The sequence below is a fragment of the Hyperolius riggenbachi genome, chromosome 3 (assembly GCF_040937935.1).
Source record: "Hyperolius riggenbachi isolate aHypRig1 chromosome 3, aHypRig1.pri, whole genome shotgun sequence".
In the NCBI taxonomy this organism is placed as follows: Eukaryota; Metazoa; Chordata; class Amphibia; order Anura; family Hyperoliidae; genus Hyperolius; species Hyperolius riggenbachi.
In genome coordinates, this window is record NC_090648.1 from 65,981,903 (window position 1) to 66,053,991 (window position 72,089).

Sequence of the window (72,089 nt, forward strand, 5' to 3'; positions counted from 1 at the left end):
GGATCAGGGGGCTCTGTATGGCTGATAGTGGTGAAACTCCTCCCAGTGTGTGATGTCAGGATCATGGTTCTGACATCACACTGTGGGAGCCTTGTTGCACTGCCAGAAAAAGAAAGCAGCATCTCTTTCCACTGACATCACCTGCCAACAGTAAAAATGTCACCATGTGATAAATGTCAGAATGTAAATCAGGGAGAGGAAAGCTTTTACAATGAGCAAACACTGACTAAATCAGTTATGCATAATTATTGTAAAATTGAAGCACTTATTTTCACGGGAGTCCCTCTTTAAGATATAAGAATATGGGGAAGGGAAGCAGGAAAAAAAAAAAAAAAAAAAAAAAAAAAAAAAAAAAAAACACCACCAACCCCTATAAACATCCAGGGCAGGCGGAAGCACTTTTCTACCAACGATACTTTAGGCGCCGATTCCTGATAAATTTCATGCTGAAAGTTAATCTGGAATCAGCCTTGGATGCTGCTCCAACGCTGCTACCCCTCCCCCCCCCCCCCCAGTGCACACCCCCACTCTACATTACCTGTCTGTGACCGCCGCTGGCCCCACATGGTTGCATGCGACATGGATGGAGGATAGCACCCGGAGCCAGTGGGTACTATGGACAGGTAATGTATAGTGCACTGGGCACATTGACCAGGGGGGGCAGCATTGGGGGTTTCAGTGCTTATCCCGCTATCGCTGCACACAACAGCCTGACATTTTGAGCATGTCCAACCGATTAATCGTTCAGGCATGCACTCATGTATGGCCACCTTTAGAGTCAGATTTTGCAGCATCCCCTGCCCATAGTATGTTTTTTGTGTGTCCAGCAGTGGTGTTGCCCATTCAATGTTATCACAACCAGGTGATGTATGATGTTAAAGACATGAGATTTCTTCTGACAAAAATTTTATTTGTACAAGTATAAACTAATTACTGTAAACTATGTCAAGCAAAAAACAAATAAAACACAGGCAGCAATTCTGAGAGGGTAACTGAGCAAAAAACAACCCATTAGAAGATTTATTGCGTTTCAGGGCTGGTTCACACCGCAAGAGCTTTTCTAGCGCTAGTGATTTGAAAACCTCTTGCTAATGCAATGCTATGGGGGATTTTTATAAAATCTCATTGCTCCAGTGAGAACACACCCACAGCATTTCATTAGCAAGAGCTTTTCAAATCACTGGCACTTGTAAAGTTCTTGCAGCGTGAACCAGGCCTAAGATTGTCCTCTGCTGGGAGAGGCAGTGTCCACTTATCGCAGCAGGTAGCTGCAAGCTAGAATTTTGTTCATATTCCATTTACAAACAAACGAGATTTTCAGAGACACTTTTTTTCCCATAGGCAAAGCCTAGAAGTCTCCCAGTCTAGAACAATCACTGCTCCCACAGCACAACGGATTGACGCTCGGCTTGCGATTTGCCGCTTTATAAATTATACAGATAAACAATGAAAGCAGTGATTTGTCAGGATAAAAACATACAGACTCAGCTTCAAACAAAAACAAAACAGGATTTTCCATTTATAAAAATAGACTCCAAATCAATCCTGAGGTCGCATTCACAGTGGGATGTGATTGTCCTGCGTTATAAAGTCATAGTGCAGGAGAGTAACTGTCAGGCTGCAAAAGCTAATTTAAACCTCTATTCTCCTGTATTAAACAGTTTAGAAGGAAGCCAAAAAGGCAATACTGAAGTTAAAAATCTCTTAGGCCTAGTGCACACCAAAAACCGCTAGCAGATCAGCAAAATGCTAGCAGATTTTGAAACGCTTTCTCTTCTTTTTCTGTAGTGTTTCAGCTAGCATTTTGCGGTTTTGTGAAGCGTTTTTGGTGTAGTAGATATCATGTATTGTTACAGTAAAGCTGTTACTGAACAGCTACTGTAACAAAAACACCTGGCAAACCGCTCAGAAGTGCCGTTTTTCAGAGCGGTTTGCGTTTTTCCTATACTTAACATTGAGGCAGAAACGCCTCAGCAATCCAAAATCTGCAGCAGCCCAGGAGTATGAGTTTCTGCAAAATGCCTCCCGCTCTGGTGTGAACCAGCCCATTGAAATACATTAGCCTAGCGGATCCGCACCCGCAAGCGGATCGCAAACCGCAGCAGAACCGCTCCGGTGTGCACTAGGCCTCAGTTTTGATGTGTGCTGAACTGCAGGGATGTTAGACCCAAGCTCTTAAGAAGCCGAGAGCCGCATACCATACTGCAAAGCATTCTGGGGCTGCTTTTCCCCACCTTGGGCCCTCCCCTCGGCTGCTAGTGATAAGTTACAGGGCTCGTGTTCCAACAGCAGCAGCTCACAGCACTGAAGAAACTCCCGGCAGAGTACACTGCAGGAGTCCGCTATTGTTCCTAGCCACATGGCTAATTAATATTCACTGCACAGTAGTGTTTTACATTACCGATCTTTTGTGTAAGTCTAATCATCAGGAAGCAGGCAGGACATGACGACACATTTGGCTTCATAGGAGACAGACAAACATGGAACCTGCCATGAGCTGTCAGGAGCATCATTCTCTGCAAATACTATATAAAGATTCTGTGAAATCCAAACGTGGACAGTAAAATGCATATGTAATGTAAGTATAGCCAATGCTTAGCTGATATATGTGTTTATTTTCTCTGAGACCCTATACCTAACAGCTCCTCTTTAACGCACTAATGTTAAGCCTATGCGACATTCACAGTGCCACGTACACGTCGCGTTGTCAGTGTTGCGTTATGGCGACTCACTGCTTGCAGTGCGCTACCTCTAAATGCAGACATTAAACAGATACAGAAAGGCACACATTGCCTGTATGTTCCACAGTATCTACTGTATGCCATGGTAATGCAGCATTAATGTACGTTACCACCTTGCGTTACGCTGTAATGCTGCATTGCAACTTTAACGTCACATTACAATGCAACGTACCACTGCGAATATGCCCTAAAACTCAGAAGCAACTTTCAAAAGCTAACAAACAGTTTGGGGGGGGGGGGGGGGAATGGAAGGGGAACACAAAAGTTTTAATCATGAGAGTTTGGGTTTTAAAGCTACCCAGAACATAAAAGATTATAGAGGTGGGCATTATGTGGGTCTCAATATGTAGCGCCCGTTTTTTACTATATCCAGATCAAATCTGCAGCGTTTCCCTGCATGAGAGTGGCGCAGGGACACTCTACCCATCTCTGTAATGGCTTGATCGTACAAATCTGGACCACATGCTGAAGTTTCGGTGAAACGCACCCGCGGCTCAATCAGAAACGGCGGCTTCTAGTGGAAATAGATCCTCAAAGGAAACAAAGGTAAGAATAGGAGGGCAGCCATTGCAGACTTGAAAGGTGTTGGTCTTGTCGCCCATCAACAATTGAGTCTATGAATGTGGTTATCTGATCCCATTGCCTGGAGACATGGGGCACCTGTGGGGAGTGTAAAAAGATGTGAAACCTACCTAGAAACAGGGCGGATTGTTGATGGTCCACCATGAACCAATGAGAATTTTCCCCATTACAGCAGGATTCCCATTGGTCTTATTCAAGCCAATGGGGTGCCCCATGCCTCTGCTGGTCTCCAATCCCCTGCAGTGGGCATAAACGGCAGTAGTAGCACCAAATCTCCATGGGACAAGTGAGAGCTCTGCATGCAGCAAGAAGCCTAGTGGGACCAGACACATACCTTTCCCATAGGCTTCCTTTGAGATTTGCGGAAAACAGGTTAGGACTTTGCATTCCAATTGACTGCGTGTTAATATGGGATCCATTCACTGTCCGATTTTGCATTTTCCTGCAATCCGGGAAACGCTGCGTTTTCTGCAGTGTGAAAGGGCCAAGAGTGTTCGACAGGAATTGTTATACGCATGGCTAAGCTAACCCACATGTGAAAAGTCACACAAGTCAAGGTATTCACTAAAGACATTCAACAAGATGCCAGTTTTTCCAGGTCGATTTTGATTTAAAGTGGATCCGAGAAACTTTTACTCATTGCATAGTGGTGTTCCTTTCAGATTAGTTTATAGGGCATTCCTAAAGCCAAATACTTCATTTTAATACTCCAATTCCCTATAAACTAAACAAGCCAGCTACTCCAGCGCCTTGGCACTTTGAAAGCCATATAGCAAGGGCTTATGGGAGCTCAGTCTGGGCAGGAGGAGGTGTTACTAGCCAGAGATTTCCGAGGCGGGGGGGGGGGGGGGGGGGGTTCACAGGCTGAGGGCCTGAGATATAGATGAGCTTACAGGTGTTTAATGTGACAAACAGGAATGGCCGCTCTCAATGTATCACAGGAAGAAATAATCACACTGTTGAAGCTGTTTGCAGCTAGATTTGCTGTGAAAAAACTTTAGATGAGATAGATGGACAAGTTACTTGTTACAGTTTTTCATCTCAGATCTGCTTTAAGTGCAAATTGCACGGAGATCCAAACCAATCAAATGCAGTTGCAGTTTATAATAAATACCAATTACTTTGTGTTGATGCAAATTTGGTTGCATCTCGTTGATCACCCTTTGTCTCCACCTGCTGGGATATCCACCCATTAAAAAGTTGACATAAAATGCCTTAAAGAGAACCCGAGGTGGCATTGTATTACGTAAGTGGGGCACAGAGGCTGGTTGGTCACACTAACACCAGCCTCTGTTGCCCCATCGTGTGTCTCAAAGACCCCCCTGCTCGCCGCTATACCCCCGCAGTGCTGGCGACACGCAGCGTGTCGCCAGCACAATATTTACTCTAGCGCTGTCTGTCAGCGCCGCTCCGCCGCCTCCCCCGCATTGCCGCTACCCGCCCTCGTCCCTTCCCTCCCGCTGATTGGAGGGAAGGGACGAGGGCGGGTAGCGGCGATGCGGAGGAGGCGTGGGAGCGGCGCTGACAGACAGCGCTAGAGTAAACATTGTGCTGGCGACGCGCTGCGTGTCGCCAGCACTGCGGGGAGTATAGCGGCGAGCAGGGGGGTCTTTGAGACACACGATGGGGCAACAGAGGCTGTTAGTGTGCCCAACCAGCCTCTGTGCCCCACTTACGTAATACAATGCCACCTCGGGGTCTCTTTAAAACTAAAAACAGAAAAACACAAACTCACAAAATTTAAAAAAGTAAGTGATCCGTTCATTTTTGGCACAACCTTTAAAAAGAGGATTTAGGGAAGCATTGCTGGTCTTCTCATGCCAATCCTCTGGATTCAATACTTCCAGAGACGTGGAGAAGGTCTCAGAACTCCGGGTCAGCATTTCCTCCTCCAGGCTACAGTCAGCCCAACCAGGAATCTTGCATTTTTTTCTTTTAAACAGGACAAGAGGGATATGAAGGCTGCCATAATTATTTCCTATGAAAGTGTACCAGAGCCACAGCTCGGGAACACAAAATGAGAGATTTATCTTAAAAGAGAACCTTAACTTGGAGGTATATTGAGTGGGGGGGGGGAATCAATAAGGTAGCCTCCATATTCCTCTCAATTCAGTTGTCCTTCAAATGCAAGATTAGCTATGAGCCTCCATGTTTCTCTTAGCATGGATGTGCTTGAATCCCACCATCAGATAATTGTTCCATACTCTCATAGGACTGAGGCCAGCATTAAAAGTACTAAGTTCCCAGAGCTTCCTCTGCAAATCTGGAGAGATACAGAGAAAAGTTTGATCCGTGTGTAATACCCGGAGAGATACAGGTTTTATCCGTGTGTAATACCCGTAGAACAAATCAGTTTCCAGGCTGCTGACGCGGTCAGTTTTTTCGTGGATAAAGTCTGGTTTGGAAGAGGCTTTTTCCGGTGCCCTTTATGTAGGTGATGTCCATTGCCTTAGCGGTGACCTTCACATAGGCAAAAGCACCTTTCCTGTCCACATCACCATAGAAAAACTTCAGGTAGCCTTTGGGAACGGAGTGCTTATGTTTCTGGGACTCGTCCGCAAAGTTTCCGGCTCCGCTCAGCACGTAACCAATGCCAAGATCATCTTGTAGATACTGAGGAATAATAGAGGGGGAATAGATTATGAAAAGGTTTTTAAACTAGCACACAGCAGAGATACAGAATGAATAATGCAGACTATGACGACAGCTATCCCTATGTACACATTCACAAATAAAATGCTTAAGGCCTCTTTTCCACGGACTGTTGAGCTGTGTGCTCAGCAAGCGGTTACCAGGCAGCAGCAAGCAGTTGTGAGTTTGAGAGGCATTTCACTGCCTAACAGTCTGGAAAAGAGGCCTTAATATACAAGTAGGGATGGTTGATGAAAAAGCAAATCATTTCGAATTGATGTGGGATTACGCTTACCTGGGGCTTCTACCAGCCCCATGCAGCCATCCTGTGCCCTCGTAGTCACTCACTGCTGCTCCAGTCCCCCGCTGGAAGCTTGCCGACCTCGGAGGTCGGCGGGCCGCATTGCGTACATTTTATGCATTCTCGCTAGTGCAGGAACATTAACACATACATTTTTATGAGTTAGTGGTTCACGCATTGATCCAGTAACGCGTAAAAATGTGTTAATGTTCCTGCACTAGCGAGAATGCATAAAATGTACGCAATGTGGCCCGCCGACCTCCGAGGTCGGCAAGCTTCCAGCGGGGGACTGGAGCAGCAGTGAGTGACAATGAGGGCACAGGATGGCTGCATGGGGCTGGTAGAAGCCCCAGGTACCGTATATACTCAGATACAAGTCGACCCCAATATTTGACCCTCAAGCTGGAATTTTTCATTTTCCCTACCCATGCTGCCTGCAATTCCCCCATCCCTCCCACCATCACCCAAACACTTGATGCATTTAATTACCACCTCCCTCCCACCCACCATCACCCACATGCTTGCTGCCTCTGAGGGCTCGTTTCCACTGTTGCGGTGCGGAATCGCCTGGATTCCACCGTGGACGAAATCGCATGCGGATGCGTTTCCGCATACGGATTTCCCATTGGCAAGGAATCAGGCAAATTTAACCATGTCACTGCCTGTGTAAAGCTCCATAGCTTTACATGCGAAATCGCGGGGAAATCCGCATGACAAAGCCGCATGCGATTTCCCTATTAAAAGCATTGCGGGCGATTCGCCCGCATTCCTGCCGCATGCGAAATCTGACGGCTCTGCTGTGCAGATTTCCCCCGCACGCCAAAATGCTACCCGCAGTAAACAATCCCATCCACTTGTATTGCCTATGCGAATCCGCATGCGGTGCCTGCATGCGGATTCGCTATAGTGGAAACGAGCCCTAAATCACCCCTCCCACCCACCATCACCCATAGGGGCCCCTGACCTTGTCTCCATTGCACCCCTCCTTCCCACCGTCACCCAAGCATTTGAGGCTTATAATTACCCTCTCCCACCCACCATCACCCAATGGGAGCCTCTGTATAAAATTTACTACTTGCGCTTTGTAATCCTGTGGCAAAGTGATTCCCATGGCAGAAGCAGTCACCCCCATCAGTGTGCGCTGGTTTCTCTCTCCCTTCACTCGTGCTGACCTCCGTGCTTTAGCGTAGCTCCGTCTGACATCAGGAGGCGGGGCTACGCTAAAGCACGGAGGTCAGCGCGGGTGAAGGGAGAAGAGAGAAACCAGCGCACGCTGATGGGGTGATGCCTTCTGCCGTGGGAATCACTTTGCCACAGGATTACAAAGCGCAAGTAGGGCATTGATGCAGACAGCTCCCATTGGGTGATGGTGGGTGGGAGGGAGGACACTGGCATATTGGCTATAAGTTGGGAAATTTAGGACTACTCACGTATAAGTCCACCCCCCCCCCCCCCCCCCACTTTTAAACTTTGAGTCAGTCCTAAATTTCGACTTATAGCCGAGTATATATGGTAAGTGAAACTTTTGCTTGAACCTTCCCTTTAAATGAAAAAAATGCATAAAAAAAAACACCCCAATGCATATGCGTTACCATAGACTTAATTATGAGAGTTTTGGCAGCCAGCCTGCATGCTATGCAACACTACCAGCGTTTCAACGCATACTGTACAAACGCAGTGAAATGGAGATTCTTCTGCATTCAATAAATTAACATTGCTGCATAAAATGCAGCATTTCCCGCTACGCTAGGGTTTCTGCTGTGTGTACCCAGCCTAAAAGTGTGATTGGCAATTTGGCAGGAGTAAGGCCTCTTTTCCACGGACTGTTGATCTCAATCTCTCACAACTGCTCACTGCTGCCTGGTCACTGCTTGCTGAGCACACAGTTCAACAGTCTGTGGAAAAGAGGCCTTAGGCCTGTGTGCTTAGCAAGCAGTTGCCAGGTAGCAGTGAGCAGTTACCAAGCAGCAACAAGCAGTTGTGAGAATGAGGCATTTCACTGCCTATTAACTGTCTGTGGAAAAGAAAAGATTTCTGCCAACAATCATTCCCCAATCCATCTGGCCTAATAAACGTAGTGTGAGCGCAAACAAACGATAGCTTACATGATCGTGAAAACCACTGTGGGAGTCTATGGTGATCTTAACAATTGCTTGCCCAGTGATCTGATGCGCTGATCACAATATTTTGTGGAGAGAGAAAAAAAAAAAAAAAAAAACCTGGAGGAAAGATTGCATCGTTGGTATGGAACTTTATACTGCACTGCCCAAGGCCCTTGCTTTTGACAGCTTCTAATTTACCAGATTGTCAGTGAGGATCCCAGCAATGGACTGCTGGTATACAGGGCCTTTTGGCTTACACTCATCTGACCAGCATACCCTGTGCTGCCTTTCAGCACCAGCAGAGGTCAGGCCAAAGCAGATTCTATCTTGTAGGGGAGGCAAGTTTCCTTTCTGAGGGCTGGTGCACACAGAGCAGCTTTTTCTGTGCGGATACGCTTGGTCAATGTATCTCAATGGGCTGGTGCACACCAGAGCGGGAGGAGTTTTGCAGAAACACTCCTGGGGTGAGGCATTTTTTGGATTGTGGATGCGTTTCTGCCTCAATGTAAAGTATAGGAAAAACACAAACCGCTCTGAAAAACGGCAGTTCAGAGCGGTTTTGCAGGAGTTTTTGGTTCAGAAGCTGTTCAGTAACAGCTTTACTGTAACAATATCTGAAATCTACTACACCAAAAACGCTTCACAAAAACCGCAAGATGCTAGCTGAAACGCTACAGAAAAACAAAAAGTTTCAAAATCTGCTAGCATTTTGCGGATCTGCTAGCGTTTTTTTGGTGTGCACCAGGCCTGAGACCAGAATATGTATAGGAAATATATATAGCTCCAAGGGTCAGCAGCACTGGACAGTGGTGTAGGTAGGTGCAAGCAGACAGCGAACGTACCCCCCTCCTCCACAGGTAATAGCAAAAACACACAACACAATGGTCTGCAGCACACCAGCTCGTTAGAGCAAAAATCAGTATAGATGCATGCAAGCTTGATAAAGAGCTGGTGTATTACAGACCATAGTTTGTTGTATAGGAAATAGTTTTTATCAGAGACCAAATAGAATCAATGTGTACCTGGGGTTTCCTCCAACCCCATAAGCAAGTCTGAGTCCCTCTCCTCCCTCCTGCGGCCTGATGTTCAACCACAATCAGCCCCAGTAAGTCGGGGGTCTTTTGCACATGTGTGGGAGGTCCTCCGCTTAAGTAGATCATGAAGAGGGGGGGTTTTCATGGCTAATATTGTGGTGAAACCCCTCCTACAGTGTGATGTCGCACCACACAGAACCACCTTTTAGGCCACATACACACATCAGACTATAGTCTTTGGAAAATGAAAGATCACAGACCAATCTTACCACCCTTCATGTAGTATGAGAGCCATACTCTACACAGTCTATTCTATGGAGCTGAACCCCCCATCAGCCAGAAATCTTTGCAAGATGCTGCACACACAGATGCTGTACAGACACAAAAGATCAGTATCTGCAAAAGATCTGTTCCTGCCAAAAATCCATTCCTGCAAATTGCAATGATAGTCTATGAGATCTGCAGATCATCATACACACATGATTTAACTGACATTCATCTGCAGATCAGATCCACCAGGATGGATTTTTAGATCTGCGGATGATTGCTTGATCTGAAGATGAATGTCAGTTAAATCATGTGTGTATGATGATCTGCAGATCTCATAGACTATCATTGCAATTTGCAGGAACAGATCTTTTGCAGATACTGATCTTTTGTGTCTGTACAGCATCGGTGTGTGCAGCATCTTGCAAAGATTTTTTTCTGATGGGGAGTTCAGCTCCATAGAATAGACTGTGTAGAGTATGGCTCTTATACTACAGGAAGGGTGGTAAGATTGGTCTGTGATCTTTCATTTTCAAAAGACTATGGTCTGATGTGTGTATGTGGCCTTAGCCTATCACATTGTTAGAGGGTGTGTTTATTAATGGCAGCTGGTACTGTTTTTTTTCTTCCTCCATGTTTGCCAACAGTAAAGATTATGATGATATGCAGGCTCATTGAGGATCAAACAATATGAACAAATTACATGGCAAATATCACTCATTTCTTGATCTCTCTTCTAATTTTCCAACTCCTGACTTTGCAATGTATGGATTTATTTTTTTGTCCTCTTTAGAGTCAGTTCTAACAAGCACAAGTCATTTATCCCTTTCCCCCATACCTGAATGTTGTGGTCATGCCCACTGAGATAAGCTGTCACTCTGTACTTCTGCAGCAGGGGATTCAATAGGCGCACCAGACAATGGGTGGGCCCATGCGAAGAAACAGACCACACTGGATAGTGTCCGACTAACAGCAGGTAGTCGTCCTTTGCAGTTGCCAGTTTGTCTGTCAGCCACTGGAGCTGGGTTTCAGCCTGTATGGGATCTGCAGCTTCTAATGGCTGCCCTTCAGCAAAGTCGTCAGAATTGCCACAGAAGGTAACGGTGTCCAGGAACAGCATGCGCACCGACACGTTGGTAGATGGAATCTTGAAGGATGTGTCAAAGTACAGCGCTGGGTACTTCCTGAGTGGACAAAACCGGTAGTCTATTAATAGACCTTCATTTTGGATTAAAATGAGAGATACTCATTTCATACACCAACTATTATCCAAAAATGAATCAGAAAAAAGTATCTCAAATAAGAGTCTTGTTTACTTAACAGAAGCTCATCTCAAAAAAAAAAAAAAAAAAAAAAAAAAAAAAGGAATCAGGACCTTGCCTATCAGGCTCACAATCTAGTGTTTTCTTAGGATGAAAGTGGAAAGCCACTAGGGTTATGCCACAACGTGTGGCTATGTTGTGACACACACACACACACACACACACCTTTCCACTGACCCAGGAAGGGAAAGAAGGAACTTAGCTAATCAAAGCAGAGGAGGCTTTCATTGGTTAAAATTTAGTTCACTGCCTGGGTACCAAAAACTTGATCATAATATAAACCGATTTATAACTACTCTGTACACACATGCCACCCCATGTATACATTATACAGCGGACCTTACCAGCGGGGAGACACCTTGGAGTATGCAATCTGCGCCGTGACGTTGCCCTTGTGGTCGTGGTTCCCGGCTATCACATACCAGGGGACATTACGCAGGGACTTCGCACTGAACACGTTCTCAAATGTGCTCTGGGGGAGAAAAAAAAAAAAAAAAAAAAAAAAGTAAATATAGGAATTAAACAGTGCAGGAAGTTCAATGGTCCAAACATGCTGCTGCATGGAGTCATGCAAATTACAATTTGGGCAGAGATCAGTTAAAGGCAATTCCCAATACTTGTGACCCAATGTGATCAAGTGCATTTATCTCCCCACTCCCCTCACAAAAAACACCCTTATAGTACTTCAGATGTACCACTGAAGATGAGCCACAGTTAGGCCTGGGAAACATTTGCGGTGTTTTTTCCCCCGGAGCCGGCCGTACAGATCTGGCCATCTGGATCCGGGAAAATGGTCCGCGTTTACAGCCAGTGTGCTGTAAAACGTCGGTTTTCCATAGGATCCTATTGTGCTGCAAAACCTTCCATTTCTCTGAGCGAAATGGTCCCGAAAATTGGGTCCAGTTGCATTTTTTTTTTTTTTGTCCAGCGGAACGGACCACGGAATTGTACGGTCGGTTCCATTGGCAAATGCTAATGTGAACCGAGCCCAACAGTGAGGGAAAGCAGTATTTGACCCCCTGCTGATTTAGCTTGTTTGTCAAAAGTCCTGATGTACGCTGTAATGAGTGAAATAAGTATTTGATCACCTATCAATAGAGGACTTAGTACTTGGTGGCAGAACCCTTGTGGGCCATCACAGAGGTCAGACGTTTCTTGTAGGTGGCCACCAAGCTTTCACACATCTCAAGGCATTTTTGCCCACTCCTCAGTGCAGATCCTCTCCAAGTCAAAGTTTTTGAGGCTAAAGTTTGGCATCTCCAACTTTCAGCTCCCTCCACAGATTTTCTATTGGACTAACATCTGGAGACTAGGCCACTTCTGGGCCCATATGCAATTCATTTTCTCCTATACTCACACCTGGTTAGTAAAATGGCTGTTATACCATCAGTAAAGCAAGAAACTAGTCTAAATTATTTTGGCAGTACTTCAATTGCAGAATGCCGAAACATTATTTTAACCTCCCCAGTGGTTTCCCTGTGATTTTTGTACCAAAAGCAGTACAATTTGTATTATTGTGTGTTTTTCTTTATATTGTAAGCCTTTTTCTGGACCGCTTGTTGTGGTCTTGCAAACATACGTTAAAAACACACTAATTTATTTATTTATTTTTTAAGTTATTTGCTGCTATGGGCAGATTTTTATTTATTTTTTTACACTTAGAATTTTTTATATTGGATCCAATACAGAGGTTTGTAATGAATGCAATACAAAAGAATTTGAAGCCTGATCTGAGGACACTGCGTGCACCCGACACCAGGGGGCGTACGCAGCATCAGAGATACCCCAGGGGACGTGATCTCTGAGGGACAGGAAACAAAGGAGGAAGAAGATCACCGCCGGGGATCCCAGAGAAGATGACCGGAATACACTCACAGGGAAGCTGCGAGGTGCCAGCGGGGGATCCCATGCACCAGCAACGCCGCAGGAGATTAATAGTTATTGGACTTGTCCTTACCGATTCTAGTTTGTTTTTGTTTTTTAGGACAAGCCGGGCTCATCCATATTGTCAGGGAGGTTAAAAACAGAAGATAAAACAGAAGATAAATGACCTCCTAGAAGGAAAAAAACAAAAAAACAAAAACCTAAGAGAAGTCTGGTTGGGCAGATGACTTTTTCAATCAAACTATGTGAGTGGATTAAAGGACACCCGAGGTGAAAACAAACGGATTTTATTAGATATCCCAGTTTTATTCTAAAATTTAGCTTTGAAGTTTTTACTGTTTTATGGTTTCTGCTCAATGACTCATTCATTAAAGTATGCCAGAGCTAAAATCTATGAACTATTGACCCTTTCTAGCTCTTTCCAGCTCTCAGAAGCCATTTACTGACAGGAAAGGGTTTTATGGTTGTAATGCTTTATCAGTGAGTGTTACCCTAGTCTGACCTGGTCCTGACCCAGACAGGGGCTGCCACTTACATACCTGATGTTTACCTCTTTCAGGCAGTCTCTCTCAGCTACTATAAACCTACCATTATAGACTGGTCATTTCTTGGCCAGAGGTCAAACAAGAAAAATCAGCACAGGATCAAATGAAACTTATTCCCCTCACTATATGTACTCTTCTCCATTATCAAACTCACAAACATTTGGAGATCTGTATAGTGGATATTACTCCGACCTTTACATTTATAAATGTAGTGATCAGAACAAAAATAAATAAAAATTATAATATATATTTTCCAGCAGATCAACGGGTGGGTGGGGAACAGTCTATGGCCTCAATTCATTAACTGCGTGTGAAAATAACTACAGAGGCGGTAACTTAAAGAGACTCTGTAACAATTTTTTCAGCCTTAGTTCTTCTATCCTATGAGTTCCTATGCCTGTTCTAATGTGCTGGGGCTTACTGCAGCTCTTCCTAATTACACTGTCTCTGTAATAAATCAATGTATCTTTCCTCTGTCCTGTTTGTCGGGCTAAGGCTTGATTGTGTGGAATGTGCAGGGCTGCTTGTGATTGGTAGAAGTGATACACACCCTCTGCAGGCCCCCTGCATACTCAATGACTCACACACTATGCTTAGCTGAGCCTATTAGAAGCTGGTTAGTTTGTTTGTAAACATTGCCTAAAACTGTTAATTACAAGCCAGGATTGCAGCAGAGAGTGGCAGAAACAGCACAGAGGGGCACAGGAGAAAATAATGAATAGAATGGTATGCTTTTTAGTGTAAGAATATTAGAGTACAGATTCTCTGAAGAGAAGGCCTGGTGCACACCAGAGGAGTTTAGCAGCAGATTTAAAAACTCAAAACGCTCAATGTTATCCTATGTGTCTGTGCACACTGGAGCAATGAGGTTTTGTAAAAAAAAACCCATAGCATTATATTGGGAAGAGCTTTTAGAGGTTTCAAAAGCTCTTCCCAATGTAATGCTATGGGTTTTTTTTTACAAAACCTCATTGCTCCAGTGTGCACAGACACGGATTTCGGAAGCGTTTGTCCTCAATGTAAATATAGGAAAAACGCAAACCGCTCTGAAAAACGCTACTTCAGAGCGGTTTGCCAGGCTTTTTTTACAGTAGCTGTTCAGTAACAGCTTTTACTGTAACAATATGTGTAATCTGCTACACAAAAACGCACCCAAAACCGCTAGGTATGTTTAGAAAACCTCTCTAAACATGCCTAGAATCGCTCTGAAATCAGCTCCCAAAACCGCTGGCGTATTGCGGATCTGCTAGCGGTTTTGGTGTGCACTGGGCCTTACTGTGTGGAGGTAAGTTTTCTCTTGCCTTCTTGTCTCCAGCATGAGCTTAGTAAATTGAGGCCATTGACTACTTGGAGGGGGGTTGCTGCCCAATAAGCGTCACTAGCTACTTGGAGGGGGTTGGGTGCTGCCTAACAAGTACCATAATGGAATTTCAGCCGTTTTTGTAGAGGCAATATGTGTCGTCTTTTACAAGCGCTATCGCCGAATACAGCGTAATTACTATGCTTACCTTAAATCTCTGGTCATGGACGTTATGCACGCCGGTATAGTAGAAGTTATCCCCCACAGACACAATGAAGTCAGTTCCCCAGTTAGCTGCGGTATTGGCCATCTCAAGGGCCGTACGGTTTTCCTGTTCTGTGAAATAGGGAGGGAGAGGCAGCCCGCCCCAATCACCAATCACAGAGAAGCGTAGCGAGGGCTCTGACTCCAAGTCCACCAGAGGGCCGGAAAGCACCATCAGCGCTGAGCAGGAAAGGAACGCCAACACCGTCACGCACTTCGCCATGGTCAACCTGGGCAAGAGAAAATATCCACGATGTCTCAAATGCAACAGAATGGCAAAGACACAAAAACTACCTCCATAGACTACCAGTGCCAGCGACTCTGAGGTTGCATCGCTGTAACTTCTTGTAGCACTGGGTGTCCCAGGCTCAGCTCTTGACCAAGACATTATCTACATGGAGTTTGCTTGATAGTTTTTATATATTACAGAGATCATCAACTAGATACTCATTTTCTAATTGTTGTTCCAGTTATCCAGAACTCAGGCAACCGGAAATCTCAACTTACCGACAGGCCTGAGGGATAACGGGGACTTTTTGTGGGTGTATTTGGGGGCAATAAAATACTTACCAAGCCTCCAGTGACATTTTGTAGCCTCCCTGTAGCTCCATTTGGCTTTCCGGTGTCTGTGCATGGAGGTCAGTGGGTCGGGTGACACACCGGCGTCCGTGCGTGGAGCATGACGGAAATCCGCTAGGCGCTGTAGGGAGGCTACAAGATGTCGCTGGAGGGTTTGTGAATGTTTGGGGGAGGGGTGCTTTTTCAGCAACCGGCAAGCTTTGGAATATCAAATGTAATTGCTGCCAACTGTCTTAGTTTCAGGCTTCATGGAGGTTGCAACAAAGTCAGAAAATCACCATCTCATGCATAATCTCCAACAGGGATGAGTTGATTGGCTTCCTTAGAAAGTTCACCTAGAGCCTGGTACACACAGTTATGATTGGCCAATCACTGACCAATTCCACCACCTCCATGCAGTATGAGGGTTTACCAACCAACACAATTATATTGAATGCTATGAGCAAATTGTGCAGGGAAACACTCATACTACATATTTTTAACACTGGTCTGTGATTGGCCAATCATAATTGAAAGTGTGTACCAGGCTTTAGGCAGTGCGCTGTGGAGTCGGTACAAAAATCCACCGACTCCAACTCCTCAGTTTAGGATTCCACCGATTCCTCTAATTTGCATATTACAATCTTGTTTATTAAAAGTATGTAACATGAAATTCGTCTCTTAACTGCCAACACTTAGGAATTTTAAAAAAGACCACTGAAGTGAGAAGGATAGGGAGACTGCCATATTTATTTCCTTTAGTCATAGACTAAAAACTAGTCCTTGGTAAGAGTACTTGTAAAAAAGGTACAGACCAGAACAAAGAACATCTATCAGGCCCTAAGCAATGTAACTGTGGGTACATGTAAGAGTGATGTGCAGGGGAATAAGGAGATTCTTCCTCTATTACACATTCTTCATGCACAATCTGAACCAGGTTTATGGGTGATAGACAACACCTCTGTGTTCAATGTGCACAGCATTCTCAGTGGATTCCCTGCAGCTCTGTGGGGAGTGCATATGTAGAGTATAGTACTACTGTGTAACAAAGTAAACCTGAGACCGATGAAATTAAAGTTTTATCCATACCTGGGGCTTCCTCCAGCCGCCTTCAGGCTAATCAGTCCCTCGCTGTCCTCCTCCGCCACCTGGATCTTCTGCTATGAGCCCAGGTACTTGAGCCAGTCGGGCGTAGTGCGCATGCACACACTCCGCCGCCGGGAGCGTACTACACCTGCGCAGCACTATTGCGCAGGTGCAGAATGTTCCTGGCTGTGGGAGCGGCATGCGGCCGGACAGCGCTGACTGGCTGAATTACCAGGACTCATAGCAGAAGATCCAGGTGGTGGAGGACAGCGAGGGACTGATTAGCCTGAAGGGGGCTGGAGGAAGCCCCAGGTATGTATAACACTTTTCTTTTCATCTTTCTCAGGTACCATTTAATTCATAGTCACCAAACCAAATTTTAACAACGTATCAAATTATTTGATTTCATGAGCAAAGGGAGTGCATACATTTGCATAAATCAGCATCAATGCAGAATTATTTCCATCTCATTGACCATCTCTATTAGTGACACGGCTACACATCAGGCTTTATTCTTACAGCATAGATGTTATTTAGTATATATATATATATATATATATATATATATATATATATATATATATATATATATATATATATATATATATATATATATATATATATATATATATATATATATATATATATATATATATATATATATATATGAGATTCCTGTGTACACATCATATATACAGTCACAATCAGATCTGTATATCTGACTTTAAAAATACGGTGACTGCTTTATTGAAGCAGCACAAGTAACTCATTTTGATTGGTTTATTTCATTTTTGTGGACTAAGCACAGCCATTACTGTATATATACATTATTTATGACGACTATTATCTGAGAAATAGAACATTTTATCATATTTTCTATTTTAAGTACAGTTTAAATTCATTAGGAGTTGGAGCATTTTTTTTCCCGACTCCAGGCACCCAAAATTGCCCTGACTCCGACTCCACAGCCCTGCTTTAAAGCCTGGTACACACCTATATTTTGATTGGCCAATTTTATCACCCCATTGTCGTATAAGGGGCCAACAAATTTTGATCCCTGTGTTTGCATGGGATTCCTCCAGGTACTTAAGCCCCCCTCCATTCCAAAAACAGCCATTACTGTATATATACACATTATTTATGACGACTATTATCTGAGAAATAGAACATTTTATCATATTTTCTATTTTAAGTACAGTTTAAGCCCCCCCCCCCCCCATTCCAAAACCAGTTACACCCCCCCCCCCCCTTACTTGTGGGAAAGGGGGCATCAGCTACTGAGTTCAATCCTGGGTTAAAATTCCTCTTTAAATTTTCTTCTAGTGTGATGAGGTGTAGGAATCCAGCCTGCATTGTGCTAAGGCAGCATTGTGGTTTATGACAACAGGAGTTTGTTTGCCTTTGCAGAGCAGATCATATGACAGCAGGTCACACAAGCCCTTATCACTCAGCTTTCCAAACAGCCACATGTGACTCAGCACCTCACATAGCTGTGTTCACAGAAAACAACCTGCCCAGGTCTATTTATGGTCTATTGTTAGAAAGGGTAAATATGCGGTGTGGAGCCCAGGACTTCCCGAGATTACCTACATGGTATGTTTACGTCTAATGCTGGGAACACACGGTGCAATGCCCTACCCGATCGGTGGGAATCTAGTGATTATTTCCTACATGTCCGATCGAGAAAGGGATCGATTTTGCAAAGTTATCATTGGAAAATCCATCAATTTATGGATCGGGAGCAGTTTGGACATGTCCACACGCTACAACTTCCTGTCTGATCACCTGTAGATTGGACAGGAAATTGCATCGTGTGTTCCCAGCATAAGGAGGTGCAATTTAAAATAACCCTGTGGTAAGAAAAATATGAAGATGTATTGCTGAGGCTGTGAGCGCAGGCTCCCCATGACCGCAAAACAGAGCGGGCTCCCCGCGACTGTCCCCTACAGGTAAACAAAGCTGCTATGACAACAGTGGCGGTGGAATGTGGACCAGACAGGCAGAGGAATTAGCGGACTGGATGCACAATGCTGTGAATGAAAAGCGCACAGACACGGCAAGGACCACAGCATATCCTGTGCAAATACGCTGCAAGCGGACCATCATGCATCTGGAAAAAAAAAAAAAAAAAAAGATAGGCTGCCATTCTCCATTAGAGATTTGGTTGACCGTATAATAACCAATCAAAAGAGCCTATGTGCTGAAGGCTGCCAATCACCATTTGAGGAATAGTTACTTATAACCAATCAAAATAAAAAGAAACTGTACAGTTCCATGGAAACAGTAACCCTTTGCTTGGCTGTAGTCTTTATGTGCTTGTGTACAAATCTCAAATCCTCAGCAGAGGTGATCCAGCAGTGGGACTCCCAAAAGTCCACCTGTCGGCGCTGTACACATTTCTGGCAGAGCAGAGCCCAAGTGGAAAGCCATTAGTGTGCCTGCGCAGGCGGACCACCGTTTGTTCAGGGGCGCCAGCGCTGGATTTGGCTGGCTGAGAAGGATGGGGTAAGCCTCATTAGGCTAGAGAGGTCGTCCCTCCTCCTGGTTTATCAATTTACATAAAAACAGATTCTCCTGAGAGTGGACCTGTACTCAGAACTTTCTCTCTGCTCTAAGATAAGCAACAGCATAATCTTTACAGAAAAGTTATTTCTTACATCGTAGACCTCTTTTCCACGAACTGTTGAGCTGTGTGCTTAGCAAGCAGTTGCCAGGAAGCAGTGAGCAGTTGAGAGAGTTTGAGAGGCATTGCACTGCCTGTAAACAGTTCGTGGAAAAGAGGCCTTATAAAACTCCTGCAATAAATTTTCAGGGTTAACATCCTGTGTTTACATATTAGCTGTGTCTGCCGAGGACTGCTGAATTTCTGTGCTGACAGATGGGAGATCAAATTACACTTGTGATTACTTGAAGATTAGGGGGAGAATTTAAACAGGCTCTTCTCTCTAAAAACACAAGGTGCATTTCTCTATGTGTTCCTTCCGTCCTGTGCAAGAGTGAACACCCATTTCAGCTTGAGGGTACTTCTCACACTGACAGTTTTATGCAACAGATTCCGTTGTTACAACACAGAACAAGCAGTGCGTTGCTAGAATCCCACACATTGACATGCACAACACTTGTCGGTAAAAGTGCACATTGGTCATGTGCTTGTTTTGCCTGCGTTACATGGCATGCCACAACAAAAAGTTGTTTTTGGAACAACTTGAAAACCGAGCAGAAGAGGACAGCTACAAATTCTTTTGTCTCAAGTTAGGTGCAATTTGCAACTCAAAAAGAAATTAGCATCTCCCTAATCCTCTCTGTGGTCAGTTACTAGTGCAAGAGTAAAAAGAACTCACAAGACCTCCTGCTGTGTGTAGCCATTTGTGCTCAGGAAATGCTAGACAGTGTACAGATTTCAGCTTCAGGGCTTATTCACAGAGGAATGTTGTGAAGCCACGTTATAAAGTCTTATATGGTAGCTTACCGCAATGCTAATCCTACAGGACGTTCACAGTGTAGTGTCGCATTGTAACGTTTAGGAGTTACGGTAGTGCACATGTTACCAGGTACAGGAAAGCATACTTTTCATTGACTGTACGCTTGAGGGTCCTTTCACACTGGGGCGGTGCAGTATTTTTACCGCACCTCACACTGTGCAATGAAAGTCTATGGAGACTTTCATACTTTGACGTTACAGCGAGACGGAAGTGATGTTTTTGCTGCATCCCCGACGCAGGCCCAAAACTACGTTACCGTGTGGCTGCTGCGGCGACTTGCAGCGATCTGTGTAGGCCGGAAGTCATGTTAGTCTATGGCAGTGATGGCTAACATTGGCACTCCAGCTGTGGTGGAACTACAAGTCCCATCAGGCATTGCAATACTCTGATAGCTCTAAGCATAACTCGGGGAGGCACAGGCATGATGGGATTTGTAGTTTTGTCACAGATGGAGTGCCAAGGTTAGCCATCACTGGTCTATGGCGACGCATGGATTTTAAACAATTACCGATGCAACAGCATATTTTTTTTTTTCTTTTTTTTTTTTTTTTTTTTTTTACATACTGCATACTCCGAAGCAGGAAGTGACCGCAAGCATGCATCTCTTCCTGCTTGGCCGATGGCCAGACCTGGAACGCCACGTACTAATGTGGAGTTTCCTGAAGGACTGTTTCTGGCAGAGCGACGCACCACATAGCTAATGCTGGTTTGCAGTGTGAAACCAGATTTACTGTACCTACTGTATGTGACAGTAATACAGCGTTAATACTTTTTTTTACATGGAGTTAGAATGCTGCATCGTGACTAATGTCGCATTACAATGCAACGTCCAACTGAGGATGTAGAAAAAAAAAAAAAGAAAAAAAAAGGGTGGTCTGTGTGCAGAGCCATGCAGCACTGAGTTTGAAGCAAATTTTTTTTTTTTTTTTTTTTTTTTAAGAGGGTGGAATTACACTTTGCAAAATAAAATATTTGAAATTACTGTAATTCAGAGGGATCAAGTCTGACATTATTACATCGAGCAGTGTGCCAGCCCTTAAGGTGAACCAGAGACAAGGCACCCTAATGTATTTTGATATAATATCAGTGGGAACATAAGAGAAAACACCTACCCTGGTCTCTGCTTTATCCTTTACTGCTCAGCCTGCTTGTTATCAGCCCTGATAAAATCCCCCACTGAGCATTCAGTCTGGCTTTGCTCAGGAATCATCATAGCTGAGTTATAGCAGAGCCACAAGGGGCAGGCTTGGGCTTGAAAAGACATCAGAGAAGACAGACTCAGCTATAATGATTCCTGAGCCCCATCTACACCATACAATTTTTTTGTCCGATTCAATTCAACATGTCCAATCGGGATTCGATTCAATTTGCCATTCTTTTGCAATGGAAAATTGAATCGAATCCCGATCGGACATGTCAGAATGAATCGAACAAAAGAATTGTATGGTGTAGATAGGGGCTTTAAAGTACCAAAACTGAGGCTCAATTTAAAATGAGACTGTACTGTAAGAAAATTGATAATAGATCCTTACCTCAGTAGAGGAAAGTCTCTTTGATAATCTAGAGGCTTCTTGGCACCCACCATTCCAGAGTGAGGGTTTCTCTGAATATCAGACAATAGTTTGTCAGATATGGTCTCATTGCCGTACGAGCATGGCGGTACTGTACTTGCGCAAATATGGCCAGTGTCTGCACAGTAAGTAGCACTAAGTATGGGAGTATGGCCGCAAAGCAGAATATGGTCCCAGCCAGCAGTGGAGAACATGGGAAGACTGGTTTGGCCATAACTGGAGCCATTTCAGCATCCCTATAAACTGTATTGCCCCTCAGCCTCTCCTCCATTGTCCCCAGCATGCACATTTTGTGGTGTATAGTTGGTGGGGGGAGGTGAAGGCTAATCATGTGAGGTTTTATCTCTACAACTGCTCTCCAGGTGTTCTACACCTCACAAAACCCTATCCCACCATTGTCTAACTTGTTTTACAACCCAGGTAGATAATGCAGTTAGTTTACTTTAGGTAATCAAACTGGAGTCCCCATAGACAGACACTTCCTGCTCATGGTAGACTCGCTGTAGTTGGTTGTGACCACTAATAGGGGACCCTGGGGGAAAACACTAAAATTCCACACCAGGACCCTCACCCAAGGCCTTTGGGCAGGGTGCTGTAAACACTTGAGATATGCGACAGCCATACAACAGCCCAAAATGGCCAGCAACTGATCAGGCTTACATCAAGTCACCACTTTGTCCACTTATTCTCAATATGATTTTCGCAGACAAATTGTTAGCATTGTATCACTCATTGGAGTTCAACGCTGTGTGGCAATGGACAGATATATAAACATGCACACGCTTAAAACGGAACTGAAAGAAAAAAACAAAGTGTTTCACTTACCTGGGGCTTCTGCCAGCCCCTTGCAGCCTTCCTGTCCAGCACCAGTCCTCCCGCCACAAGCTACTTTTAGTTTGGTCATACAGTCGACTTGTTAAATCGATGGCAGCTGCACCCTCTAGGCTACATGTAGCTCACATTCCAGCCCCTATACCATCCTGCGCTATTGGGCGAGCAGGCGCAGTTGCCGCTTCAACCAAACCAAAAGTAGCTGGCAGGGACGGATCTAGGGGCGGGGCAAGCGGGTATCTTGCCCCAGGCACAGTTTGTTGAATTCTTAAAAAGGCAGCAAAATGAATGGCAGTTTAGGCACCAAAACCTGACCTTGCCCCAGGCGCAACTTGGTCTTGATCCGTCCCTGGTAGCTGGCTGCGGGAGAACGAAGAATCATGGAGGACCAGCGCAGGACAGGAAGGCTGCAAGGGGCTGGCAGAAGCCCAAGGTAAGTAAAACACGGCTTTTTTTTTTACAATTTTCAGTTCTGCTTTAAGGTGGACATACATCTAGCAATTTGGCAGCCTGATCAATCAATTCAATAAGTTTGACCAAGTCAAGAGCAAATGTTGTGTGTTCCAGTATGCACGATCAATAATAACTGACCGATATCTGGGCAAATCATGTCAATTTGTCAAATCGAGCAGGATGGTAGATATCGGCCAATCATAGTAATCAGCTACTGTTCACATGACTTCAATAAGCAAAGAATCAGGGTTTGGATTGAGAGCATAGAGGCACATCGTTTAGATCAATTAGTGAAGATTAATCCATTCCTATGGGATATAACTTGTAGTGTGAGTGTGTGCCACTAGTCAGTCAACTTTCGATCAATCACACTCTAGTTGTTCACCCAATAAAGTCAATCAATGGGGGAGGGGGAAGGAAAAAAAAAAAAAAAAAAACACACACACACACACACACACACACACACACACACACACACACACACACACAAGATGTATGGCTACCATGCCTGCTTAGCCTTTGCATTAATAATCTGGCCAGAGTCAAATGACTCAAAATGATCAAATCAATAAAATAATAAACAACAATACATATATGGGCAGCAGCAGCATACATATCAAAGTCAAGCAACCTGCAGATTTGTTATCCTGCTGATGTAGCAGGGCTGATTTGTCATGGCCTCTTCTATAAGCAATATTAAATAATGACTAGTGCAAAGCAATTAGTAGCAGGTGGGACAGTTATCTCCATCAACCAATCACAATCTTTGAGTGTTTTCCCCATGCAGTTCTATTTGCAGCAGTCTTATTTATTAATCACCCCTAGATTAGACCTCTCACCTGCGCAAAGCAAGGCAGCTCTATACTATTACTGTGCTACATAAAGGCTACTTCCGCCCAGGAACTACAAAGTTTACCAAAAGTTTCCTTATTCAGATAACATTGGAAGTTTACCTGTTTAGATTGGGCAGCCCACGTGGATTGTGCACGCCGGTGATCTTACCTCTTCCTCCGGCTCAGCCTCGAGAAATGCTCGCTGTGAGCTCTCTGCCCTCTTTTAAAAGCCCCAACCCAAAGCCTCTCCCCCCTCCTGTCTCCGATTACCCGAGCATATCAACAGCGACACACCACAACTTCCTCCTCCCCATAGCTGCACATAGGCTGCCATGCTCATCTTGGGGTCAGCGGGGCTGTGTGTATGTTTACCATACACTGCTGACTGCCATGGGGGGGCTGTGTGTCCACCATGCACTGCTGACTCTGCACCTCTCATCATCTCTGCCAGTCACTCCATCTGTATATTACATGGCTGACCTACAGCAGCAATGGCTTGTAGGCAGGAAACTCGCATTCCTCTTTGTTAATGAGCTGTGATCTCACATGCTGCTGAACATGCCAAGCAAATAGGACAGTAGAGGAATTTATTATATAACAATAATAAGGCCAACCCAAGTAAAACTATGCTATAAAGCTGTACACACACCAGACTAACTATTGTAATTGTAGTGTGCTGTTTAACTGTTGGCAGTACAGTTCAGGCTGGTTTCACACTGAGAATTGGCACACTACCAAAAACAGGCCTTTGGGGACGGAGCAGTAGTTTTCAGCGCTGCTAGATTTGGGCGCAGCCAGCGCCGCCATAGACTATACAGGGATCCAGTCTATAGCGGCGCTCAGTGAGTAACGTCGGCGCCGTCAGAAGACGGAGCCGAGGTTGCTTACAAAACACAATAATTCGGCCTCCAGCAATTGCTGGAAGCCGAATTATTTCATTCCCCCACTATCCATGGCGGCCTGGAGGGGGAATAGTAATTAACACGGCCCGGACTTGTGCAGAAGCAGGACCAGCCATATAACAGCTGGATCCTGCGCCCAAGTCTACCGGCGCCAAATTCAAATGTACTCTTTGGGGATTACTGAATTAGTACACGGTAAGCCCCTTCTGGCTGATAGCCAAACATGAAGTGACGCTAACGCTCACTTTCTGTTTCGGAAATACAGAAGTGCATGGAAGCGTATTATAAAAATACTAGTAGACCTAAGCCCATTTAAAAATGGGCTCTGGGTCTGTGTTGGAACCCCGCCTCCCCTCCCTCCCCTGAGACCACCGCCACAGAGACAGCACGCATGCGCGTGCCCGCCCCACATGGCCACTGTGTGCGCGCACACACCTTGGCCGGCCCCCTGGCTTGTCCTGCTCCCTGTATCAAGGCTGTCCGCGCTGCATATGCGCAGTAGAGCAAAGCACGGACACACACACACAGGGACGCAGAGACACGGGGGATTATTATATAGGATGCTTCTGTGCATGCGCGCCAGTAGGCCACCGCGCAAGTGTTTAAAAAAAACCTGCGTTGCTATAGACTTACCTGACTTGTGGTTCGGCTCAGGAGCCATATATGCGCTCATGTTAGGGGACTTCCGGCACACCGCAGGCAGGGATTTAACCCATAGACTTACATTGCCCTGTGGTAGGAATGCGGTAAAATGCTGCACTGCACCGCCCCAGTGTGAAAGGGCCCTCGGTGAGGTGCACTGTACAGGCAAGAGATATAGCTCCCGGCCAAGTATGTTCTGCTTTATGGAGCAGTGGGGGGGGGGGGAGGTGCTCATCGTAGAGGAAGCAGGTACTTTGGGTGCTGCCATAGGCGCCCTTTTAAATAGTTGTATTGAGAGGAAATTTGAGCACCCAAAATTACCCTGCTATGGCACTACTTCAATGGGCTCCTATGGGGCAACCTGGAAAGTCATGTTTTTTTTGTTGTTGTTTTGTTTTTTGCAGCAAGTGGCAGCCGAAAAGGAGGGGGCGTGGTTAAGGTCAGGCGTGGGGGATTGATGGTTATGGTCAGGTGTGGGGGTGGTGGTCAGGGTTAGGTGTCAGGAAAGGTGTGTGTGGGGGGGGGGCCAGTTAGAGTTAGGCATCAGGTAGGGTGTTGGGGGGGCTGCGGCTAGGGTTGGGCTTCAGGTCGGGTGTTTGTACGGCGCAGACTGTCAGGCCTCATTCACGCCTAAAATCGAGAACGCAAGCGTTTTGCGTTTTTGTGCGCTTTCTCCCCCCCTCCCGGCGATCCACTGCGCACTACGTTTCTGGTAAAAGTGCTTTTCTAAGCGCTATACCAGAGCGGTTTGGTAATTCACTCCCTGAAGCAAGCCAGGAAGTGAACTCTTTGACACGGTAAAGAATAAATACAATGTATTTATTCTTAAAAACGCAAATGCAATCGCTGCACAAAGCGATTTTGTGAGCGTTTTACGTTTTTCCTATACCTTCCATTATAGCAAAAACGCCCCAAAAATGGTACAGGCACTGCTTTGCGGACCGCAAAGCAGACGCAATGCGCTGATATGAACTTTCTCATATAGATTTATTTATTTAAGTATTTATATAGCGCCGACATATTACGCAGCGATGTACAGAGTATATTGTCTTGTCACTAACTGTCCTTCAGAGGGGCTCATAATTTAGACCCTACTATAGTCATATGTACAGTATGTATCGTGTAGTGCATGTATGGTCTAGGGCCAATTTTTTGGGGGGAACCCAATTAACTTATCTGTATGTTTTTTGGGATGTGGGAGGAAACTGGAGTGCCTAGAGGAAACCCACGCAGACACGGGGAGAACATACAAACTCCTTGCAGATGTTGACCTGGCTGGGATTCGAACCGGGGACCCATCGCTTGCAAGTCAAGAGCTCTAACCACTACGCACAAGCGTTTTGTGTGCGAAGTACTAGGCCGCAATGCTTCTAGATATTACAGTGTGATTTATTATGGAGGGAGTTCTAGAGGAGGGGAGAGGCGTGTGAGAAGTCCTGGGTGTGGGACTGGGAAGAAGTCAATATGACTGGAGGGGATCATTGGCGGAGTACAACAGGTAGGGGTGTCTGGAATAATCACCATTTCATGTAGGCCACATAGACAAGCACAAAAGCTTTAGATTTTGAAGTTGTGCTAATCCTATGACCTGATTGTTAGGAATAATAAACACACCCAACTGCCTCTGTTATTATTTCTAAACACTGAATGATAATAAAAATCTTTTTTTAGAACGTACTGTGTAGCGAATTGGAAGCAAATAATTAACGATTAAACTAAAGTAGTTCCCTATTTGCCTCTAAGAAGCCCCTTGTTGTTCCGTAAGTACAGTAATAGTTATGCAAAGTATTGTTAGTGGGACAGGAAATGACGGGGAACCCAGAGAATAAGACATCAATAAAAGTAGAGGTTTGAGGCCCCTTGTACACTTGGTGAGGTGCGATCATTAACGATCATTAATGATCGCACCGCTCCCGACAAATCGCAGCGCACATTATAGCTGCGGTGGCGCAACCTAATCAGTGGGGCATACTTTCCATAGAGTTCAACTCACTTTCGGGGTTACTGTGCATGACGCAAATATAACTCTTGCGGGGCAGCGATGGGACTAACCGCAACACGCCACACTGCAATCAGTGTAACAGCCCCGCGACTTCTGTGACAGGATGCAATGATTTTGTGTGACGCAATGTGACAGTCCATCCAAAGTGGAAAAGGGACCTTGTGGTGGCAGGATAGTGTAATGGTTAAAGTGACACTTAAGCCAGGAAAAAAAAATGAGTTTTACTCACCTGGGGCTTCTAGCAGCCCCCTGCAGCAGTCCTGTTCCCTCGCAGCCACTCACTAATCCTCTGGTCCCCGCTGCCAGCTAGTTTCGTTTTTGCCGACAGGCCCGGCCGTCAGGACTGGCCACGCGTAGCTTTTTCCGCATTCCCGATTGTAATTAGCGCTATTGCGGGCCGCAACGCATACAAAAATACGCGTTGCCGCATTACGCACGCATAGATATGCGACAAAGCGTGTATAGTCTGAACGAGGCCTTAAACTCATTTTTTTTTCCTGGCTTAAGGTTCACTTTAAGGGCTCTGCCTCTGACACAGGAGACCAGGGTTCAAATCTCAGCTCTGCTTGTTTAGTTAGCCAGCACCTATTCAGTAGGAGACCTTGGGCAAGTCTCCCTAACACTGCTACTGCCTATAGAGCGCATCTTAGTGGCTGCAGCTCTGGCACTTTGAGTCCGCCAGGAGAAAAGCACAATATAAATGTTATTTGTCTTCTCTTATAGACCATTTCCAGTGTTTATTAATTTTTTAACCCCTTCCACTTACCCCCAAGGGGACATGCTTCCTGGTGTCTGGGTGGATGAGCCAGGGACGGCACAAATGATGAGAAAAGCGGCAAGAAGTACCGGCGGGCGGAAAATGATGCACACGCAGCAGCCAGGAATGCCTTCCTATACGCTGTGTTTGGAGTGTAGTGTGAACCCAACCTAACTGTGAGGGTAACAATTGTAGCTTTATAGATGTGGTGAATATTACCAGGACATCTTCTTACATGGCAAGGTTTATTTCAGATGTATGGTGTATACTTTTAAGGTGCGTACACAATTACTGTTGCCCGCAGGGATCGTGACTTGATAACAGTTCAGGGCTGAGTGGTGCACAGATGTGTTGCTAGCCTACAGACTGATGACGTGTCTGTTGCTGTGGAGGGGGAAAGGAGGGAATTACGCACGGTGCATGTTGGATCGGTGAAAAGGAGAGCAATGCGCTTGGCTGAGACGATCCTGCACTCCAGATTTCTGGGTGACGCATCGGGGAAGCCAGGGCCGGCACTCCCATAGAGGCAAAGGGGGCATTTGCCCTAGGGCCCCCAACCTCTGCACAGGCCCCACGCCGCCGGCCCTGCTTAATGCTGCCTGCTCCCCCGCTCGCTCTGCTTCCCGTGGCCGTTGCTAACAAGCTGCAGCAGCAATTACTCACCTCTTCCAGCGGACGGCACAGTCCAGGCACTCTTGCCATGTTGTCCTCCACCTCCTCTATGACCCGTCACTTGTTTACAAATAACGTGCGCCGGATCATACAGCAAAGAGACTTTGTAAATAGGTAAATCTTTTGAATATCCAGAGCATACAACCATTATTGACCCCTGAGTTAATAAGACAGTTATTCTGTTCCGTGTTTCCCTGAAAATAAGCCCTCCCCCCAAAATAAGCCCTAGCAGCAGTCAAAGAGGAGGAAGAAGCGGGACACAGCGATGCAGTGCGAAGCGGCAGCCAGGAAGTGGACAAAGAGGTGCAGTGCCGATCAGGCACCAGTCAAGGTTATCAGCTGTGTGCAAGGATGACAGGGCAGGTGCCTAACCAGTACAGGAGACCCTTTTATCCTCCATCCTAGTCACCTCCTGTCACTCTCGCATCCAAGACTTCTCACGGGCTATCCCTTTCCTTTGGAACTCTCTCCCTCAGCCGGTTCGTCATGCCACGAGTCTGGAAACCTTCAAACGTACTCTGAAAACACACCTGTTCAGACAAGCCTATAATTTGCTATAGGCAGCTCTGAAGGCACACTGGATCACCCACTAACCCCTGTGTTTCTTTCCCTGTTGTTTCCTCCCCACTACCCTCTAGATTGTAAGCTCGCAAGGGCAGGGACCTCCTCCTAGTGTTTCTCATACCGCTGTAATTTTAACATATGCACATGTACCAACTACACATCAACTATGTATGTATTTGTATTTGTATTTATTCTATTCAATGCCATGACTGTACAGTGTCTTTTACTTCTCATGTATTTGTTCCCCATTATTTGTTTGTACTATGTACAGCACTACAGAAGATGTTGGCGCTATCTAAATAAAAAATAAGAAGAAGAAGAATAATGGTGTTCATATGAATATAAGACCATCCCTGAAAATAAACCCTAGCACATCTTTTAGAGCACAACATTTTGCAAAGCGATTTTCCTGTAATTTTTCACTGTACAGGAAATAGCGATTTTAGAGTGATTGCATTTTGTGATTCTTTAACATTTAAATGCAATCCCTACAAAAATGCTGTGTGCACCATGTTTGAGATTTCAGCAAATTACTACTTACCTGTGATTGCTACACAGAGGTGTATCTAGAGGGGTGCAGACATGGCTTGTGCCATGGGCGCCACAGCACAATGGGGCGCCATGCCACATGCCTCGAACTCAGACCTCAGATCAGATTAATTGGTATCTGGGGAACATGGCTACTTAATTTATTTATGAAGGTTTCACTTGGTTTAGTGTTAGAAAAGAGGACAGCGAGAGAATAAGAGAAAAAGTAACTTCAGCAATATCCTGAGCCAAAAAACACAGGTAATCATTACACATGTACATGAGAAAGGATGCTATTTTTAGAGGGTAAAGGGGCTCTGACTCTGTGTGTGTGTGTGTGTGTGTGTGTGTGTGTGTGTGTGTGTGTGTGTGTGTGTGTGTGTGTGTGTGTGTGTGTGTGTGTGTGTGTGTGTGTGTGTGTGTGTGTGTGTGTGTGTGTGTGTGTGTGTGTGTGTGTGTGTGTGTAGGGGGGGGGTTGGCACAATTTCAGTGTTTGCCGTAAGCTCTATATTACCCAGATACGCCCCTGTCGCTACAGTGTGAACACTGCCATTGATTTACATTGCCATAGAGCTTTTTCAAGCTCTACTGATTTAGGGCTAGTTCACACTTGGCAATTTTTCAGCACTTTGCTGATCGCTGGCACTAATGTATCCCTATGGATACATTCACACTGCAACGTTTGCGATTTCAATGAAACACAAATGCGTTGCATGCAGCGTTTTGAGGGTGATAGCGCTGTGATTCACTGTGATTTTGGCTGCAAATCGCGGAGCCGAACGTGGTGGCGGGCTAGTGGCGCTCCAAGCACCGAGTGTGAAGTAACCCTCACAGACAAGCTGAAATCGCTAGTAAAATGCTCCAGTGTGAATAAAGCCTAGAGTGTGAGCAGGTCTTTGCTATAGTACAATTCAGTCTGTTTTTCAATAAACAATGGGCCAGTATATACAATGGCAGGCAGGACTCAAAGCCTAGCTTAGCCGGTTGCATGAAAAAGACCAGCCACCATCGCATATACACTCTCCACAAAGGCCTCCAGCCTGGCCAAAAGAAGGCAGACTGAGCCTATTTATAGATTGATATTTGATGCGATATTAATGCGAAATTTTGGGCAACCTTGTTAATCATCATGATTTTCCTGTGTAAATTGTTGGTTGTTACGATAAAAAATGTCAGTTAAATATATCATATAGGAGACACACACAGTGATATTTGAGAAGTGAAAGTTTATTGGATTTACAGAAAGTGCGCAATAATTGTTTAAACATAATTAGGCAGGTGCATAAATTTGGGCACCACAAAAAAGAAATGAAATCAATATGTAGTAGATCCTCCTTTTGCAGAAATTACAGCCTCTAAATACTTCCTGTAGGTTCCAATGAGAGTCTGGATTCTGGTTGAAGGTATTTTTGGACCGCTCCTCTTTACAAAACATCTCTAGTTCATTCAGGTTTGGTGGCTTCTGAGCATGGACAGCTCTCTTTAACTCACACCACTGATTTTCAATTATATTCAGGTCTGGGGACTGAGATGGCCATTCCAGAACGTTGTACTTGTTCCTCTGCATGAATGCCTTAGTGGATCTTGAGCAGTGTTTAGGGTCGTTGTCTTGTTGAAAGGTCCAGCCCTGCCGCAGCTTCAGCTTTACCAATGATTCCTGGACATTGGTCTCCAGAATCTGCTGATAATGAGTGGAATCCATATGTCCCTCAACTTTGACAAGATTTCCAGTCCCTGCATTGGCCACACAGCCCCACAGCACCATGAATCCACCATCATATTTTTCTGTAGGTAGCAGGTGTTTTTCTTGGAATGCTGTGTTGTTTTTCCTTCATGCATAAAGCCTCTTGTTATGCCCAAATAACTCAATTTTAGTTTCATCAGTCCACAGCACCTTATTCCAAAATGAAGCTGGCTTGTCCAAATGTGCCTTAGCATACCTCAAGCGGCTCTGTTTGTGCTGTGGGCGAAGAAAAGGCTTCCTCTGCATCACTCTTGCATACAGCATCTCTTTGTGTAAAGTGCGCCGAATGGTTGAGCGATGCACAGTGACTCCATCTGCAGCAAGATGATGTTGTAGGTCTTTGGTGCTGGTCTGTGGATTGACTCTGACTGTTACCATTCATTGCTTCTGTTCATCTGATAATTTTCTTGGTCTGCCACTTCGAGCCTGAACTTGAACAGAGCCTGTGGTCTTCCATTTCCTCAATATGTTCCTAACTGTGGAAACTGACAGCTGAAATCTCTGAGGCAACTTTATGTATCCTTCCCCTAAACCATGATGGTGAACAATCTTTGTCTTCAGGTCATTTGAGAGTTGTTTTGAGACCCCCCATGTTGCTACTCTTCATAGAAAATTAAAAGAGTAGAAAACTTACAATTGACCCCCTTAAATACTCTTTCTCACAATTGGATTCACCTGTGTATGTAGGTCAGGGGTCACTGAGCTTACCAAGCCAATTTGAGTTCCAATAATTAGCTCTAAAGGTTTTGGAATCAATAAAATGACAACAGTGCCCACATTTATGCGCCTGCCTAATTTTGTTTAAACAATTATTGCGCACTGTCAGGGATGCTCGGATGTGCCTCATCCACGAATTCGGAAATCCGCGTGGTTGCAAAAAAAAATCCGCATTCGGCCCCGCCGCATGCGGATTTTCGTCCGCGTCCACGCAACCACGCGGATTTTTCCCGTGAATGGCGTAATCACGCGCGGATTCACGCCCGGAGGCGGATTTTCTTTTAACGTTAATAACAAAGCCCCCATACATGCTACAGTCCCCCAAATAGCATGGATTATCGAGGTGATAAGGGGCAACATAACTTCAACATAAAAAATTCCCCCCAAAAAATTTTTTCTAGAGAAAATGGATTTTAAAGTGAAATCAACACTTTAAATGGGGCTATTAATTGGTAATAAGTGGTTTTAAAAAGGGATATACGCGTTAAGCAGTCAAAGAGGTGAAGGCGAGTTCCAATGGCACTTGGCGGCGAAGGTACCGCTGGAGGAGGATGAGTGGCTGACGGCAAAAAGGCTCCAGAGAGGTTTTTGTAATTTTTTTTTTTTTTTTTTTGCAGCAATTAGCAATGACATCGCAGCAGAGTTGTCAGTGGACACGGGCAGTGTGAACGCAGAGTGCAGTGGTGGTAGCGACTGAGTCAGGAGAAGGACTATGCGGGCGGTCAGTTCAGCAGCACAGAAGGACCACGGCAACATACTGGTGGTAGTAGTAGCAGCACAGCGTCATAGTGCTGGCCAAAAAATTAAATGCACCCGGTGACCCGGGCAGTGTGAATGCAGAGTGTAGTAGCGACTGAGTCAGGAGGACAAAGCGGGCGGTCAGTTCAGCAGCAGCAGCACAGTAGTAGTAGCACAGCGTCATAGTGCTGGCCAAAAAATTAAATGCACCCGGCGACCCGGGCAGTGTGAACGCAGAGTGTTGTAGCGACTGAGTCAGGAGGACAAAGCGGGCGGTCAGTTCAGCAGCAGCAGCACAGTAGTAGTAGCACAGCGTCATAGTGCTGGCCAAAAAATTAAATGCACCCGGCGACCCGGGCAGTGTGAACGCAGAGTGTAGTAGCGACTGAGTCAGGAGGACAAAGCGGGCGGTCAGTTCAGCAGCAGCAGCACAGTAGTAGTAGCACAGCGTCATAGTGCTGGCCAAAAAATTAAATGCACCCGGCGACCCGGGCAGTGTGAACGCAGAGTGTAGTAGCGACTAGCGACTGAGTCAGGAGGACAAAGCGGGCGGTCAGTTCAGCAGCAGCAGCAGCACAGTAGTAGTAGCACAGCGTCATAGTGCTGGCCAAAAAAATTAAATGCACCCGGCGACCCGGGCAGTGTGAACGCAGAGTGTAGTAGCGACTGAGTCAGGAGGACAAAGCGGGCGGTCAGTTCAGCAGCAGCAGCACAGTAGTAGTAGCACAGCGTCATAGTGCTGGCCAAAAAATTAAATGCACCCGGCGACCCGGGCAGTGTGAACGCAGAGTGTAGTAGCGACTGAGTCAGGAGGACAAAGCGGGCGGTCAGTTCAGCAGCAGCAGCACAGTAGTAGTAGCACAGCGTCATAGTGCTGGCCAAAAAATTAAATGCACCCGGCGACCCGGGCAGTGTGAACGCAGAGTGTAGTAGCGACTGAGTCAGGAGGACAAAGCGGGCGGTCAGTTCAGCAGCAGCAGCACAGTAGAAGTAGCACAGCGTCATAGTGCTGGCCAAAAAATTAAATGCACCCGGCGACCCGGGCAGTGTGAACGCAGAGTGTAGTAGCGACTGAGTCAGGAGGACAAAGCGGGCGGTCAGTTCAGCAGCTCAGAAGGAGGACCATGGCAACTTACTGGTAGTAGTACCATAACACCAAAAAATTAACCAAGGTAGGCACTAGGCAGGTAGTAAATGTCTTTATAAAGGCAGGCATAGTTAACAACAGCACATGCAGCAGCCACTTCATGTCCCCCTGTGTCCGACAATAGGGGCCAGGAACTCACCTTCCACCCAAGCCTGGTTGATTTTCAGGAAGGTGAGTTTGTCCACAGAGGCGTGGGAGAGCCGAGAGCGCTTCTCTGTGACCACGCCACCGGCCGCACTAAAGCATCTCTCTGAGAGGACACTGGAAGGAGGGCAGGGTAGGAGTTCCAGGGCGTACTGGGAAAGCTCGCTCCAGATGTCCAGTCTCTTGACCCAGTACTCCAAGGGGTCCACGGGGCTGTCGGTGTCATTGAGCCCGCTGGATGACCCCATATAGTCAGACACCATGGTGGTCAGTCGTTGCTTGTGCTGGTTGGTGGTGGATGCTGTGGCGGGCACCTCTGTTCTGGGCTGCTGCACTGCATACAGGCTCTTGCTTAGGCTCTTCAGGTCTCCGGGGCGCCAGTTGCTGCTGCTGCTGCTGGTGGTTGTTGTTGTGCTGCTAGTGGCAATGGCAGGCACCTCTTGCTGGCTTGGCAGAGCAGTTACAGTGGGGGTGGAATGCTGGGGGAATGCTTCCAGTAGTCTGCGCACAAGGGCCTCCTTCAACTCCCTTGTGCGTTGCTCGGTGGTGGATGGCGTCATTAAGTCTCCCAGCTTCCCCTTCAGACGGGGATCAAGCATCAAGGTAATCCAGATGTCCTCCCTTGAACGCATCTGGATCACCCGGGGGTCCCTGCGAAGGCAGCGCAACATGTGCACAGCCATGGGAAACAAGTGGGCCCTGCCAGCAAGATCTTCCTCGTCCTCGCCATTGTCCCATAACGCATGCCTGTCCTCTTCCTGTGCCATGTCGTTGTCCTCCTCAAACCGCCATCCACGTACAACGCCTGCTGCACTCTGCTCCTCCTCCTCCTCCTCATTCAGGTTAGGGACCTCCAACTCTTCCACTACCTGCTGTGAGCACTCCTCTGAGCTGGACTGTGCTGCCATCTGCTCCTGTTCTTCCAACTGCCTCAGGGCTTCATCCCCACGCTCAATTAAATTGTCCATTGCCTGCTCCAGTAGACAAACCAAGGGCACCCACTGGCACACAGAGGCCCGCTCCTCACTGACCATCTTGGTTGCCTCCAGGAAGGGACTCAGCACCAGGCATACTTGCTGCATCAGTGTCCACTGAGTGGCAGTAATCATGGGGACTTGCTGGTTGCTGGGGACACTTGGGTCTAGCATGTAGGCCCTAAGAGCCAGCCTGTGCTGACACAGCCTCTCCAACATGGCCAGAGTCGAATTCCAGCGAACTGGCATGTCGATGATCATCCGGTGTTGTGGCCTTCCATACTGCTGCTGTAAGGTGGACAAGAGTGCAGAGGCAGTGGCTGACAGGCGGAAAAAGCGTACCACCGCCCGGGCATCCTGCAGCAGCTCGCTCATCCCCTGGTAGGTGCGCAAGAAGCGCTGCACCACAAGATTGAGCACGTGGGCCAAGCAGAGGATGTGCTGGAGGTTTCCCTGCTGCACTGCTGCCACCAGGTTGGCCCCGTTATCGGCTGCCACATACCCCACTTCCAGGCCTCTGGGGGTCAGCCACCTCCGCTCCTGCTTCCTGAGGGCGGCCAGGACGTTGGTGGCCGTAAGCCTCTCCTTCCCCAGGGTCACCAATTTTAAAAGGGCTTGGCAGTGCCGAGGCTTGGCGCTGCTGCTGCCGAGGCGGGCTTGCTTTCCGGGTGCTGAGGGAGTGTCGTGACAGGACCCTTCTGCATCCCCCCTGATCCCGCGTGGTGGCACCACTAGCTGGGCTGATGCGCTCTTGTCCTCCCTCCCTTCCATCAGTGTCACCCAGTGGGCCGTAAAGGACAGGTAGCGACCTGTCCCAAATCTGCTACTCCACGAGTCCATGGTCACGTGGACCCGCTTGCCCACAGAGTAGTCCAGGGAACGGGCCACGTTTTCCACCGCAAACTTGTGGAGTGCTGGGATCGCGCTCCTGCTGAAATAGTGGCGACTGGGGACTTGCCACTCGGGGATGCCAAATTGGAGCAGCGTCCGCATGGCGCTCCCCTCCTGCACCAGGGAGTAGGGAAGCAGCTGTGATGCCATGGACCGGGCCAGCAAGCCATTTAGTTTGCGGATCCGCCTGTGGCTTGGAGGCAGAGGCTTGGTCAGACCCTGAAAGGTGTCGCTCAGCAGGGTCTGACGACGCTGGGATGCAGGGGAGACAGAGGAGAGAGACGAACACTGGCTGCCAGCCTCAATGTCTGTGTCCTGAGCAGCCGAGGTGGAAGAGCGCTTGCGTGCTACTACTGCTGCTGCTGTGGGGGATTCACGACCCTGAGGGAGGGAGGATGCTGCTGCGCTGGTGGGCCTTCTGCTCTCAGGAACCCCTGCCAGCAGTGCCTGCTTCCTCTTAAAGTCCGCATACTCGCGGCAGTGGCGGCTTCTCAGGTGGCCCTGGAGGGATGAGGTACCCATCTTGCTCAGACTTTTCCCACGGCTCAATCTTTTGCTGCATAACCTGCACACCGCATACCTTTTGTCATCAGTACATTCCTCAAAGCAATCCCACACTGGTGACTTTAATTTACTGCGGCCCCCACTAGCAGAGGGTGCAGAGGAGCAATGTGTGGTAGTAGTTGCCGGGGGTTGCATGGTGGTGGTGCCGGCTGAAGCAGTGTCCTGTCTACTTCCTCCACGCCCACTGCTGCCGATGCCCCTGCCCCTGCCTGACATATGGCGATATCCTTGCCTAGGCCGAGGTGACTCGTCATCCTGCTCTGCCTCTGACCATTCTTCCACGGACTCAGCAGGCTGCACATAGTTAGGGTCCACAACGTCGTCATCATCAGCAGCATCATCATAATCCAGCTCTTCCTCTGACTCCCCCGCCTCCTCTTCTGTCCCTACATCCCCAGACACAGACCCCTCTTCTTCATCACCAGAACTCAACAACGCTTGTGATTGTGGCCCGATCTCAATCTCTGCCACATCAGTCCCCAGTAAGTCCTGAGCTTCTTGCATCAGCAGGTTCCCAGATGCCGGACTGAGGGACAGAACGCTGTCATCCTGGGAGGGCTGCTGACCAGTGGGTGCTGGGGTGGATGTCACAACAAGCGTGGGATGTTGGCTGCTGCTGCTACTGCTTGGAGTGGTGCTCACAGTAGAGGTCTGGGAGGAAGTCATGATGTCCATGAGTACGTCAGGTTTCATTTGCTCAACCACCACACGGGGACCAGAAACTTTAAAATATTTGGACAATGGCGTCCGCTGACTCGGCCCAGGCTTTGCTGCCCCCCTTTCTGCTGCATCACGACCACGTACAGCTGGGCGTCCTCTCCCTGGACGTGGAGCAGTCCCAGAAGTGGCTGAGGCAATTAAACTCCCTTTCCTCTCACCCCGCGAAACCCTGCCAGACATGTTGCTAGTAATGAATCACTGGATGCAGTGGGCACAGTACAAGGTCACTGAAGGATGCAGTGGGCACAGTACAAGGTCACTGAAGGATGCAGTGGGCACAGCAGTGGGCACTGGATATACAACTAGGTCACTGAAGGATGCAGTGGCCACAGTACAAGGTCACTGAAGGATACAGTGGGCACAGTACAAGGTCACTGAAGGATGCAGTGGGCACAGCAGTAGCCACTGGATATACAACTAGGTCACTGAAGGATGCAGTGGCCACAGTACAAGGTCACTGAAGGATGCAGTGGGCACAGCAGTGGGCACTGGATATACAACTAGGTCACTGAAGAATGCAATGGGCACACAAGGATGTCACACTGTGTAATGAGATGCTCATATGCCAGCGAGCGAGCGAGCAGTGGGCACTGGGCACGGCACAAGGTCACTGACAGAATGAATGAACAGCGCTGGCAGAGAGTGGCGGCGCCGGCGGTGTGACTGGCTGCCTGCAAATAGTACAAGTGTATAACTGTCACTGGAATATACAAGTGAACACTGCAGCTGCACTAACCTGCCTGCCAGCACTCTACACACAGATAATCCCCACTCCCACTACACTGCAGCACTGAACCTGCCTGCACAGCACTACACACAGTTAAATAATCACTAGACTCCCACACTCCCACTACACTACACTGACTACAACTAACTACAGCAATCACTCACTGACTAGCTAACTGTGTACAGTATAAGAGCAGTGTTAGCAAAAAAAACGCTTTGTTTTTAACACAATAAATGCACTTGCTCAAACAACAATGGCCTGGAGATAATCCTCTCAGCACCACAGTCTAACAAGGACAGAGCTTTTCCATCATGGCCGCCGCTTTATATTCAGGAGGGGAGGGCATAGCTCCCCTCCTGTGATTGGTTGCTAGGGCCTGGCTGGGGCACTCTGATTGGCCTGCAATGTGTCACTTCCGCATAGTTTGACGCATTTCCGCAAACCACGACTTCAGCACCGGGTTTCACGAGCGTGAATGCGGATTTCTGTCCGCATTCACGCGAAGCCGAAGTAGATTTTCGTGGTTGAAAATCTATTCACGGATTTTCGTGTCCGAGGCGGAATGTGTCAAAATGGTCGTGAATCCACGCGTAAGCGTGATCACGACCTGGCGGTGAGCACCACTGCGCACTGTCTGTAAATCTAATAAACTTCAATTCACTTCTCAAATATCACTGTGTGTGTCTCCTATATGATATATTTAACTGACATATTTTTATCGTAACAACCAACGACTTATACAGGAAAATCGTGACAATTAACAAGGTTGCCCAAACTTTCGCATTCCACTGTAATAATGTAATATAATGGACAACCTTAACAGTTTGTTAACAATTGGTGATGTAATCAGACTCCCACAAACCCAGAGAGCATTTTTTTCCCCGTTTTTCTCTTTTTTGGGGGGGGGGGGGGGGTCACTTTGTGGTCCTCCTGTGTCTCTGGGTTATTGCACACTTGCTATCCCAAATTTACCCTTCAAAACTGAAACACTTCGCCATCAGAAATCCAGGACTCATGGATGTCACGGAACGTTTTCCAAACTTTGATACATTTTGGCATACCTCTGCTTTGCCCACATTTTTGCCCCACCAAATGAGCTTATCTGCCGTGGCAGTCAGTCAGCTGACACGGGAAAAGATCAAATTACTGTTGTGATTAGTCACAAATGATCGGGAATTAGACAGGCTAAACTCTCTAAATACATACAGGGTGTATTTCTCTCTGTTTCCCTTCTGTCCTGTGCAAGAGTTCAGCTCCACTTTATTGGTCAGATCTGCTTTTATTTACAGAAAGAAGCTCTGTGCTGAGCACACATTAGGCTGAGTTGACTGTCACCTAAGTTTGTGTCTGACGCTCATACCACAGTTTCACTTCCCCTTCCTATATCGCTAAAGGTTAAATAACTTCATCTGTTTATTTGTTTCTTATGTTTTGTTGAGAAATGTAAATGGCTTAAAGTCAGGGACTGTTCTAGACTTTTTACTGCATGAGGCAAACTTGTGAGGATGCAGCAACACCCCCTCCCCCATTTAATGTTCTCACATGACATGCTGCAGCTCAATACGATAGCACCCTGGCTGGCTGTGATTCTGACAAACAAACTGCTCACCTCAGCCACTCCATTCCTCCTCAGTCAGAACAGCAGTGCCACTCAGGGCCGGGCCGAGGCATAGGCTGGAGAGGCTCCAGCCTCAGGGCGCAGTGTAGGAGGGGGCGCACAATTCATTCAGCTGTCATTCCTAATTGTGTATGAAGCAGAAAGAAATAAGAAAAGGGCATACATAGCAGTGACTGCAAGCCAGATAACTAGATATTAAGGTGTTGGGGAGGTTGTGGGCCCTGTGGCACCTCTTAGTCTAATAGCAATCAGTAGTGACGGCTGGGGTGGGAGGGATGGAGGGGCGCACTTTGGTGTCTCAGCCTTGGGTGCTGGAGGACCTTGTCCCTGCTCTGGTGCCACCTCCTCCCTTCTGCTGTGCAAGTCAAAGGAAACACTGCTCCTCTCTTGCCTTCCCTCTCCTCACTCACTGTCAGACTCCTCACACAGCACAACAAGCTGCTTTGACCCAGTGATGAGCTCTTCACCTCGCTTTTCCTACTCTGAACCAGCCCTGCATATAGTGGTTGTTTTTTTTTGTTACTAGATTTGTATTAAGTGGTCCCACCTTACAACAACTTTGACTTTAATTGCTGCCTGTGTCACTGCTGAGAACTCCCCTCATCCCTATTTTCTCTGAAAGGAAAAAGTTAGAGGAACAGCCTCTATGTTATCTTTGGTGTTACATAGTTACATAGTTACTTGGGTTGAAAAAAAAAGACATATGTCCATCAAGTTCAACCAGAAAATAAAGTACAACACCGGCCTGCTCCCTTGCATATCCCTGTTGATTCAGAGGAAGGCAACCCCTCCCCCCCTTTTTTTGTTTTTTATTAACACTTAGGTCGGGAGTTTATTATCATAACTACCTTCTGGATAGGGCCAAATGACCTCCATAAGGTAACTGGTGTTTTTGACATAAGGGCTGATTTAAAAAGCAGTCCGTCAATAGGAAGATGAAGTAGAGAATGTGGAGCATTGGAGAGGACTGACAACCTTCCCAGACATTCTAATCTCACACTCATATTCTTTCCCTAACTGCTGTGGGTGCCTGTGCTGAGTTCCGCAAGGAGAAGAGTTTGAAGGTCATCTCTGTCATCTATAGCTGTGATGAAATCAGATTTCTGTTAATGCGGATGCAGCATTAGTGGTATCTGATCAGTCTGTATAGCAGGATAGAAACTGAAGCTTGGGTCAATCAGTGCAGACAAAGTTCAGGCTGCATGCAGCACACAGACAGCTCTTGGATTGTGAAATAGCCTAATGCTGGGAATACACGGTTCGTTTCTGGCGCTCGATTCATCTCTCAATCATTTTTTGCCGCTGGATTCTGCAGTCGAATCCTGTTATCTTCCGCTCGTTTTTCTTACCTTTTTCCATTCACTTCTGTCAGAAATCGAGCGGCGAAAGGGAGATCGGACATGTTGGAAATTATCTATCGAACCAATCTAAATGACTCAAAAACGAACCGTGTATTCCAAGCATTAGTAGCACAAACAAAACTAAATAATGTTCTTTAAAAGAATTACAAATACTTTATATTATACTGATAAATTAAGGTCAATTGATTGCTCCTGTAATTACTGCTCGGGCATGGACCTCCCCATTCCTGTGGTGACTGTGAGAGTCCAGGACACGCCCTTCCCCATTTGGGATGATCAGTATTTGCTGTCTCCTCCTATAAGGAAGCTCAGAGTGTGAGATTGTCAGCACAGTGGTGTCAACCACTCTCATAGGGTGATAGCTGCTGTGCAGGGGAGTAAAGGAAACTCATCTGATACTTATATTAGCTGTGCAGTGGCGTAGCTAAGGAGCTGTGGGCCCCAATGCAAGTTTTACAATGGGGCCCCCCAAGCACTCTATACATAACAATTGATACAGCGCATCAAAACTACAGTGTAAGAGGTGCAAGAAGGGAATGGGTAGCAGTTGTAAGAAATTATACCAACTATACGTTGGTTGCTATTGGCAACAACACAACACACCTTTATTCCGGCACCAGCAACTCATTAGTAAGAGCTGCAAACACGACTCTCATCGCAGCAATAGCATTGGAGATCGAACTCCTCAGGCCAACTTCAGAGTTTAGGAGTTTATTCAGTCCACAGATATACAGATACAGTTCGTTACATCTTAGCAAAGCAGATTCTTCTGTAGTAAGTCTGTTGCGTTACAGCTTCTTGATTACCTTACTGGTGAATGGTACTCAGGTTATCTTCTGTCTATACTACGTTATATCTAGACTACCTAGGCTGGAGGCCTATCTATTATATACAACATACAGTTATAAAGTAGGACATGACATAAATAAAGATAAAGTAAAGATTGAGGCAGGAGGCAGAAAGTAAGTAAGGCTCTGCAGCCTATATCCTGCCTTAAATCGTCACTACAGAGTTAAATGTGACATCATCCGACCAGGGACGGTCCATACCTCGTCGCCTGTCATTGGCTAGGACCCCTCGTGGGGTAATGACAACCATGGACTTTACTGCGCATGACATGGAAAATCCCATGTTCCATACCACGGTCACGTTGTTCTGTACTAGGCTACATATTTATATTGTTCCCCGCCAGCTAGTCTCACCTTGGGACTAGATAGCACCAATAACGCCTTGGAAATGTTCAGTACCAGTTCTGCTGAAAATCAGAACTGTCTCTTTCCTCTCTAAGAGAAAAATCCCCTTAAAGGGCAATTCTGCACACCAAGCCTTTTTCACTAACTCAGGTCAAGTAACTGAGGCCTACTTAAATTATAACAGCAGTTTGTTAATAATTACCACTATTCAAAGCATGATTATTATGACCACAGGACCAATAGAGAGCTAATACTGTAGTTGAGGGAGGGTCTCTCGCGACCCCTCTGGCCCAAGGGCCCTGATGCGGTCGCTACCTCTGCACCCTCTATTGCTACGCCCCTGTAGCTGTGTGTAGACATAACTGAATGGATTTTAAAGGATACCCAAGGTGATATGTAGGGTGCTAAAGAAATTAATAAATAGGCTGTGTTCTTTTTTTTCTTTTCACACTCCTTTTCCACTGCTTGTATTGCGATGCAATTCTAGCTGAAGCCAGGCATAGCATGAATGGGACTTTTCAGTCGCACCAAAAATTGTAGTAATATACACAGAGCAAGTACAGAGGAGAATGGATTGAGCTCTATCCTCAGCACTCTATAAAAGAAAAGAGTAGTGCTGGATATATATAAGCATAAAGTGTTTTATTTATTTTTTGTTTATATAAAATAGATACATAAAAAAGCATTCATTTGCTACTTTATAGGACCACTCCAACGAAAAAAAAAGAAAGCAGTTAAAATCCGACAGAACCGATAGGTTTTGGACTAGTCCATCTCTTCATGGGGGATTCTCATGGATTTCTTTGTTTTCAAAAGCATTTCCTAAATGGCAGTTTAGCTGCCAAAACAGTAAGATACCAGCCAGCCTCCCTACTCACTTGCACACTATTTTGGCAGTTAGACATAGAAAATGCAGTTCAGGGAATGCTTTCGAAAACAAAGAAAACCTTGAGAATCCCCCATGAGTAGATGAGCTAGTCCAGTGATCTGCAAACTGCAACAGCTGGTAAGGAACTACAAGTCTCACAATGCATTGTGAGCAGGAGTCTGAAAGCCACAGTCGTGATTTATAAAGGCAAATGCATTGTGGGACTTGTAGTTCCTTAACCCCCTTGCCGTTCCAATTCTGCCGGCAAGGGGGCAGGGCAGCACTTTTTAAATTTTTTTTTTTTTTTAAATCATGTAGCGAGCCCAGGGCTCGCTACATGATAGCCGCTGACAAGTGGCATCCCCCTACCCACTCCGATCGCCTTCGGTGATCAGAGTAGGCAGGAAATCCCGCTCAGAACGGGATTTCCTGCTGGGCTTCCCTGGTCGCCATGGCGACCGGGCGGGATGACGTCACCAACGTCATGGACGTCGGGACATCAGAGGGAATCCCGATCCACCCCTCAGCGCCGTCTGGCACTGACCCCCTTGTCTGGAGGGGGGGGCGGCACGGCGGGTAGCGGCGAATCGGCGGCGAGCGGCGGCAATTGGAATATGCACACAGCTAGCAAAGTGCTAGCTGCGTGCAGTAAAAATTTTTTGGGGGAAAATCGGCCCAGCGGGGCCAGAGAATCCTTCTGCGCAGGTTACCCCGAGCTGAGCTCGGGATAACCGGCAAGAAGGTTAACAGCTGGAGAATCAAGTTTGCAGATCACTGGGCTAGTCCAAAACATGTCGGTTCTGTCAGGTTTTAATTGCTTACTTTTTTCACTTTTTCACCATATACACTTCCCTCTTGTGCACCTTCCTCACAGGTGGAGGGCCATCTGGCAGGGGCGTAGCAATAGGAGTTACAGAGGTCTCGACCACACCAGGGCCCTTGGGCAAGAGGGGCCCCTTAGGGCACTCCCTCAACTGCAGTATTAGCTAATTTTGGTCTTGAGCTGGTAATAATCACTTCTATAGATGCTTTGAATGATAATAATCATTAACAAGCTGCTCCTCATCCCCTTCTTGCACGTCTGACACTGCAGTTGTCTTTAGCAGGGTTTGGGGTTCCATATCAATTGTTATTTATAGAAGGATTGGGGGGGCAATATAAAACTTGCACTAGGGCCCACAGCTCCTTAGCTACGCCACTGATATCTGGTATCCCCCTGTAAAAATTTTGGCCACAATAAAAAAACAATGTTAAAAATATGTATCAGCTTGTATCAAAAGTAGTGTCCAATCTGGTAACTACTACAGACTTGTGCAAAGTATGCAGAAAAAATGAGCTGCCTTAAAGAGAACCTGAACTGAAAGGTCATACTTACCTCCCGTGTAATCTACTCCTCAATCTCTTTCTCCTCTACTGTGTCCTGTTTGTCCACTGTGATCAATGAACTCTCCGTCCTCCATTTTGAAATTGGCCATTACCCATAACAGCTTCCTGGTCAGCACACTATTAAACTGTAATATAAACCACTTGAGCCATTGGGAAACATGGACATTACCTTGCACATTCAGTTGTAACTGACAGCAGCTGATACATAACTGACAGCAACTGGTACGTTTCAGTTCTGACAAAATCTTGTCAGAACTGGAAGGGATCACTGTAAGGGCTGGAACCCACAGGAGCGCTTTTGGCAGCGTTTTGGCAGCACTGCGATACGCTAGCAGTTTGCCAAAACGCTGGGCTAATGTTAATGGATGGGGCAACTTCCACAGGAGCGTTTGCGTTTCCCAGAAACGCAAACGCAGGACCTGCAGCATTTTGGGAGCGTTAGCGCTTCAATGTAAAGTATTGAACCGCTAGCGGAAACGCTCAGCAAAACCTAAACTGAGCGGTTTTGCTAGCGTTTTGCGGTTCAGCACACTGTAACAAAATGAAAAATAATTCACAGGACCAATCAGGATAAAAACGCAAAACGCAAAACGCTAGGCACCCGCTGGGGAAAAAAATACAATGTTGCAAAACACGACCCAAAACGCGCATGAATCCGCTTGCAAACCGCTCAGACAAAACGCTAGCGGTTGCGTTTTGCGTTTGCGGTTTTCAGTGGGTTCCAGGCCTCATGGTGGCCACTAATGAGCCAATCATTTTCATCCAATCTTACCATTTCTATGTAATATAAGGTAACTGCCTGAAGTATCCATTCAGTATATTCACTCAATTTACCCTTATACTACATAGATTTGGTAAGATTGGATGAAAAAGATTGGATCATTAGTGGCCACCTTAAGAAGAAAATGGTGAGCTTCTGAGAGGAACTGACGGTGAAGTAAGTATGTAATATTCATTTGCAGCTACGTCATGTGTTCATTTTAAATAATTTTACTCACTTCAGGTTCCCTTTTAAGATCCTTGTATGGAGGATGAATAGCTGCTGTTATTACCATTGCAAGCAAACTGTCAGTGTTACTTCATGGGGCGGGTTATCTCTATGTTACGATATGCAGTTCCTTGTAAGGAGCAGACAGTTCTGTTGTGCGCTGCCTGTGTCCTTCTCGATCACCTCTGCCATGTCAGAGTCCCAGACGGGTTGGCTAGATCTTGCGGCTGCTCCCAGGTGCAGCAGCTTCCTGGTAAGTGACGTCACTTCCTCCTAGCGCTCCGATGGATCTTGCATACGCTGTTTTGTCTGCAAAGAGTGTACAAGTTGCAACTGTATCCACCAGTGGTATAGCAATAGGGGTTGCAGAGGTAGTGACCGCATCGGGGCCCTTGGGTCAGAGGGGCCCCGAGGGGCCCTCCCTCAAGCACAATATTAGCTCTCTATTGGCCCTGTGCTGGTAATAATCACTTCTATAGATGCTTTAAATAGTATTAATCAACAACAAACTGTTTCCATTCCCCTATTTGCACCTCTGACACTGTGTAAATCCTTGGAAGGTTTTGAAGCACCATATCAATTGTTATGCTGGGGGGGGGCATGTAAAGCTTGCACCGGGGCCCATAGATCCTTAGCTACGCCACTAGTATCCACACTGTGCTCCAGTTTACATAGTTATTTGGGTTGAAAAAAGACATACGTCCATCAAGTTCAACCAGAAAACAAAGTACAACTCCAGCCTGCTCCCTCACACATCCCTGTTGATCCAGAGGAAGGCGAAAAACCCTTACAAGGCATGGTCCAATTAGCCCCAAAAGGGAAAAAAAATCCTTCCCAACTCCAGATGCCAATCAGATAAAATCCCTGGATCAACATCACTGAGCATTATCTAGTAATTATAGCCATTGATGTCTTTCAACACAAGGAAAGCATCTAAGCCCCCTTTAAATTCAGATATTGGGCCTGATTTACAAAGCGGTGATAACTCAGTTATCACGCCTAAAAGACTTTAGGCGTGCTAAGCTTTGCACCGCTAAGTGAGCACCGATTTGTGCTCTTTATCGTGCGCAAAGTCCCGCGCGCAATCACGTAATTCCGCGCGCAGAGCCCATAGGGTTTAATAGGCGCATCGCGCGCACTGCACCGTGCGCCAACTTTGCGCGTGGGAATTTCGTGCGAGTTTCATTTTATCACGCCTAAACTGAGTTTAGGCGTGATAAGGGGCTTTTCACAGGCGTGCAAACACTTTGCACCGCTTTGTGAATCAGGCCCATAGAGTTTGCCATAACGACTTCCTGTGGCAATGCATTCCACATCTTAATCACTCTTACTGTAAAGAACCCTTTCCTAAATAAATGGCTAAAACGTTTTTCCTCCATGCGCAGATCATGTCCTCTAGTCCTTTGAGAAGGCCTAGGGACAAAAAGCTCATCCGCCAAGCTATTATATTGCCCTCTGATGTATTTATACATGTTAATTAGATCTCCTCTAAGGCGTCTTTTTTCTAGACTAAATAAACCCAGTTTATCTAACCTTTCTTGGTAAGTGAGACCTTCCATCCCATGTATCAGCGGTAATCGAGAAGGCAGTGCAAAATCACTGCTGGCTGTACATACAATGGGGACCCTCATGACAACAGGTTGAGGCATTAAAGGGACCCTGACTTAATTTAAAAGATTTCACTTACCTGGGGCTTCCTACAGCCCACCGAAGGCCATGAGGTCCCCCGGCGTCCTCCTGGCTCCTCTCCATGTCCCTCCGGTGGCTCCCGTTACCAGCGACATCCGTGGCAGGTGTCGGGCTGGCTCTTCCGGAATCCTGACGCTCGGCCGGCGTGACAGGTCAGTGCATGCGCGATTTAACCGTAGAAAACCACACATATGCAGACCTTACACGCCGGCTGGCATGATGACGCGAGATGTGCCACTTCCGCCCCCCTTTCCCCTAGTATAATAGCAAGATGTGCTCCCTCCTTCCTCCCTCCCTCCCAGTATAGTATCCAAATTTGCCACCATTCATCCCCCCAGTATAGTTGGCGGATATGCTTAACCCCCCCCCCCCCAGTATAATACCTAGATGGTCCTCTACTGACCCCTACCCCTTTGTATAGTAGCCAGATATCCTCCCCCCTCCCTCCCTGCCCAGTTTAATAGCCAGATGGGCCACTACCCACCCCTTCCCCCTTGTATAGCAGCCAGATATGCTCCCCCCTCCCTCCCTCCCTCCTTGTATAGCAGCCAGATGTGTCACTACTGATTTCCCCAACACCATTTAGTGACAAGATGTGCTCCCCAATCCCCGCCAGTATTGTAGCCAGATGTGTTCCTAAGGACTCCCCCCCCCCCCCTTAGTATGGTAGCCCCTCCCCCCAGCTTTTTGGAGGCAGTGGGTGACAGGCAGCATCTTACTCACCTCCTCCTGTTTCCAGGCAGCAGGTGCTGGAAGCCCATCTGTCTCTTCTGTAGCGTTGGTGTTCTGCATTTCCTGCTTCTCACATCGGGCAGTAAAGCCCAAACTGAGAAACAGGAAGTGCAGAGCACCAACAGTAATGTATGGTGGGTGGGTGCAAGGGCTGGGTGCTGGCTGGCTTGGTTGTGACTGCTGAGAGACAAGACAAATAACATTTATATTGTGCTTTTCTCCTGGTGGACTCAAAGCACCAGAGCTGCAGCCACTAGGGTGCACTCAGTAGGAAGTAGCAGCGTTAGGGAGTCTAGCCTAAGGACTCCTTACTGAATAGGTGCTGGCTTACTGAACCAAGATTCCTGTTCTCTTGTGTCAGAGCCCTTAACTATCCAGTCAGTGCTTTGGGAGGACTGGTTGCCATTACTCAAAGACCTCAGATCAGCGGTGACTGTGTCCGTACCACTGTTGTCTCCGCCTCCCGGTGAATACAACGTGTCCCCCCCCCTCCGCTGCCTCTCCCCCACCATCAGGCCTCAAGTCAGTGCTGACAGGAGAGACAGAGACATGCGGCAACAGTAAGGGTACTGTACCACTACAAGCATGCAAATTCCGGATGCGTGATACCATGCGTATGTGAATTTTCATGCGTATGCGTTCGTTTTTGCATGCAACATGCAACTTTCATAATCGCTATTTTTTTCCAGTTTTCTCATGTTTCATAACTATTGACATTTGTGAAAACACGCAAAAACCACGAACGCAAAAACGCCATGTGGCAAATTTTAAGAGAAACTCCGACCAAGAATTGAACTTTATCCCAATCAGTAGCTGATTCTCCCTTTTACATGAGAAATCTATTCCTTTTCACAAACTGACCATCAGGGGGCACTGTATGACTGATATTGTGGTGAAACCCCTCCCACAAGAAACTAGAGTAGTACTCCTGGCAGTTTCCTGTCTAAACCTTGCTGCATTGTGGGAAATAGCTGTTTACAGCTGTTTCCAACTGCCAAAAAACCATGCAGCAGCTACATCACCTGCCTGCAGTACAAATGGCACCATGTTATAAATGTCAGAATGTAAATCAAGGATTTAAAAGATTTTACAATGGGCAAACACTGACTAAATCATTTATACATAACTATTGTAAAAATGAAGCACTTTTTTTTATTACATTATTTTCACTGGAGTTCCTCTTTAACATTTTGTAGCAATCTGTCCAGACTTTTTCTGCAGGTGAATTCTGGAGACAGTGGAAACAGGCCCATTGAAATTAATTGCTATACGAATCTGTGTGCAGAAAATGCACGGAAATTCGCAACTTGTGGAAATGGGCCTTAAGTCTGCTTACGTTTACTACTGCTAAGGAAGGTTTACTACTTACAAGGAACTGTGTATCTTAACATAAAGATAAGATAACTCACCCTATGAAGTAACACTGACAGTTTGCTTGCAATGGTAATAACAACAGCTATTCTTCCACACAAGGACATTTAAGGCAACTTATTGTTTCAGCATCCTTTGTACAAGTCTGGAGTAGTGCCAAGACTGGACACTCTTTTGATACTAGCTGATACATGCATTTTTGACATAGAAGGTTTTTTAGTGCCTCTTTGCTCCCTCTGTGCCTCTTTGCCCCCTCTGTGCCACTTTGCCCCCTCTGGACTCACCTCCGTACGAGTCCAACGCTGTCTGTCCTCCTCTCTCCGCATTCATCTCCTACTAGCTGCGTACAGCACCGCCTCCTGTATGTCATGTGACATACATGTCACATGACATACAGGAAGTGGTGTTGCACGCGGCTAGAGGGAGCTGGATGCGGAGAGAGGAGGACAGACAGCGTTGGACTCGTACGGAGGTGAGTCCAGTGCTGTCGCTTCTTCAAACTTCCCCCACGCGGAAATGATGTCATTGCGACAGGATTGGGCCGTTCGTATCGGCGGGTTGTTCGTAAGTCAGGCGTTTGTAAACCGAGGACTACCTGTATAGATAATCACAACTGCAGCGTCACCTTAGGACACTTTTCCAGCGGGAGTGTTCCGGTTCAATAATCGGAGCCCTCACGTTTCGCTGATTAACATGTTAATCGTGGTGCCCCTTTTTCAAAGGTGCGCTTCGTTTTTACAGCGATATGGGAAAGCGATGCATGCTGCATTTTTTCGTGCCTTTGCAATTGATATGCCTTTGCTATGCTTGCAATGTGTACGTATATAAATATCAGTAGTGTTTAGTAAATACACCCCTCTAAAAAAAAAAAGAAACCCGCACTAGGTGAAAGAGGGCTTTGGTTCACACTTCTGAAATCACATTTACCCCACATCAAAAGAATTTCAAAGGCATCGCATTTTATTTGCCTTCATTTGTGAACTTGTGATTGTGATTTATCTGTGTTTAAAATTTGGATGACAGTTCTGCTTTATTTGTGTCTGTGGGTACAACTCACCTTCTGGGTGCAACCATCTCTGAGGACCTGAGCTGGAAGGTCAACGCCATCTCCGCCCAGAAGAAAGCCCAGCAGAGACTATCAGAGGATCATCAAATCAGCTTTAACATAACTAGGCCGAGTGACCTGGCTTCTGTGCTGGCTGGCCTGCTGCCAGGGTATCTGGCAGTCCCCCAATAGCATTCCCTGACCTTTTAGTGGACCCCTTGCCATGCTCCCACAGGCCTCCCATTGAGGCACCACAACTCCCAGCATGCCCCCATAGTAAAACCACAGCTCCCTGCGTGCCCCCTAAAGGCATCACAGCACCCAGTATGGCACCACAGCACCCAGTATGCTCACATAGTTGCTCTGTGTTGTGCCATGCTGGGTGCTGCGGTGCCTCTATTGGGCATGCTGGGTGTTGTGGGGTAGAAGGGGGCAAAACCCAGAAGAGAAGATGTCTGCAGAATCTGGAGACCAAGTGGCCAGAGGTGAGCACTGCCTGACTCTGCCGGGGGGACATCCAGGGCACTCCAGAATAGATCCGGGGCACGTGCCACTGATCTTTGGGGCTAACAACACCCCTGCTCCAGGCCATCTCCACCAAGACTGCTAGGAACAGAAATACTTTTTCCCCCACAGCTGTCAATCTCTTAAACTATCTCCAAACCATCACACCTTCAATGGTCACTCCCTTTCCTTCTTCCCTAGCCGCGGCCACTGCTGCACCATCAGGGGACTGTTAGTGTCTTCTTACTGTATTCTGTATACTGTATTCATGTCTCGTTGATGCCACTATCACTGTTAACATGTTTTTGCTGTTATCCACTGGTGCTATTATAGTTATCTGTGTCCCTGTAAAAGCTGCTGCTATGTCACAGTGTGCTATGTCAATTTGTTTCTATGTCTTCCTCCTTCCCTGTAGCCTGTATGTTACTAAGAACAATCCAACGATTCTGATTCTGTGTGTATGTGTGATTCTGTATGTGTGTGATATTCATGTTTCAGTGCAAGTCAGTATGGAAAAATGCAGAATAATCGAGTTTTGCACACAATTTTGAAGTTATCTACATGTATTTTCATGTAAACTAACTTTAATGGTATTAATTGTTAATGGAATTAACTGGTACAACTAAAACTTGCATACAAGTGTATACAGGGATCACAAAAACGAGCCCCCAAGGTGTGAATGACCCCCTATTCAGAGAGGGGGAAGGGGAGGGGTGCTAACAGGAGATGGCTAATTGACAGAGGGATAACAGTGGAAAACAAGTTCCAGGTAACAGGGATACGCAGGTCACCAGATGTCCTCAGTGAACTCAGCTTTATCCTCTGATCTTGGGTTTAGTGCAGATAAGAAGTCAACAGCTCCAACCAATCTACTAGAGATATAGTGCAGGTAAATAATGGAAAAAATACAGGTACTCATACTAGCTGTGTGTTAGGTTAAATTAAATACATGTATAGCACTTGATGAAAACTCTGCCTTTTGTAATTGTACAGTGTGCCTTGGGGCTTATAGATTGATTATTTTTATTGAAAGATTAAAATCTACATTTGGGGGGACTGCAGGCGATCTTCTGTCGCGTTCGTTGGCCGTCACATTCTTCACTTGTTGCGATTCAGCACACAGTTACCTCTGTGCAACTGATCGACCATGTCCGATTTTGAACCCCTTTAACATTGGTACGTTTTCATTGCGTTGCGTTACCCTAATGGTACCCATATATGATACCCGTGTATGGGTACCATTAGGGTAACTTAATGCAACGCAAAGAAAACGTACCAATGTGAAAGGGGTTCAAAAACTTTGATTTTCCCATTTTTCGACCAAAACTATCGATTTATAGTTTGGCTTGCAGCCAAAAGTTAAATTACAGCGCAATACCGTGCGGATCTCCCAAGCCTGTTTTTAATGTTGCGGTGTGATGCAATCATCTGATCACAACTATAACGCTGGTTGCAGGTGAGAAACCGGCCTCAAGCTTGCTGGATCGAAACATTCGATGGATCTCGGCCCGAAATCTGTCACATCTTCTGTAGATGTATAGCTACCTTTAGGAAGTCACCCTCCCCCCATCACCTCCCAACTGTCTCTCTTTTGGAGGGACAGTCCCTCTTTGGGAGACTTGTCCATCTGTCCCTCTTTCCTCCTTATTTGTCCCTCTTTCAGGACTTTGTCCCTCTTTCTATGTAAATATACAGTATGTATTTCTCTACTGAAAGATGTTTAATTGCCTCTAAACTTTATTTCCATCTTTTAAATTGATATATTTCTTATTTTCAAATGTTAATATGAAGGAAAATGCACCAGGATAGAAAGGACCAGTGTGGGTTGAATTATAAAACAACATATTTTTCTTATGAAATCTTTATGGTATGCGTGACTAGGGGTGTACTGTGGGCGTGGGCAGGGGTGTGGCAGGGGCGTGGCGTAAGTGTCCCTCTTTCTGATCTCAAAAAGTTGGGAAGTATGCTTACCCCCTTCCCCCAGCAGAGTTATTATTCTCCAGCCACCACCACCCGGCAAACACTGAAGTGTGAATTGATCTATCAGCTGCAGTGAGTAGTTAGCTGAGTGCTCTGTGAGCAGAGGGAATGCTAACTGAACACCTCTTTCATGCATCCGTGTCAATGAGGCCTCAGAAGCATGAAACCAAACACTGAGGCCTGGAACCCACTACAAAACGCTATCGTTAATCACAATCGCTAGCGTTTTTAATAAGCGGTTGTTAAGCGATTCCATGAGCGATTGCTGGTGATTTTGGTAGTGTTTTTAAAAAGTGTCAGCTTTTTGCCAGCGATTGTGTAAGCGATTAGCATTTTTAATTCTGGTTGGTCCTTTCAATTTAAATTTTTTACAGTTCGCAGTAATGTAAAAATGCTAGCAAAATCGCTCTGTGTAGGTTTTGACGAGCGATTATGCCAGTGTTTATATACTTTACATTGCAGAAATCGCAATCGCTCCAGTGGAATTTGGCCCATCCATTAACATTAGCTGAGCGTTTAGGGACATCGCTAGCGTTTTGAATCGCTCCCTAAACTCTCACAAAATCTCTCTAGTGGGTTGGAGCCCTAAGGGATGTTCACACTAGGGGCTTGATTCACAAAGCGGTGCTAACAGTTAGCACGCTGGTGAAAAGCCCTTTATCACGCCTAAACTCAGTTTAGGCATGATAAGTTTAGGTGTGATAAGTTTAGGCGTGATAAGTTTAGGCGTGATAAGTTTAGGCGTGATAAGTTTAGGCGTGATAAGTTTAGGCGTGATAAGTTTAGGTGTGATAAGTTTAGGCGTGATAAGTTTAGGCATGACAAGTTTAGGTGTGATAAGTTTAGGCGTGATACGTTTAGGCATGATAAGTTTAGGCGTGATAAGTTTAGGTGTGATAAGTTTAGGCGTGATAAGTTTAAGCACCAACTGGGTTAGAAAATACAAAAGGTGGCCTTGGCGCTCCTCAAATATACCTCTACTTAGAACAAAAAATGAAGAATATTAAGTGTTGTGGAGGATCACTGCACCATGGAGGGTATTAACCAACTGGGTTAGCACCGCAGTGCACAGCTGATCAAAAGTTTTGCGCTAGTAAAGTCTGGTGCACTTCGCATAGAGTTCAATAAAGCTGCTTTGCATGCAGGACTTTGCGCGCGATCTAAACTTATCTAAACTTATCACGCCTAAACTTATCACGCCTATACTTATCACGTCTAAACTGGCTTTTCACCAGCGTGGTGCAATGGTTATCACGCCTAAAGTCTCCAACTGGGTTAGCACCGCTTTGTGAATCGAGTCCCTTGGGGCATTTTCCTCCATTTTTCAAGCACAGGCGATTGTTGAAATCGCCCACAAAGCGCTATTGCAATGATTCCCTATGAGATAGTTCACAGCTGAGCAGTTTGTTTCCAATCCGCTCAGCAAAGCACTGCCTGTACCATTTTTGAGGCGTTTTTTTTGCTATAATGGAAGGTATAGGAAAAATGCAAAATGCTCACAAAATCGTTTTGTGCAGCGATTGCGTTTGCGATTTTAAAAAAATAAATACATTGTATTTATTCTTTTGCAGGTCAAAGAGTGAATTACAAAAACTGTTCTGAAAAAGCGCTTAGGTCTGGGACCCCTGGGCATCAAACAAATTATCCAAAGGGGTTCAAATGCAACTAGACCTCGTCCCCTATACCTGATTGGGCTCTATCAGTCTACTTTCAACACCCCTCCTCTGTAAACACCTACAATACCTGGAAATCATAAACGCCACATTAGTATATCTCAAAACGCTAGATACGACTACCCATAATTTTCTAGTGGAACAGGCCGTGATGTTCTTATCCCCCTATTCTGTGTTTTTATCTTATATTATCTTGCATACATTTACTGTTAATCTATGAGAGTGTAATTGTTATTTAAACCCCATGTAACCTTAAATGTCTGTAGCCCATGTTGGGCAGACGCAGATTCTCTGTACAATGCCGCTATGTTCTGTTGATTATGCAACCTGGCACGTAAGTGCCCAATAAAAGTTTGTTGAAACTGAAAAAGCGCTTAGAAAAGCACTTTTTACAAGCAGTGCGCAGTGGAGCGCCCGGAGGGAAGAGAAAAAACAGCGCACAAAAACGTTTCGTTTTTCGATGTGAATGGGGCCTCAGAGGAGCCCTTGTAGCCACTGAAGATATAACAACAAAGGTTGTTTAGGTGATACCTTTAACAATAGGGCCTGCAGCTCCTGCTCCCGCGGGGGGGGGGGGCGCCCTGGGCCGTTTTGTGGGGGATGGAGGGGTGGCAGCATGAGGGGAAAGCCGTGGCCACAGTCGGTGGGGAGAGGGGAAGTTCCCTTCCTCTCCCTCACCTCGGGGCTCTCCCCTCCAGCTTAACTGTGTCCGTGGGCAGCGTCAGGCAGCAAAGAGATACATACCTTCCGCGCTCTCCACCAGTCTGCGTTCCTCTCGCTAGCCTTTGACGCGACTTCCGGTATAACAGGAAGTCGCGTCAGAGGCTAGCGAGAGGAGAGCACTAGCTGGAGCGCACGGAAGGTATGTATCTCTTTGCTGCTCGCCGCTGTTCGCGCTGCCCACGGACACATTTAAGCTGGAGGGGAGCGCAGAGGGGAGAGCCCCGAGGTGAGGGAGAGGAAGGGAACTTCCCCTCTCCCCGCCGACTGTGGCCAAGGCTTTCCCCTCATGCTGCCAACCTTCCAGCCCCCACAAAACGGCCCCGTGCGGGCCCCAGGGAGAGGGGGGGGGGGCCCGCTCTGAAATTCTGCAGGGTTAGGCGTCAGGTAGGAAGTATGTGCAGGGGGGTGGGGGTGTTTAGGGTTAGGCATCATGTAGGAAGTTTGTGCGGGGGGGGGGGGGTTGGGTTGGTGTCAGGTAGGAAGTTTGTGCGGGGAAATGGGGGGGGAGGGGTTAGGGTTAGGCGTCAGGTTGGAAGTTTGTCCAGGGGGAGTTTAGAGTTAGGCATTGGAGGAGGGAGGGTTCTGTGTGAGAGTAGGGTTAGGTTTAGCTACAGTAACATATCGGTATGTAATACCCATATTTTTCACTTTAATAGTAAAATATCAGTATTAAATAGCGATATTTCGGGATTACTGGGCACCTAAATTTCCATGCACCTTTTTTTGATGTACGCCATGGGCAGGTGCCTTGGCAGACTACCATTCATTGCTTTACGAGGTGCACCTTTATACCTGTATTGTTTAGTTGCAATAGTAATGCATTGTACACCAATTGCGCATGTAGCATAATACAGGTTGAGCTAATTGTGCAATGTTCACTACCCCCCTAGCGTTAGTCCCGGTAAAATTACCATACACTGTTTGCACATGGCAACTTTACTGAAAGTAAGAGCATCAGCCCCAATGTGTCTAAAGCAGGGGTCTCAAACTCGCGGCCCGCGGGCCATTTGCGGCCCTCGATACAATATTTTGTGGCCCTCGCCGGCAAAAGCTTCCTTATAATAGTTCGCTTCAGTGCTCCCAAGTAATCCGCCGCATCCCCGCCGCTAAACGAGGGCTGCAGACAGGGCTGGCCCGCTCATGAGGCAGGGTGAAACTTTTGCCTCAGGCGGCAAATTTCCAGGGGCGGCACCTGCCCGTCCGTGGGTGCGGGGAGCCGGCCGCCGAGCTGGAGGGGTAGCTGGCAGGACGGGGGTATTGGGCCAGCGGCGGGGAGGGGGGTCGGACCCCCCCCTCCCTCACCTGGGTCCCCCGTCCTCCGCTCCCCTCCAGCCTTAAATAGAAGCAGCCGCTATGTGTAAGAGGAACGGGCGGGGAGGACTCACCTCTTCCTCGATCCAGCGTGCGCTCCACTGACGTCACTTCCTGCAACGCTGCAGGAAGTGAAGTCAGTGGAGCGCACGCTGGGAAGAGGTGAGTGTCCTCCCCGCCCGTTCCTCTTACACATAGCGGCTGCTTCTATTTAAGGCTGGAGGGGAGCGGAGGATGGGGGACCCAGGCGAGGGAGGGGGGGTCCGACCCCCCCTCCCCGCCGCTGGCCCAATACCCCCGTCCTGCCAGCTACCCCTGCAGCTCGGCGGCCCCCCCTCAGGCGGCAAAAAGTCTAGGGCCGGCCCTGGCTGCAGAGCCCCCAAATCGCCCGGGGGGCAATCCGCTTGCATTTCCTGGAAGGGGCAGAGCTTTCAGCTTCAGCTCTGCCCCTCCTGACATCAATCGCCGCATGGACCGCCGCCTCTCCCCGCCCCTCTCTGTGAAGGAAGAGTGAGAGGGGCGGACAGAGGCGGTGATGCGCCGCAATTGTGAAATGCCTTATGCGGCCCAGCCTCATCCTGACTTTGCGTCCTGCGGCCCCCAGGTAAATTGAGTTTGAGACCCCTGGTCTAAAGGCTCTAATGCTGGGAATACACGGCTCGATTCTGAGCCATTTAGATGGCTGGATAGATAATTTCCGACATGTCCGATCTCTTGCCCGATCGGTTCGCCGCTCGATTCCGCATTGAGGACAATGGAAAAGGATAAGAAAAAGGAGCAGAAGATAAGAGAATCGCCTGCGGAATTGAGCAGGGAATAGATCGGGCAGGAGAATCGAGCAGCAAAATCGAGCCGTGTATGCCCAGCATAAGACTAAGTACTTACGGGCAGATTATGGCCAGATGGATCGGGGATCTCCGCCAACAAACAATCGTTCCCTGATCCATCTGGCAAATCTGCAAGCGCCGTTGGCGACGCCAGAAACAAATGATCGTGTAAATGATCAATAACATGACCGCGGCATAACCCGCAAAAGTCAATAAGGATCGGAACAGTCCTCTTAATCAGACATGGTGGTCATTCAAAAATGAACGATTGCTGTAGGTGGCTTGCGTCGTGAAACATTGTTTAACGAATGTTACATTAAGCGATGTAGCGTAATATAGCAAAAAAAAATGTTGTTCCCCATGAAAAAGTAAAGTAAAATCGCTTGGTGGGTAGGGACCTTTACTCATAAGGTTGTTTGCCATCAGGAATTGTCTAATTCTCACGAGTTTAGCAATGCAAAACAAGTTTCAAGTGACAAGGATTTGCACGTCACCAAATGTCCTTGTTGAACCCAGCTGTAGCCCTTTCAGAAGGAGCGCTGGAGACAGATTACAGAAACTCAGCGCAATCTACCAGAGATGAAACGGTGGACTTTAGCTGTAGGAGAATTGTCACAGGGCTGTGAAATTGCAGGACAGTCTACACACACATGGTTCCCGCCACTCAACATACTGCACAAGGAGAAAGGTCATGCTGACACAATGAGGAGACTTGGTTCTGTTTGTTGCTGCCTAATGGTGGAGATAAGGAGAGGACTGCACATTGCTGCTGAGTCTGACCTGTAATGAAGCAAATACTGCTTATTAAACATTAACGCCATTAAAGTCATATCTATCTAAGTAAAGACTTTTTAGATGGCTGTCAGCTCTGTAGATTGTGAGCCTTAAACCAGCATGATAATAACATTCACATCACTCCTTAAAGGGATACTGCAGGGGGTCGGGGGAAAATGAGCTGAACTTACCCGGGGCTTCTAATGGTCCCCTGCAGACATCCTGTGTTGGCGCAGCCACTCACCGATGCTCCGGCCCCGCCTCCAGTTCACTTCTGGAATTTCTGACTTTAAAGTCAGAAAACCACTGCGCTGCACGCCCGTGTCCTCGCTCCCGCTGATGTCTCCAGGAGCGCACGGTGCAGACACAGACCATACTGGGCCTGCGCAGTATGCTCTTGATGACATCAGCGGGACCGAGGACACGGCAACGCAGGCGCAGTGGTTTTCAGACTTTAAAGTCTGAAATTCCAGAAGTGAACCGGAGGCGGGGCCGGAGCATCGGTGAGTGGCTGCGCCAACACAGGATGTCTGCGGGGAACCGTTAGAAGCCCCGGGTAAGTTCAACTCATTTTCCCCTGACCCCCCTACAGTATCCTTTTAAAGGATTTATCAGCCAAATTATAAGAAAGAGCTTTACTCACCTGGGGCTTTCTCCAGCCCCTTGCTGCCGACTGTCCCCCGCCGACCGCTCCGTTCTGCGCCGCTGTCCCGGTCTTCGTGCACGGTGCGGAGGCCGACCCCGAGGTCGTCCGCACCGCGCCTGCACGAACCACGCTGTCAATCAAGCCCACTTGGACGCGGCTTACTGCCACACGTCTCCTTCTACGCGTTCCCATTCACAATACAGCCATGCGTAGGTGCAGGATGCTATCGTGGACGGGAGCTCGTAGAAGGCTAGGTGTGGCCAGGCCTGTTAGCGAGGTGAATCCAGCTTCGGGTGGGGGACAGGAGGATCCGATCGTGACTGCGAGGGCACGGGACAGCTACAGGGGGCTGGTAGAAGCCCTAGGTGAGTAAAACTGATTTTTTTCCCCCTAGGCTTCTCTAGTGTCTCTTTAATAAGCAATTAACCTGTGTTTTCTCCTAGGAGATAATTTTCAATCTTCAATTCAGTACTTTGCAATGGAAAAAGTACAAAAAAGTATGTGAGAAAGTACTGTCAAAATATTATGAGCATTTTTTGCTTGTTTTCTTTTCCTTGGGTTTAACCAACAGGGCTCGCCAACGTCAAGGCGCATGGACCCATCGCTCTCGCCGCTCACCCGTCGCTCTGCCGTCGCTGGACAGCTCACGGATTTCTGCTGTCATAGCGACGGCAGAACGAGTGGCCTGCAGCAATGAGAGAATGGCCCGATCGACAGTAGCAGCAGGTGCATGCGGCGCGGAAAATGAAATCTACGCCCTGGCAGGGATAACAGCTTCTAAACAAGGCGTTGATTTCAATTAACGTGGTCCAGAAGCAGTTAAAAGGCATTTTATGGACAAGTTTAATTGAAAAGTTAACCTGCCTGGCGTTCTATTAAGATCGCCAGGCAGGCTGCGGGAGGGTTTTTTTTAATAAAAAAAAAACTATTTCATGCAGCCAACTGAAAGTTGGCTGCATGAAAGCCCACTAGAGGGCGCTCCGGAGGCGATCTTCCGATCGCCTCCGACGCCCAGAATAAACAAGGAAGGCCGCAATGAGCGGCCTTCCTTGTTTTGCTTACATCGTCGCCATAGCGACGAGCGGAGTGACGTCATCGACGTCAGCCGACGTCCTGACGTCAGCCGCCTCCGATCCAGCCCTTAGCGCTGGCCGGAACTTTTTGTTCCGGCTACGCTGGGCTCAGGCGGCTTGGGGGACCCTCTTTCGCCGCTGCTTGCGGCGGATCGCCGCAGAGCGGCGGCGATCAGGCAGCACACGCGGCTGGCAAAGTGCCGGCTGCGTGTGCTGCTTTTTATTTGAGCCAAATCGGCCCAGCAGGGCCTGAGCGGCAGGCTCCGGCGGTACTGGATGAGCTGAGCTCGTCCAGACCGCCCAGCAGGTTAATTGCTTACGGACCAGTGTGTCTGGTGTGGAAATCTTCCCAATGGGTGTTGTGACTTGTTCCATTACTTGTAGATTTTCCTTAACCACTAACAGTGAGAAGACAAGAACCACTGAAATTCCATGCTGCTCCTTATACATCATGCCATATATCTACCCATTTGGGTGATTTTGTCCCTCATTGACGCCCTTTCCCACGAGAAATCTTTACCTTTTCTCAAATAGATTATCGGGCTGGTTTGTATTGCTGATACTGTGGTAAGAACCATCCCACAGTGTGATGTCATGACCATGGTCCTGACAGTTTGTTGTCTGTGAACCTCATTGCATTGTGGGAAATAACAGCTTTTTCCAACTGCCAAACAAGCAGTATCTCCCTCTGTGCATAGAACTCTCAGTAATGAACATTCCATACAGATCACCTGGCAGAACTATAGATGTCACCACCTGTAATACATTTCAGAATGTAAATCTGGGAGAGGAAAGATTTTACAATGGGCAAATACTGATTAAATTATCTATAAATTAATGTTGTAAACAATAATCAATTTTATTCAATATGTCATTTTCACTACAGTTCCTCTTTAAAGGATACCCGAAGTGACATGTGACATGATGAGATAGACATGTGTATGTACAGTGCCTAGCACACAAACAACTAGGCTGTGTTCCTTTTTTTCTTTCTCTGCCTGAAAGAGTTAAATATCAGGTATGCAAGTGGCTGACTCAGCCCTGACTCAGACAGGAAGTGACTACAGTGTGACCCTCACTGATAAAAAATTCCAACTATAAAACCCTTTCCTAGCAGAAAACGGCTTCTGAGAGCAGGAAATAGATAAAAAAGAGGAATTTCTTATCAGTGAGGGTCACACTGTAGTCACTTCCTGTCTGAGGCAGGACTGAGTCAGCCACTTACATACCTGATATTGAACTCTTTTAGGCAGAGAAAGAAAAAAAAGGAACACAGCATAGTTATTTGTGTGCTAGGCACTATACATACACATGTCTATCTCATCATGTCACATGTCAGTTCGGGTGTCCTTTAACCATTTGTTGGTTTTAAGGCAGTATATCTATGCAAGTTCTTGATGCCCCCAGTTAGTAGGGAGATCAGTGAGCAGTCAGTGATCGCCGGCATCAATGAGCAATGAGATGCCTGCGGTCATTGTAAAAAAAAAAAAGGAACACATGCAAGCGTTTCTTCCTGTTAGCGTACTAACAGTATGTGCAGGAAGAAAAAGTGTGAGGACATCTTGTAACCAAATAGTAAAATTACACCTACATATTTTATTTAATAAAAACACATACATATACCATTAAAATATACCCCCCCCCCCCCCATAGTTACACAAATAACTGAACTGAACTTTTTTGATATGTATGCCTTGAGGGTATATTACTGTTATTGCATATATGGGCAGATATAATTAGTGATGGTCGCAAAACAGAAAAAAATACACCCTTTTTTTCAAATAAAATATTGTTGCCATACATTGTACTATAAAAATATTATAAAGGTTGCAATAATCATGACAAATGGTCAAATACATGTGAGTTTTATCCATAGTAGAATATTTTATTTTACAACTATAATGGGTGAAAACTGAGAAATAATGATTTTTTTCCATTTTTTGTAGCAAAATGTACCACCCCAAGAAAGTCTAATTGGTGGCGCAAAAAAACAAGATATGGATCATTTTGTTGTGATAAGTAATGTTAAAGTTATTGGCGAATGAAAGGGAGACGTGCTGACAGGTGAAAATTGCTCTGATGCATAAGGGGAAAAATTTCTCATTGGTGAAGTGTAAAGTACACCTGAAGTAAAAGGGATATGGAAGCTGACATATTTATTTCCTTTTAAACATTGTAAATTGCCTGGCTGTCCTGCTGATCCTCTGCCTCTAATACTTTTAGCTATAGACTCTGATAAGGCATGCAGCAGATCAGGGGCTTGATTCACAAAGCAGTGCTAACCTACTAAGCACGTCTAAAGTCTTTAGACGTAACCAGGGTGCTAAGTAGGTTAGCACCGGATTTCTCAATCAGATCGCGCGCTAAGTCCCATAGGCTTTAATGAGCACTTCGCGTGGAGCGCCCTGCGCTCTGTGCAGTGCGCACGTAAAGTTTTACGCACATAAAGTTTTGTGCGCGAAAAGCTCGTTTAGACGTGCTAAGGGGGTTTTCACAGGCGTGCTAACAGTTAGCACCGCTTTGTGAATCAAGCCCCAGGTGTTTCTGACCAAAGTCTGACGGAATTAGCCACATGCTTGTTGCCTGTGTGTGTGATTCAGACACTAATCAGCAGGACAGCCAGGCAAATGGTGTTGTTTAAAAAGAAATAAATGTGTCAGCCTCCATATCCCTCACTTCAGGTGTCCTCATATCTTCAGGTATCATTTAAAGTGTGCCAAAGCTGAAGAAAGTAAAAAGATGTATACATACCTGGTGCTTCCTCCAGCCCTATGTGCTCGGATTGATCTCACGCCGCCGTCCCCTGCTGAACACAGCTTTGGGAATCGGGACCCCACACTTACGCCAGTCGGCATAAGGAGAGCACAGCCGTGAAGATGAAGAGGGTCCTGGTGAGAAGCAAAGGGGTCGTGGAGGGTCAAGGAAGCCTTGGAAGCATCCAGAGGATTCCCTCTACAGTGATGAGTATATATCTTTCTACAGATTTGCTTTCAAAAATAACAATGTTTTTTTATTAAGTTATATATTTAGTAAAATTCCTCTCGAACTGAATTTTTCTATACAACATTTCCCATCAGTTATAATACAATGTTGTTATGGAGCTACGACACCATCTACTGGGCAAATAAGATATCACAGTGTAAGCATTCAGTGGGGTGATTATTGAAAATATTATATTGCTTGTCTCTGCCCCTGCCCCAAAACTCCAATATCCTTCCTGTTGAATCCACAGTGATGTGTGTGAAACCTACTTGCACTATTTACTATGTAATAAAAAGTTTACTAACAGATTAGCCAGCCATCACTGAGAGCATAGACAGTGCATACCAGATGATGGCTGCAGTGATCACCAGCAAACAGCAGATGGTGCTGTTTTGTAACAACGGAGTTTGTCAAGAAAATACTGTATGTTAATATTATATTGTTATAATTATTATATTTTCTATTATTAATTTACATATTTTTATTATTTATATAGTGCCCACATAGTACAAGACAAATATTGAAGAGCTCAGATACAGTACAGACCAAAAGTTTGGACACACCTTCTCATTCAGAGAGTTTTCTTTATTTTCATGACTATGAACATTGTAGATTCACACTGAAGGCATCCATACTATGAATTAACACATGTGGAAGTATAGTACATAACAGGGGCATTGCTAGCTCTAAAGATCAGTGGCACGTGCCCCGGATCTATTCTGGGGTGCCCCGGATATCCCCCAGGCAGAGTCAGCTTTGGTGCATCAATGGCAAACAGGGCCAGGCTGAGGCAGAGGCTGGAGAGGCTCCAGCCTCAGGGCGCAGTGTAGAAGGGGGCGCACAATTCATTCAGCTGTCATTCCCAATTGTGTTTGAAGCAGAAAGAAATAAGAAAAGAGGATACATGGCAGTGACTACAAGCCAGATAACTAGATATTAAGGTGTTGGGGGGGGGAGGTTGGGGGCCTTGGGGCACCTATTAGTCTAATAGCAATCAGTGTGTGACGGCTGGGGTGGGAGGGATGGAGGGGAGCACTTTGGTGTCTCAGCCTTGGGTGCTGAAGGACCTTGTCCCGCCTCTGATGGCAAGCATGCTGGGAGCTGTGGTGCATCAATTGGGGCTATGCTGGGTGCTGTGGTGCCTCTATCTAGGTATACTGGGTGCTGTGGTGCCATGCTGGGCTCTGTGATGACTTTATGGGGCATGTAGGGAGCTGTGGTTCTCCTATGGGGGCATGCTGGGAGTTGTGTTGCCACAATGGAACACCCGTGGAAACATCGGAGGGGGTCCACTAGAAGGTCAGGGAATGTTATGGGGGAGCTGCGCTGCCGGATTACCTGGCGGCAGGCCAGCCCACCCAGCAGAAAGCCCGACCAGCCAGTACACAAGCCAGGTAACTCTGCCCAGTTATGTTTAAGTGACACTGCCTATTTACGTAATATGCTGCATTTTGTGTGTGTGTGTGTGTGTGTGTGTGTGTGTGTGTGTGTGTGTGTGTGTGTGTGTGTGTATTAACAGAGAGGGGGCTTCATACAACATTTTGCTGGGCAGGCCTACTTAGACCGCTGTTAGGTTTATGTAAATTTGGCTCCACCTATGACCACACCCACATTCTGGTGTGTGGCCACACCCATTCTCCAGCTGGATTGCCCACAAGTGCCCCGGATCTCTTCGGATTCTAGCAATGCCCCTGGTACATAACCAAAAAGTGTAAAACAACTGAAAATATGTCATAATCTAGGTTCTTCAGTAGTATCCACTGTTTGCTTTGATTACTGCTTTGCACACTTTTGGCATTCTCTTGATGAGCTTCAAGAGGTAGTCACCTGAAATGGTTTTCACTTCACAGGTGTGCCCTGTCAGGTTTAATAAGTGGCATTTCTTGCCTTATAAATGGGGCTGGGACCATCAGTTGCGTTGTGGAGAAGTCAGGTGGATACACAGCTGATCTTCCTACTGAATAGACTGTTAGAATTTGTATTATGGCAAGAAAAAAGCAGCTAAGTAAACAAAAACGAGTGGCCATTATTACTTTAAGAAATAGAGGTCAGTCAGTCCGAAAAAATTGGGAAAACTTTGAAAGTGTCCCCAAGTGCAGTCTCAAAAACCATCAAACGCTACAAAGAAACTGGCTCACATGCGGGCCGCCCCAGGAAAGGAAGACCAAGAGTCACCTCTGCTGTGGAGGATAAGTTAATCCGAGTCACCAGCCTCAGAAATCGCAGGTTAACAGCAGCTCAGATTAGAGACCAGGGCAATGCCACACAGAGTTCTAGCAGCAGACACATCTCTAGAACAACTGTTAAAGTGGACCCAAATTAAAAATACAAGATTTCAGAAATAAAATCTATTTTCTAAATTATAATAATAAATAGCAGCCTTTTTTCAGCTGCATGATGACAAATATAAAATATTTTACATTTAGTGGAGGAACCCCTCCCCTCCTTTCAAATTGCCGGGATTTTTCCGGCAAACTGGTGGAGTAGATGGTGTCTGGCAATGGAGGAATTGCTAATGGCTGCCCCCAGTATAATCCTAGCTATGAAAAGAGAAGGGTGAAAAGCATGCACTGAAATGATCATAGGTTTGAAGGAGTGTTTATTTATCTTTGTATGTGTCAGACTGGTGCAACTAAATATTTTTAATTAAAAAAATGTTTGGTTTGGGTCCGCTTTAAGAGGAGACTGTGTGAATCAGGCCTTCATGGTAGAATATCTGCTAGGAAACCACTGCTAAGGACAGGCAACAAGCAGAAGAGACTTGTTTGAGCTAAAGAACACAAGGAATGGACATTAGATCAGTAAAAATCTGTGCTTTGGTCTGATGAGTCCAAATTTGAGATTTTTGGTTCCACCGTGTGTCTTTGTGCAACGCAGAAAAGGTGAACAGATGTTCTCTACATGCCTGGTTCCCACCGTGAAGCATGGAGGAAGAGCTGTGATGGTGTGGGGTGCTTTGCTGGTGACACTGTTGGGGATTTATTCAAAATTGAAGGCATACTGAATCAGCATGGCTACCACAGCATCTTGCAGTGGCATGCTATTCCATCCGGTTTGCGTTTAGATGGACCATAATTTATTTTTCAACAGGACAATGACCCCAAACACACCTCCAGGCTGTGTAAGGGCTATTTGACCAGGAAGGAGAGTATGGGGTGCTGCGCCAGATGACCTGGCCTCCACAGTCACCAGACCTGAATCCAATCGAGATGGTTTGGGGTGAGCTGGACCGCAGAGTGAAGGCAAAAGGGCCAACAAGTGCTAAGCATCTCTGGGAACTCCTTCAAGACTGTTGGAAGACCATTTCAGGTGACTACCTCTTGAAGCTCATCAAGAGAATGCCAAGAGTGTGCAAAGCAGTAATCAAAAGCAAAAGGTGGCTACTTTGAAGAACCTAGAATATGACATATTTTCAGTTGTTTCACACTTTTTGGTTATTTACTATACTTCCTCATGTTTTAATTCATAGTTTGGATGTCTTCAGTGTGAATCTACAATGTTCATAGTCATGAAAATAAAGAAAACTCTTTGAATGAGAAGGTGTGTCCAAACTTTTGGTCTGTACTGTACATGATCATCTCAAAACCAATACAAGTACAAATACACACATAGTGTGGTCTGAAACATCACTAATTCTGGTTTCTTCTTCTTCTTCATCATATATATGTATAAAAGTGTGTGTGTGCGTGCTTTTCACAATCACTCGAAAACCCCTTTGCCTTTTTCTATGAAACTTGGTATACAGATCCCTCACTACCTGGGTAGATATGTCCCCCCCCCCAACACACACACACACACACACTTACGCACGACACACACACACACACACACAGACACACACACACACACACAGACACACACACACACACACACACACACCTGGGCAGAACCACAAACAGCCAATCAGATTTCATCCACTGATGTCAATGGGAACATTTTGTAATCTCTTAGAGTCCCCAACCTTGGCACCAGGGGAGGACTGAGACCTTTTGGCCAGGAGGGAAACCACAAACTAGAGGCCCATTTTCATGGCAGCCCCAGTCCAAATGATGTCACACGTGCGCCCCATGTGCTATATGCCGGTAGTCACGTGGGGCGCCAATACAGAAATACAGCAAGGACATTTGAGGGACAGCATGACAGGTAAAGTATAATGCACTGGCAACGGGGAGCACATAATACATTTTGAGAGACAACGGCTGGGGTTTCCTTCGCGCTCATCATTCGTGATTATTGTACTTGATCGCCCACATCAACCTGAGATTTCCCAGCATCTCAGACCAATACATTCAACTAATTTTCACCCGAAATCAGTCAAAACGTTGATTGGGCATGCTCGTGGCGCCACAGATTTTCATCTGATTCGATAATAATTATCGAAACAGTTGGTAGATCGGCCAGCCCTAAATCATTAAATTAGAGGCAGCCTGGGGGGAAATCTCCCCCCTTCCCCCCTGGCCAGTCCTCCCCTGCTTGGCACAGTTGATCACTTGGTGACTGAGGTTAAAGTAGGGTGACCAGGCATCCTCTTTTGCCCGGAAAGGTCCACTTTTTCCAACCTGTGTGATGCGTCCTGTTGGGTTTTAGAAATGTCCGGGTAGTGAAGAGCCATTTGGGAGCCGAACGAGTTGGCTCTTTAAAGGGAGCCGAGCAGCCAAGCCAGAAGAGCCAATGTTTCTAAAGAGCCGGAATTCCCATCACTAGACTGAGTCTCAGTCTACTAGACTGAAACTCAGTCTAGAGATGGGAATTCCGGCTCTTTAAGCATCGGCTCTTCTGGCTCGGCCGCTCGGTTCCCAAAGAGCCGGCTCGTTCGGCTCCTAAAACGGCTCTTCATCATCGCTAACACACATCAGATCAGCGGTGAGCAGGAGATGGGAACCAGCCAGACCGGCGCATAGCAGCCGCACGGTGGACTTTAAATGCTGGACGTGACCGATGATGTCACTTCCTGTATTTGAATTCACGGCGCGTGGCTGGTGTGGCTGACTCCTATCTCCTGCTCACCGCCGATCTGAGGTGTGTTAGCGGTGGCAGCTGCACCGCAGGGGAGAACGAGGGAGGTATATTTAGGCAGCCGCACGCAGCATGGGGGAAAGAGCGTTTTGTGGGGAAATGTGCTGCCAATCTCATTGCATTTGTGGGGAATATGCTGCCAGTCTCATTGCATTTGTGGGTAAATCTGCTGCCAATAAGATTGCATCTGTGGGGAAATCTGCTGCCAATAAGATTGCATTTGTTGGGAAATGTGCTGCCAATAAGATTGCATTTGTGGGGAAATGTGCTGCCAATAAGACTGCATTTGTGGGGAAATGTGCTGCCAATAAGATTGCATTTGTCAGGAAATGTGCTGCCAATAAGATTGCATTTGTGGGGAAATGTGCTGCCAATCTCATTGCATTTGTGGGGAAATCTGCTGCCAATCTCATTGCATTTGTGGGGAAATCTGCTTCCAATCTGATTGCATTTGTGGGGAAATATGTTGCCAATCTGATTCCATTTATGGGGAAATATGCTGCCAATCTCATTGCATTTGTAGAGAAATATGCTGCCATTCTGATTTCATTTGTGGGGCAATCTGTTGCCAATCTCATTGCATTTTGTTGGGAAATCTTCTGCGAATCTGATTGCATTTTGTGGTCGGCCGGCCCTTCACCATGTGGTCTGGAAAAACAAACGGCCCTCCATGCCCGCGAAGTTGGACAGCACACTGCTAAGGTCTTGTATATTTGGCCCCACCCATGACCACGCCCACATGCTGTTGTGATTGTCCTCTTTTTTGGAAATCAAAATATGGTCACCCTAAGTTAAAGGGAACCCGAGGTGGGGGATCTAAATTAAAATAAACAATGATACCTGATCCGGGGGGCTGGGCGGATCAGGTAGCCATGATCCCCGCTGCTCCTGTGGTCTGCTCTTCTTTAGTTTCAGTTTTGTGACCCCGGGGGTCACGACGCTGGAATAGCTCTCTGGGTGTGAGACACACAGAGCAGCGTGCAGGGAGGCAGGGGAGCGGCAGGGGGAGCAGCCAGTGAGAGATAGCTGCCCAATGGCAGCTGGGGAAGGCCTGTAAGAACGCCCTCAGTGGGCGTTTCAGCAAGGGATACTTCTCCTTCCTTACCCTCGAGATTAGCGACAATCGCTTGTCACCAATTTCAAGGGGTATCGCAATGGTGTGTGTGTGGGGGGGGGGGGGGAGGGGAGAGCGGCAGGGGGGGACACCCCTGTCTGCAGCAAGGAACATGCCTCTGTGTCCCATCTGTCCCCCTGCCTTGGATACACTTAAACTGCAGCCATTCTTACATTGTTAATGCTAGGGTTCTCAAACTTGGCACACTTGGTCAATGGGTGACTGGGATTAATATTCTGGAAACTGGGTGGAGCCTATGACATCCAATCAAAATTCACCTATTGATTTTCAAGGGGAATATTTCAAGGGAACCTAAACTGAGAGGGATAAGGATGTGTGTGTTCAATACCGGTTACCTGGCAGTCCTGCTGATTACTTTAGCTGCAGTAGTGGCCGAATTACAGACCTGGAACAAGCATGCAGCTAATCCAGTCTAACTTCAGTCAGAGCACCTGATCTGCATGCTTGTTTAGGGGCTGTGACTGAAAGTATTAGAGACACAGGATCAGCAGGAGAGTCAGGCAACCGGTATTTTTTTAAAAGGAAAAAATCCATATCCTTCTCAGTTTAGGTTCCCTTTAAATTGCTGCCATTCATACATGGTTAATGGCAGAGGCCTCAAACCTCGTACAGTCGGTCATTGGGTAACTGGGGTTCAAATTCAAAAAAGGAGGAGGAGCCACAAACAGCCAATCAAAATTGTTTGATTGTTAAACTGCTACCATTCTCACATTATTGATGCTAAGGACCCCAAAGCTCACAAACCTGGTCATTGAGTGACTTTGGGCCTGATTCACAAAGCGGTGCTAACAGTTAGCACCGTGGTGAAAAGCCCTTTATCACGCCTAAACTCTGTTTAGGCATGATAAGTTTAGGTGTGATAAGTTTAGGCATGATAAGTTTAGGTGTGATAAGTTTTTAGGCGTGATAAGTTTAGGCACCAACTGGGTTAGCACCGCAGTGCACAGCTGATAAAAAGTTTTGTGCTAGCAAAGTCTGGTGCACTTTGCATAGAGTTTAATGGCGCTGCTTTGCATGCGGGACTTTGCGCGCGATATAAACTTATCAAAACGTAGCATGCCTAAACTTATCACACCTAAACTTATCACACCTAAACTTATCATGCCTAAACTTATCATGCCTAAACTTATCATGCCTAAACTGAGTTTAGGCATGATAAAAATGGTTATCACGCCTAAAGTCTTTATCTGGGTTATCACCGCTTTGTGAATCGAGCCCTTTGTGTCAAGGTTACAAAAAGTGATTGGAGCCAACACGGACCACATTTTTAAATCGGAAAATTTAAACTGCAGCCATTCTTAGACTGTTATTGGCAGGGTTCTCAAACTTCACTCAGTTGGTCACCGGGTGACTGGGATTAATATTCAGGAAAGTGGGTGGAGCCTAACAACCGATTAAACCTCATCTATTGATTTTCAAGGGGAATATTTAAATTGTTGACATTCTTACGCTGTTAACAGCAGAGGCCTCAAACCTTGTGCAGGCGGTCATTGGGTGACTGGGGTTCAAATTCAGAAAAGAGGGAGGAGCCACAAACAGCCAATCAGATTTGTTTGCTTGATTTCAATGGGACAATTTAATCTGCTTCCATTCTTATTGATGCCAAGGACGCCGAAGCTTACAAACCTGGTCATTGAGTGACTGTGTGTCAAGGCACTAGTATTTCCGCATTCCATTTCAACACCAGAATGTATATTGATATGCAACCCCACCCTCCCAGTGATGTTTAGCCTAGGTAATGATGTCACGAATCCTTCTTCTCCTTGTGCTTTCTGGGAGACCAGGTGTTGTTTCTGCTTACTTCGGAACACACAACATACATACATTCCTCAGTGATGCTCCTACCAGCAGTAAAGATGGCCGCCTGCCTTCATCACATCACAGTTTGGACTACTGCAATGTTCTCTATACTGCATCACACCTCCCATAATCGTAGATCAAAAGGATCAAATAACTTTTTCACCCCCAGATTCCACCTTTGGAGACAGTGCCGAAGCGGTCATGCTTCCCCTACACTTTGGAACTCCCTCCTACACCCAGTCAAGACATCTCCATCCCTGGAGGCATCCCAAACGGAAAAGCCACCTGTTTAGTCTGGCATTTATGAACACATCATAACTATGCACTTTGAGTCCTAGGAGAGAAAAGCGCTTTACAAATGTTATTGTATTACCTGTGATAAGTTTCAGAAAGTAAATTGGGGAGAAGAAAGGTTTTACAGTGGGCAAAAACGGACTAGATGATGTATGCAGAAATATGGCAAAATATAAGCAATCTGAATCATTACATTGCATTCAGTAAGCTCCTCTTTAAAGGGAACCCGAGGTGAAAGGGACATGGAGGCTGCCATATTTATTTCCTTTTAAGCAATACCAGTTGCCTGGCAGTCCTGCTGATTCTCTGCCTCTAATACTTTTAGCCATAGACCCTGAACAAGCATGCAGCAGATCAGGTGTGTCTGACATTATTGTCAGAGCTGACAAGATTAGCTGCATGCTTGTTTTTGGTGTGATTCGGCCACTACTGCAGCCAAATAGATCAGCAGGGCTGCCGGGCAACTGGTATTGTTTAAAAGTAAATAAATAGGGCAGCCTCCATATCACTCTCACCTTGTGTTCACTTTAACAGCAGGCTGGAAGTGGGTTTTTGTGGTGAGACCCTTGCTGCTTCAGGGATTCATGTTGAAGGCTTCTCATATTCTTTGCGTTATTTGGTCCTCCGTGGATCCTGAGCCTGGTAATGGGATCTGATAGAGACCCAGCACACATGGACACATAGCTCAGATCACAGTGGGCCCGACAGCAGCACATGCAGCTCGGCCATGCAGTATCTCTGTCTCTTTCTTCCTTTTTCTCATAGGATGCACCTGGGCCACCCCTAGCAGTGAAAGCTTTAGCATCTGTTTCCTGCAGATCTTCCTGCATTCTGCAAACAGGAAGCCCAGAACTGGGCAGGTGGTGAGGAGAGGACAGAT

At 46.5% G+C, this 72,089-nt stretch overlaps 1 protein-coding gene across 1 annotated transcript; it reads right to left on the bottom strand.

Moving 5' to 3' along the window:
* Positions 1-4,983: 4,983 nt before the first annotated feature.
* Positions 4,984-40,024, bottom strand: ACP5 (acid phosphatase 5, tartrate resistant). The gene is made up of 5 exons (XM_068272184.1): positions 39,830-40,024; positions 14,918-15,203; positions 11,325-11,452; positions 10,497-10,842; positions 4,984-5,936 (listed from the first exon to the last, which is right to left on the bottom strand). The coding sequence occupies exons 1-5, from the start codon at positions 39,841-39,843 to the stop codon at positions 5,697-5,699; spliced, it is 1,014 nt and encodes a 337-aa protein (XP_068128285.1). The 5' UTR covers positions 39,844-40,024; the 3' UTR covers positions 4,984-5,696.
* Positions 40,025-72,089: the final 32,065 nt, after the last annotated feature.

Coding starts and splice junctions, on each gene's coding strand:
- ACP5 (XM_068272184.1), bottom strand. Junction 11,453..14,917: donor TCCATGACCAGAGATTTAAG/GTAAGCATAGTA, acceptor TTTCTCCCCCAG/AGCACATTTGAGAACGTGTT. Junction 5,937..10,496: donor GGCATGACCACAACATTCAG/GTATGGGGGAAA, acceptor ATTATTCCTCAG/TATCTACAAGATGATCTTGG.